The sequence below is a fragment of the Chenopodium album genome, chromosome 1 (genome assembly GCF_948465745.1).
Source record: "Chenopodium album chromosome 1, dcCheAlbu1.1, whole genome shotgun sequence".
NCBI classification, from domain to species: Eukaryota; Viridiplantae; Streptophyta; class Magnoliopsida; order Caryophyllales; family Amaranthaceae; genus Chenopodium; species Chenopodium album.
This window is the reverse complement of record NC_137834.1, coordinates 39,258,906-39,330,994: the sequence shown is the minus strand read 5'-3', so window position 1 is coordinate 39,330,994 and position 72,089 is coordinate 39,258,906. Positions and strand designations below refer to the sequence as shown.

The 72,089-nt window shown below is 40.3% G+C and overlaps 2 non-coding genes and 1 pseudogene across 2 annotated transcripts; 1 reads left to right on the top strand and 2 right to left on the bottom strand.

Moving 5' to 3' along the window:
- Window positions 1-42,343: 42,343 nt before the first annotated feature.
- Window positions 42,344-42,449, bottom strand: LOC145564369 (small nucleolar RNA R71). Its single transcript, XR_014094813.1, has one exon. It is a non-coding gene; the product is annotated as a small nucleolar RNA R71 (small nucleolar RNA).
- Window positions 42,450-45,048: 2,599 nt separating this feature from the next.
- Window positions 45,049-45,149, top strand: LOC145566455 (small nucleolar RNA R71; annotated as a pseudogene).
- Window positions 45,150-70,356: 25,207 nt separating this feature from the next.
- Window positions 70,357-70,462, bottom strand: LOC145564363 (small nucleolar RNA R71). Its single transcript, XR_014094811.1, has one exon. It is a non-coding gene; the product is annotated as a small nucleolar RNA R71 (small nucleolar RNA).
- Window positions 70,463-72,089: the final 1,627 nt, after the last annotated feature.

Sequence of the window (72,089 nt, the reverse complement as noted above, 5' to 3'; positions counted from 1 at the left end):
TTGTTGGCTGCTGACTTAACCCCCGGAGGGGTCTACCTTAGTCTTGACTCTCATGAAGTCAAGTGGCCAAGGTATTTCAATCTTTCCCTTACCTTGGGTATCCGGATGGGGCGTAGGCGTCTCTTTCCCCCCGGTTGTTGCCGCACCAGCTGCAACATTAGGTGGCGGGCCACCCTTCGATTCTGTGGAGGCATCCAGCGCTTTCTGCTGCAAACACTCTGAGCCTTCGCTCAGAATCTTCATTGCAGCAGGAGATTTGCCACCGGTCGTGGGACGATCGGTTTTGACAGAAGAGTTTGACCGGGGAGGGTCCTTTCTAGCGGCCTTCGCAGCCAGAACCTTTTCTAGATCTTCTCCTTGCCTTTTGAAAAGCTTGGAGAAGGATCGTGGCACACGTTTTACAGAGTCCTGCAAAATCTAAAAGGTTAAATATACCCAATCGGCAAACTGCCTTTGTAAAAAAAAAATTAATATATATATATATATATATATATATATATATATATTAATACTAAGACAGGCGGTCTTACCCCGCCCTTCTTGGACTCTTTTGCTTCAACGGTTGCTTTCCTTGCAATAGCAGCCTCCTTGTGCAGCAGCGCCGCCGACTTAGCCGGAGTTTTGGCCGGATCAACCATCTTCAAGGCGTCGGCTGCATGAATAGAATAAAAGTTTGAAGAAATTATGGAAAGTTTGTAATGAAAGAATAAAATCACAAACACTCCAAATGCAAGTGGATCTACTCTTGGGAAACATGGGACTTAACCTACAGGCGGAAAAGAAACATTCGTCCTTGAAGTAGTTCGGGTGGGGGATCCAGTTTTTTGGAACTATAATATGAGTCCCATCCCCCCATGGGCTCAATAGTGGTTTCAAAGAAACCCGGCTCCATTATTTGCTCCCTGGCCTTAGTAGATAGCTCCGGGAGAGGGCATTTCCTGCCCAGAAGAGCCGGTTCCGTGTTGTACCGGCGCAGTGTCCGGTTGTGTCTCAGAGTTGGAGAAGAAATCAAATAAAACTTATCTTTCCACCCGGACCATTTGGACACCTTGTCCAAACTCATCAAATACTGGAGCTAGGTGGAAAGAGTGTACCATGCCCCATGACCGCCTGGTTCCTTGCTCAAGTAATGCATATGAGCGAAGGCGGAGAAGTTGGGAGTTATATTCTGGAGCTCGCAGGCGGCGATGTAACTTAAAATGTTCACCCACGAGTTGGGGGTGAGCTGCCAAACTCCTAGATCATACCCCTTCAGGATTTTCCTAATCCCGGTATGGAGGGGGAACCGGAGGCCGGTGTAATACCCCAATAATTCTTCCTTTTCCAAACCACTTGCTTTAAATAAAAACAGAGGAGAACCATTGGCATGTTACCGCCACGTGTTAAAACGTTAAGGCTTTATCAAAGTATTGCAGCGGAAATCCAACTTAAATATTAAAATAATATAATTTAGAAAACCAATAAGTCAAAGCTTACAAATTGGAACCATAAAGGCCCTTATTAAAACCAAACCAAGAATCAAAGTCCCAAAACATAATTAAAGTAGTAAAACATAAATAAGTTCAACACAAAGAACGAATACTCTCAATCACACCAATCCCTTGACAATGCGTATGTCAAATCCCCGAACTTCACATCATCAAGCTAACCTGTGCAATACTGCTCCTCAATAATACAAGTGTAATAATTAGATCATCACAGGGTCATTGAAAGGCGAAGTCCATGACCAAAAGAAAACACACAAAAGCACGCAATCAGCAAAGCTGAGTACATACAAGCTACAACGTACCAAACCTAGCATGCTAAACTAATTAAAGTAAATAAACATACAACACGAATTCATTAATCAAGACTCCACACTTAAACAATTCAATCGACTCAACATACTTGCTAATCAATTCTAAACACTTGACTCTTTATATTTAATTTAATTAATTTAATTTGGAGTAAGCAATAGACGAGGTTGTCCAATCCATCAAATCATTTTGGTCCCAAATGACCATTTAAAATAAAAGTTTAGCGTGATGCAAGAATGGGCGCGACTCCATTCTCACAAAGTTAGTCTAGGATCCCATCTAACTTTCATTATAAAATAAAATGTAAATACCAAAAGAAAAGAGGACATGTTGATCAAACAAGCCTCGGAAAGCCACGGGCTACCACCGTGTACCCCAACCCATAATTGTCAATACTCTAAAAGTGCACGCTTTCTAGAGTTTTATTGCTCATCCATGTTTCACTTTACGTGATTACAATTTTAATTAATAGCCGACTCATTCAAGAAGACCATACATAACAATCATACATCAATTCACTTTTAATCTTATTTAGGACAATGGTGATCACATCACAAATTGACCTTTAATTTCATTAAACTTCCAAATTATCCAAATTGTTGAACATAGTCAACCCACCTAGCCATTTCGGCTTAATCCACTTTTACTCAACATGCTAACAAGTCATGATTGATTAATAAATAAAATAAATAACAACCTTGTGGAATAATTAATAAATTCATTCCACTTAAACCATTCAATTCCAATCCTTTAATAATCCAAATGTGGTTAACAAACCAATCCAATAAAAATATGCTTGTATCAACATTCCATACAAATAATTAATCCAATATAATTCAACATGTTTGCATCCATAATCCCATACAAACATAATCAATTCACCAAAACATGTCTCATAAACATAAGCACATGAATTAATTAAATGTATAACCAAACAATTTTCATCCAAGTGTTCTCTAATCATGAAACTAAGTTCTTTTCTTTGGTACCTAAACATGATACTACTTACAACGAAGTAGACATGTACGTACCTCGTATAAACAATCCTTTGTGCCACTTTTAATCACTTAAAAGTCTCCTAAGAAATAATCACTTCCTAGAAAACAAGCAACACAATAAATTAATACTTAACCAAATTTCCAGCAATATAATTTAGATTAAAACTCCTTAAAACTTCATTAAAAACATGTTTTTATATAGAGGGTTGACTTTTTCTTGACTTTTCTCTCTCCCATGGCGATTTTCTGAGCTGGTTTTCTTCACTCGGTGATTGGTTTTGGCTAAGAAGAAGAAGCAGGCAACTCCAACTCCTCAACCCTCAAACTTAGCATCTTTGACTTTAGTGAATTCTGGCTTGAATCAACTCAATGCTGATGGTTTTTCTGCAAGCATTTCTTCGATCCCTGAGGAGTCTAATATGGATGAACTGGTTACGCCACCTCCTCATCTGGTGAATCCTTCTGCTGTTGGTAAGATTACTAGAACTGAACTTAGAGCTCTTGAATTGAATCATCAGTCTGTTTTACCTAATTTTCTGCAGAAATCCAATGAAACAGTAACGAGGGTTTCTCGGGTTACTGTTCCATTGGATCCTGGAGCTATTAACGGAGATCCAGCTCAATTGAAGGGTATTGGCAACAATTCTGATGTTCCTAATGCTGGTCTCAGTTTTGGAGATATTGCTCCAGATCTAACTCGATCAGTTACTAGAGCTCCTAGAGTTACTGTTTCATTGAATACTGGAGCTGACTCTACTACTGATGGCATGGGTGTGCCTGAGACTGATAGTGCTTCTGTGGGTGCTGAGGTGCCTTAGGAAGCTAATCCAAGATCTAATCCCAAACTCACTGCTAAAGGAGCTTCCCTGGCTTTTATTGCTCCTGTTCTTAAAAATGGAAAGTCTATTGCTCAGTTGCAGAGTGATGAATTGCAAGCAGGTAACCTCAAATGGAAATACTTTGTTATTTTCTATGTTATTGGTTATTACCCTACAATTGCTGCTGTGCATAGATACATCTCTGAAAATTGGAATTCCATTGCTAAACCTGATATATTTTGGCACGATGATGGTTACTTCTTGATTAAGATGCAAAATGACTATGATATGCATACTTTTATGAATGCTGGTCCACATATGTTCTATGGCAGAGCAGCTATTGTTAAACCTTGGAATGATAAGTTTGACTTTCATTCTGAGGTTCTCAGAACTGTTCCTCTTTGGGTGAGACTTCCTAATCTTCCTCTCAATTGCTGGGGGGTTGATACCTTGAGTAGAATTGGAAGTGTTATTAGGGTGCCTCTATATGCCGATGACTGTACTTCTAAGCAATTAAGGGTTACTTTTGCTAGATTGCTTGTTGAAGTTGATATTACTAAACCTTTACCTAAGAGTATTTGGGTTGAGAATCCAGATGGCAACCTCATTGAACAGAAGCTTATATTTGAGTGGTCTCCACCTTTTTGCAAGAAGTGTAATAAGGTTGGTCATGACTATAATGCTCCAACTAAAAAGACTCAGGCTCAGAAAAAACAACCTGGTACTAAGGAGCAAGCTAAGGAACAAGCTAAGGTTTGGGTTCCTAGGCAGCCTAATCCTGCTACTGCTACTGTTCCTGTATCTAATTTTGTGAATGAAACAGTCCATGGTGCTGCTGTTATTACTCTAGCTCCTACTACACACAAAGCTAACTCTGATTATGATTGGAGAATAGTTGGCAGGAAGAATAGAAGTTTCAGTGTTTCTCATCCTGTACCAGATTTGTCTAGCTCTAATCCTTATTCTTCTTTGTTTGAAGATACTTACACTGATCCTATCGGGGGTGATGGTAATCCCCCTCTGGGAGGATGATTGTTATCTCTTGGAATATTAGGGGTCTTAATGACCCTAATAAAGTAGCTTCTGTCAAGAAGTTACTCTCTGAGCAGTTTGTTGATGTAATTGGTATCCTGGAAACCAAGATGAAACTGAAGAATTGTGTCAAATTACAGAAGAAGTTTGGCAAAGCTTGGTCTTGGTTCTGCAATTATGACCATTCTTATAAAGGAAGAATTTGGGTTGGTTGGTTACAGGACAAAGTGAATGTGACTGTTCTTTCTTCTCATGAGCAGTTTGTTCATACTGATATTTGTTCTAAAGGCTTACAACATCATTTCTTAGTTACTTTTGTGTATGGTCTTCACTCTATTCATGATAGGGTTCCTCTTTGGACTGGTATTAACAACATTTCAGTGTTTTCTGATCCTTGGCTTCTCATTGGTGATTTTAATTTTGTTCTTCATGATGGTGATAGGTTTAATGGTGCTCCTATTACTGATTATGAGGTGAAACACTTCAAAGAGTGTATTGAGACCATGGACTTTTGTGAAATCAAGAGTAAGGGTTCTTTCTTTTCTTGGAATAATAAAGGGCATGGTGATGATAGGATTGCTACTAGAATTGATAGGGGTCTTGTTAATCAAGCCTGGATGTCTGTTTACAGTTCTGTTGAAGCTATCTTTCTCCCTCCCTTACTTTCTGATCACTGTCCTATTTTGGTTGAGGTTTGTTCTCATAATCTTGGGAAGGGAAGGCCTTTCAGATTTTTGAATTGCCTTGCTGATCACAAAGATTTTTGCTCTATTGTTGAAGCTGGCTGGATTAAGGTGTCTAAGAACACTGCTATGTCTGATGTTTGGCAGAATTTGAAAACTGTTAAACAAGGTCTTAAAAGCTTAAACACCAAATATTTTGCAAATATTGATGAAAGAGTTGATCAAGCAAATGCTGCTTTAATTCAAATCCAAGGAAAGCTTGCTGATGATATTACCAATGTAAACTTACAGCTTCAGGAGGCTGCTGCTATTGAGCAAACTAAGCATTGGTTGAGTATTCAGGAGCACATATACAAACAGAAAGCTAGAGTGGATTGGATCAAATTAGGAGATTCTAATTCTCACTATTTCTTTTCTGTTATGGAGCAAAGACAAAGTAGGAATAGAATTGATTCTATTTTTACTGATCTTGATGTGTTGCTGAAGGATCCTATTCAAGTGGAACAGGAGATTGTGGGTTTCTATAAGGTTCTTCTGGGTACTAGAGCTTCTTCTTTGCCTGCTGTTGATATTCAAACTATGAGAGCTGGTAAACAGCTAGACCAAACTGCTATAGATATCCTGTCTGCAGATGTTGCTTATTCTGAGATTGATGCTGCTTTGGCTAGTATTGGCAATGACAAGGCTCCTGGTATTGATGGCTTTAATGCTGTCTTTTTCAAGAAGGCTTGGCACATTATTAAACATGACATCTATACTGCTGTTACTCAGTTCTTTCAAACTGGTATTATTTCTAAGCAATGGAGTTGCACCACAGTTACTTTAGTTCCTAAAGTCTCTCATCCTTCTTATGTTAAAGAATACAAACCCATTGCTTATTGTACTACGGTCTATAAATTAATCTCTAAAGTGCTTACTCATAGAATTGCTCAGGTTGTGGGATATGTTGTTAGTGATTCTCAATCTGGCTTTATTCCTGGGAAGCATATTGGGGATAATATTCTTTTAGCTACTAAGCTCATTAAGGGTTACACTCACAAATATATCACTCCCAGATGTATGCTCAAGATTGATTTGAGGAAAGCTTATGATTCTGTTGAATGGAGCTTTCTTAAGACTGTGCTTGAGGAGAATGGCTTTCCTCAAAAGGTGGTTAATTGGATTATGCCCTGTGTCTCTTCTGTTTCTTATTCTATAATGGTGAATGGTTTTCCTTCTAAGCCTTTCCCAGCTCAAAAAGGGTTGAGACAAGGTGATCATATGTCTCCTTTCCTGTTTGCTCTTTGTATGGAGTATTTGTCTAGGTGTTTGAAAGAGATGACTCATGATCCTAATTTCAATTTTCACCCTAGATGTGAGAAACTTAGTATTACTCATATGATGTTTGCTGATGACTTATTGCTCTTTGCTAGAGCTGATGCTGGTTCTATTCAGCTTCTTTTGAATGCTTTTCAGAAGTTTTCTAGTGCCTCTGGTTTGTCTGCTAACCTTAACAAAAGTGAGGTGTATTTTGGTGGTTTACTTGAAGCTGAAAAAGATAACTCACAGACTATTCTTGGGATGAGTAGGGGTACCCTTCCTTTCAAGTATCTTGGTGTTCCTCTTTCTTCTAAGAAGTTGACCATCTCTCAGTGCAGGCCTTTGATTGAGAAAATTACTGCTAGAATTGATAACTGGTTTGCTAGACATCTCTCTTATGCAGGAAGGTTACAACTCATTAAAAGTGTTCTCTTTGGCATTCAAGCTTATTAGGCTCAGATCTTCATTCTTCCCAAAAAGGTTCTTAGGGAAATCGAGTCCAGATTTAGGGTGTTTCTTTGGACTGGCAAAAATGTTTATTATAAGAAATCTCCTATCTCTTGGAATCATATGACCCTCTCTAAAGTTTGTGGTGGTTGGAATATCACTTTACTGAGTGATTGGAACAAAGTTGCTGTTTGCAAGATTCTATGGGATTTAGCTCATAAATCTTATAATTTATGGGTTAAATGGGTCCATATATACTATTTCAGCAACAAGGATCTTTGGTCTGCTGCTATTCCTAAAAAGTGCACTTGGGTTTTAAAGAAAATTCTAGGGTGCAGGGAAGTTATTGACAGCATTGGTGGTTGGCCTGCAGTTACTCATAATGGAAACCTTAACATCACTCGAATTATTAAGCCAATGAAGCTTATAAGGGCTTGGATGTTCAGTAGTTGGCCACTTCAATTTGTCTACCAAAGTAGTAGATACCACATTAGTGCAACTCGCCGTGTCTATGATCATGTCACACAACCTATCTTCTACCTTGCACCTTGTAAGAAAGATTTTCTCCCTTTGATTGTTTTCCATAGGTACGGTTTTAGAGTGTAGCGCCCTTCTTAGAACCAAACTTTGACCATGAGTCTCGGGATCAATTTCGTCAACATGCCCCTCCTCTTCTTCAAAGTTTTCCTCTTCGTTCTTTTCTTCATAGTCACTACCCTGCTCACACTTAGCTTGTTCTTGTTCCCACTCTTGAGCAGTCATTACTCTTTTTGATGGACAATTAGTTGCAATGTGACCAACACTACCACACTTGAAGCACTTCCTATCTTCAACAAGCTTTTTAGGAGCTTCAAATTTTGATTTAGTCTCCTTGTAGTTCGAACTAGAACCACTTTTCTCCAAGCTGTTCTTCTCAAAAGGTTTAGTGAAACCCTTTACAAAGGACTTAGTGTACGTCCCTTTCTTCCCCTTTATCTGTTTTTCAACTTTCAAAGCTACCTTGCAAACATCCTCAAAGGACCAATATTGTTGCAATTCAACTTTTTCAGCAATATTATCATTCAACCCCGAAATAAATCTAGCAATCTTATGCTCAACAATCTCTTCTAAGCCACATAGCATGCATAACTTTTCAAATTCACCAATATAATTCTCAACAGTCATAGAATTTTGTTTAAAAAGTTGCATCTTAAGATAAACATCTTGAATATAATCACTAGGTACGAACCTTTTTTTCATGTGCTTCTTGAGTTGTTCCCAAGTTGAGATTCTTGCACGCCCCTCCTTATGCCTCTTCTTCTTTAGATTATCATACCAAAGACTAGCATAACCGGTCAGTTTCAATTCAGCCAATTTGCATCTTTTCCTTTCATCATACTCCTTGTAATCAAATAGTGTCTCGGCCCTTCTAATCCACTCAAGGTATTTTTCAGATTCATTCATACTCCCATTGAATTCGGGAAGATCTAATCTAAGGTTCCTATCATCATCCTTTGGTCGATCTTTCCTCCTAGGCCTTGGTGATTCATCACTTGAGGAATAATTATTTCGTGGCCTCCTTGGGTTCCTCCTTGGTTGTTCTTCCTCACTTGAACCAGAATTAGGGTTAGAATTCCCTTTCCTTGAAGAATCTCCAGCAAGAGTATCAAGCCTTTTTAATATCTCATCCATCCTTGCTGCCAACTCGTCAATTCGCCTGTCTCTTCTAAGATTTTGAGCCTGTTCTAAGGTTAATCCCCTTGGAACTTGTGGAACCTCCTCGTCACTCATGATTCCTACACAAACCAAGTCAGTTTATGCAAAAATCTTGATTAAAAGATCGAATCTTGAAGGAAAACTAGGCAACACAAAAACCGGACTCCCAACCGCAAATCAGTGCACAAACACCAAATGTTTGAGGCTGTGTAGAACGCGTTACTCAACAAAAAATTATGAAATTTTATATGGTGATAGCTGGACGTTTTTAGAGTTCAATGCAAAAAGAATCACGCAAAAATTCCCAGCCAATTGTTCCCAGTTTAATTTTTTCCGAAGTTGCGCAAACCTGCTCTGATACCAAAGATGATGTGAATTATTGATCCGAAAATCAACAAAACACAAGGGATATGTTTAAGTCTAATTCTATACAGGAAATCCACCAAGAATTAAACAAAAACTAAGATTAATCAATTAAGAATCCACCTAATTAATCAATCCAAACGAATGTTTTAACTAAAACAAGCAAAACAGCAATTGATCGCAATCAACCAAAACTCAAGTATGCAACTTAAGAAATAAATCTGAATATTAATCTATCTATATTTATTTGTGTGTTTACAGCCCTATTTATAAGACTTAGTTTACCTAGGAAGATTAGGACAAGTCCCTAATTCAATCCTAATTAAACTAGAATTCTAACTTGCTTGAAGAGCAAGCACCTTGGCGCACAAGCATACACCAAACTGATTTATTTTGCTAACTAACTGATTTTTAAAGCAACTAAATAAATAAATAAAAATTAAAGAATTAAATAAAGATTAAAGATCCTAATGCTTGAACCAAGAAAAACCCTTTCAAGTGAAAGGTAAAAACTTGTAAGCAAAATTCTAAGTAAAGAAAATTCAAGAAAGTTCAAGAAAGTGAACTAGACTCCAAGAAAAGCCACTAAGCAAACCGTGGCTTTGCTTTGATATCCAAGAAAGTGTCCATGCAATGCTTGGCTTGAATCAATGTTTAGGGACAAGTTATCTTGATGCATGATAAGCAAATCTTCGAAGTTCTCCATGCTTAGACTTGCATCACTTTGATTGAGAAAATTACTGCTAGAATTGATAACTGGTTTGCTAGACATCTCTCTTATGCAGGAAGGTTACAACTCATTAAAAGTGTTCTCTTTGGCATTCAAGCTTATTAGGCTCAGATCTTCATTCTTCCCAAAAAGGTTCTTAGGGAAATCGAGTCCAGATTTAGGGTGTTTCTTTGGACTGGCAAAAATGTTTATTATAAGAAATCTCCTATCTCTTGGAATCATATGACCCTCTCTAAAGTTTGTGGTGGTTGGAATATCACTTTACTGAGTGATTGGAACAAAGTTGCTGTTTGCAAGATTCTATGGGATTTAGCTCATAAATCTGATAATTTATGGGTTAAATGGGTCCATATATACTATTTCAGCAACAAGGATCTTTGGTCTGCTGCTATTCCTAAAAAGTGCACTTGGGTTTTAAAGAAAATTCTAGGGTGCAGGGAAGTTATTGACAGCATTGGTGGTTGGCCTGCAGTTACTCATAATGGAAAAATGAGTATCTCTAGAGTGTACTCTAAAATAAGACCTCAAGCTGATAAAGTGAGCTGGAAGAGACTTGTTTGTAACAATCAAGCTTCTCCTAAGAGCATTTTTATAACTTGGATGGCTCTGAAGAATAGAATGGTGACTAAGGATAGGCTTATTCAATGGCATATTAACTGTGATCCTTTGTGCTTCTTTTGTCAGAACTGTGATGAAAGTGTTTCTCATTTATTCTTTACATGCTCTTATTCTAGAGAAATTTGGCAGAAAATTCTTGATTTGCTGAATATTCAGAAGACAGTGCAATGTTTTGAGCTTGAACAACAATGGGCTACAAGGTTTTGCAGGAAAGCTAACAGGAAGGGTAGGCTCTATTTGATGTTCTTTGCTGAAACTATTCATAGCATTTGGCTTCAGAGGAACAGTTTAATGTTCACTGGTAGCTGTCAGCCTACTGAGGTGATCTTCAGAGAAATTGTATATAGGGTTGCTGTTAGGTGTTCTGAGTCTGACAGGAAATTCCTGTACTTTTGAGTTTTTGGCAGTTGGCTTTTGTTGGACTGCTGGTGCTACTCTGTTGTTTGTCTGTGTTGCTGTGCTTGCTTGCTGCTGCTGTTCTGTTTCAGCTGTTATATCTGTTGCTATTCTGTGTGTTGCTGCTGCTTGCTGTTGCTGTTTCTGTTCTTTGCAGCTGTTTGCTGCTGCTGTTGTCTGCTTCAGCTGCTGTGCTACTGCTTGTTGTTGCTGTCTGTTCTGTGCAGTTGCTGCTGCTGTTTTCTGCAGGTGGTGCAGTTTTTGGTTCTGTTCTTGTTGCTGTTTGCTTGCTCCTGGTGGCAGCTAGTCTGGTGCTTGCTAGGTGCTGTTGGTTTCAAGCTTGCAGTTTGCTTTTAGATGCCTTGTCTTTAATAGAATTCCTTTGTGTATTTAGGCTTTTGTTGTGTTGGTGGTTTCTAAGTTGTTTGCCTTGTAGTTTGTTGCTTGTGTTGTTCTGGTCCTGGTTTCCAGAACCCTTCCTAGAAGGTGGCTGGAAATCTGAGCCCAGTTTGTTCTAGGCCCTTCCTAGAAGGTGGCTAAGTAGGATCTAGAACTGGTTTTGGGGGGTTGGCCTGTTATACAGGTCTTGTGGTGTTCTGGTGGTAGTTATAATTTAGCTTTTGTAAGTTGTAACTTTCTCTCTTTGGTAATAAAATTTTATTTACCAAAAAAAAAAAACATGTTTTTATGCTTAATTAATCCATAGAAATTCAATAGGAACAAAAGCCCCAATTTAATTAGTCATAAGAACCCTAAAATCCCAATTTAAATAAATTGAAACCTTAGGTTTTAAAATTATAAAATCTGAAAATTATAACAACAATTATAATATGAAATTATTAGTTTAAAACATTAAAAACATGATTTTGATACTAAAAATATAAACTTTATACTATAAAATCAAAACCCAAAACTAATTATATGAACATTAAGCAAAATTAAGAAAACAAAGGAAGAAGAAGGGGGAGAAGGTGGTGCGGTGGCAGGCGCCGGCTGGGTGGTCGCCGACGACCAGGTGGCGGCGGCAGGGGGTGCGCCGGAGGTGGCTGGGCGGCAGCAAGGAAGAATGGTGAGCCATTCTCACGTAGGAAAGGAGAAAAGGAAAAAAAAAAAGAAAAAAAAAAGAAAAAGAAAAAGAAAGGAAAATAAAGAAAAATAAAAGAGAAGGGAAAAATAATACTAACCTTTTTTGTGTGGGAAAAATTTGGGGATGTATGGGGTATTTATAGGAGAGAGAGTGGTGTAGGGTAAGTTGTAAGATTGGGCCTCAAAAATTAATGGGCCAATCAAGTAAGTAAAGTGAGTTTGATTTTGTTTATTTGGACATGAATTATAGAATGAAGGTATGTATAAAAATTTGTACCAAAATAATTTTTGACCCAAAATTAAAAATTGAAACTTTTGAAATTAAATTCCGGAAAAATACAAATAAATATTATAAATAATATATAATTTCATTTATAATATATTTTAAAAATATGGGGGATTACAGCCGACTTCTATGACCGCCTCGTAGCAGACAAAGTAATGGTCTGCATTATCAATGTCATCGTCCCATGCCATTACTGCTTCAGCAGGCGGGACGATAATATCCCACCCCTTTCCAAAGGGGTACTTCTCTTTGAAAGCCCTAAAGCCGCTCTTTTACAGGGAAATGTCACCCGACAGCATTCTAATCCTTTTAGGGTTAGGGTTGTCAGCGACTTTAGGCTGCTGCTGATAGTCAGCCGCAAAGTTATCCTGGTCAGAGCCAGAAGATTCGACCCTTGACCCTTCACCGGCCTCATCATCGCCGGATCCATTAGAGGAGGCGGCTTCCTCACCGCCTTCCTCCCGTACGCCTGAGCTCCCGGAAGTAGAGGGAGCCTCTTCATCAGAACCGCTCTCCTCCAAATCCTCATGTTCCCCATCCGGAACAACCTCATTGGATGACACTGACATAGTGCGCCGGATCCTAGACCTTCTGGCCGTCTGTTTCATTCTGGCCATTGTGTCCTACACAGACACAGAGAGGGAGGAATTCGGAGATGAGCACATCGATTCTGACAGTCCAGAAAAGGCACCCCCTGTTCTAGACTCAGCCGTTCCGGGGGATCGGCTGAGTGTCCTAGGCAGTGCCGAGTGTGTGGATTGAGAACTCATTTTTATTTCTAAACTATGTATACAGGCGGAGAAAGAATGTATACATGTTGAAAAAGAGAAAAGTTAAAGATGGTACATGTGGTTACCTTACTTTAGCTCTGATAAATCTGAAAACAGCTACAGACGGTGAACCGGGTGTTGCAACGTTAGCACGCGGAAATCTGAAAAACTTTGACGTAGACTGAGGCATAGAATCTCTCTCTAAAAATCTCTCTTTCTCTCTCTAGAAAGTCAAATGAAAATGACGTGAGAGAAAAAGGGGGAGGTAAACTTCTATTTATAGAAGGTGAAAACGGGGGCATTCCCGTTTGAAATTTAAATTTTACTATCCGTTGTTACTGTTCACCTCTGATAGGTGGACACGTGTCACAGGCCCCACGAGACATGCACGTGACCCCTGTGAGGGGCAAATGTTTAGGGCAAAAATGCCCTAGACAGGTGGACCAATGAGAGGAGGCCACGTGGTGAGCTCAGGATGGCCCAAGTGGCCCAATATCCTCTTGACACGTGGCCCCCTTAGATAAGCCTCTGAAATGGTGGCCTTCAAGGGCCCAAATCCCTAGAAGCGCCGTAAAACGGCGCAGCCCACTAAAATCTAGGTCAAGTGACCTAGATAGGGGCACATTCTCCAACGACCATATAAATAGGGAGATATTTCCCCATTTTGGGGACACATTAAATCATTTATTACACCTAAATTCTCTCTCATCAGAGAAAAACCCGAGCTTGGAATCCAAGCAGATCCCCACCTAAATTTCCGTACTCTTTATTCTCTTTCAAGTTACTAACTTGATCTTCGGAGGCGGAGCTCCAACCACCTGGAGTCTCCGTTGTTTTTGCAGGTACAGCTCAGCCGGACCAATCTTTGTGACGTAACTCTCCCGAGGGACAAAAAACACCCAAAACAGTAGGGACTGCTCGTATTTTAACAAGTCTGCACGTCTGTGCAACCTTTGGCACGTCCGTGCCGACCTGTAGACGGGTCGTTTCCTCGTGTTCTCCGTCGATTTACTTGGGGGTTATATAATACCCCTTTGGCTTCATTTGTAGAGGGGAGAGCTTCTTAGTGTAGTTTTAGCTTAGGTTAGGGTTTTTAGAGAGAGAAAATATAATTTTCTAGAGAGAGAAAGTGGGAAAAACTTGTTGAAAGCTTGGAATATGAAGAATTGAAAGAAGGAGACTTGAAGATTTGATTATTTCTTGCATAATCAATGAGAATTTCTTACTCTCTCTCTTATTTTATTGCTTTAATTGCTTATTTTTGTATCTTTTCTAGTTTTATTACTTGTTTACGTTAAATTAGTGTTTGATTTCATGTTCTTAGTTGTTAATTATTCCTTTAGTTTTCCAGTTTATTATGATTTGTGAGTAGTTCTTTTATTTGGGATGGTTGAAACGATTGATGAATTCACAAATACTTGTTTGCATGTGTTGATTTAGCTAATGTGGGATGTTAATTAGTTGAGCTTAAGTGGTTTCATTGTTAGTTCTTGTAAGTGGCCATTGCTAGAACTATTTATCTAAGCTTTCTCAACGAAGGATCGAGAAATGAACTTGAGTTAGCTCCCTTATGCTTAATTGACTTGAAATGCCATGAGAATAGGAATTTCCAGTCAAGGGAATGTTTATGTCATCGTGATTATGATTTAACACTTGTTTTAAGCTTTGTAACCACGAGAGTTGGTTGTATTAATGACTTAAGTAATCCCTCTAGCTTGAGAGAGTAGTTGGGTGCCTTAGATGACTTCCCCTAATTTATCCACAAATTGCTATGTTTTGTATATTAAATTATAGTTTGTGAATGACTTAATTGGTGGATACCTTCCCAAGATCCTTTTTATTATTGTTTGTAGTATTTCTTTATAACTCAAAACCCAAAAAGACTTGACTTAACTTATCACAAATCGATACTTGTTAGTGCTCCCATTAGTCCTTGTGGGATCGACCCTTACTTGCCCTTTCTACCCATTAGAGAGACCAAGTTAGGTTTTTATCTTTGGTAGGCTTGACGACGGCCTATCAAATTTTGGCGCCGTTGTCTGGGACTTCGGTTGACATTGGCTAAGTATTTATTAGATGAGTCTAGGTTATTGTACATATTTTTTCTCTTTTTATTTAATTTCATTTTGAGGTTTCTTCCATTGAAATAAATGGCAATTTTTTCCCTTCCCCAATATGAGGATGAAACATTTTGGAGATAATACCATAGGGTTAATGAATATATTGGTTATAATTATGGTGATAGTCTTTTAAAGGTGGAAATTTGTGAAGTACTTTTTGAAGGTTTAAATGATGAAATGCGAGTTGTTGTTGAATCTATGTCTGAAGGTCAATTTATGTCTAATACCATTAATGAGAATTGGAGTATGTTTGAGAGGCTAGCTAAAGATACCTATGATTGGAAGATGGCTAATCACGAGACATATGACCATTTTAATGATACAAACTCATTTGAAGAATGTGATGATAATGATTTGGATTCTAATGTTTCGAGTTTTGGTGATGCAAATTGTCAAAATTCTCCAAATTTTTTCTTGGATTCCAATTTTATGTCATGTACTCCTTATGATGTGGCTAATGTGCATAATGTTGATACCTCTTCCCAAAGTGATTTTTGAAATTTCTCCAATCCTAAAAAAACCTGGTCTTCTTTAGATCTTGCTCTAGAACGTTTTTTGGAGGGTTTTGAAGAGATTAGGAATCCAATGGACATAAACAACACTTGTACATACATGAATAATTATAGTGAAGCTTCTAGGGTTCAAATGAATGAAAATGAAAATTTTGAGAAGCCTCTTCTTGAGACACCTTTACTTGATGACCCTATTTTCCAAATATCATCAATTTGCATAATGAGCCTAATGTACCATTAATTATGAATGATGACAAAGTTGATGATTGTTTTTTGAATTCCACTAATGATATAGGTCTACTAAAGTCCAAATGTAATGTTGATGGTATTCTACAATTTGATTATATTGATGATTATTCAAGAGATGTTGAGGATAACTATTAGTTTGGAAAGAGTAGCCTAGATATTCATGATGAATTTTGGGAAAGAAAGGATAAAAGGGTTAAAGTGGAGAAAAAATCTCGCTTTTGATGAGGACCATAGAGTTGAGAGTGAGGTAATTGTTGAGTCTTTACCAATTGAACATTCTTTTTTTTGAGCCTCATGTCCCTTTCTAAAAAACTCTTGATATTATTGTCTCATTTCCAAACCTTTGTCCCCTCTGCTTCTTAAGTTCACTTCACATGAGTCACTGTATACTTCATTCTATAAATTGCATGACCATTTTCTAACCAATGATACCCAATTTGGTGAATTTGATGTAGATATGGTTTTTGATTTACCAAATGAATCTCCAAAGTGTTGTATTGATAGTTATACTTTTATTTTTCCTTCTTATTTTCAATCTAGGACCTTTTTTAGATCTTTTCATTTTTAGTTTAGAAAGCTTTGTGAATTAATGTATATCCTTTTCTTCTTATTATTAAATTTTCTTCTTACTTTTTGGTTTTAATTTATGAAATGTGCTAAAGTGCATATGATAAGCTCCTTAGGAGTTTGTCAAATTACTTACTAGCTAAGGTTTAGCCAAAGACCGAAAAGAAAGACAAATTTTCTTCCCCTTTTTTTTTTATTTGTTTATTTTTGAATAATGATGTGCATGAATTTTAATTGTATGTTGATTTGAACTAACGCGCTTTATGAAATGATTCTCAATTAGGTACTCTCTATGATCTCTCCACTCCAAATTACATCTCATAGTCTCAAATTCCCAAGAATTTTGGAGTTTTTGCTACATTGGAAAGACACAACATACTCTACCAAGTTTTGAAGAATTTAAGAAGAAATTTACATCAAATTGTGTAATATCTCATTCTCACTTCATCCCTTCTCAAGCTATTGATTTTATAATTATTTTTGCCATTCATTGGTTGCTTGTTAAAGAGTTTGGCTAGGGGCTAGATTTTATTGTATGTTGTGGCTTTTCATTGTTGTTATGGATGTTTGATTAGATGTACTTGTTGAGATTTATTGTGTTCCCTTCCCTCCCCCCCTGATTATCTCTTCAAAGCATTGAGGACAATGCTTTGTCTAAGCTTAGGGGGGGGGGGGGTAGTTTCACGCTTTCATGAAGGGGGATTGATTGTTAGCTTGATGCTTAAATTTGTTCATAGTTGTACAGTTGGATATTCATGCCTTTTATTTTTATTTTTTTCCCTTTCTTTATTATAACTTATAAAAAATTGAAAAAAAATAAAAAAATTGAAAAAATGCCCAAGGATGAGACTCAAATGAAGATGCTTATATGTTATGCTTGCTTGACTCTTGAATGATGAGTACTAGTTCTTTAGAAGGGTGTATGCTAGAGTTGGGGTCATTTAGAGGCTTATTAATCTTGATTGCATTAGAGTATATGAAATGAAAACAGATGAATGCTCAATTGCACGTCTAGCATAGGATATTGTCAAATTTGACCAAAGTAGGACATGTTTGAATCGAATTGCGGTCCTTTGTGCCCTTGATATTCCTCCCCTCCTCCCCAAAATGAGACTCTATTAGCGAATTGGTTCTACTTATATCTTGTGTTATAAGTGGCATAATAAGCCACATGTCTCGAATAAAAGAAAGAGCCCCTCACAGTTAAAAGAGGCGAGGGCAATGAATGTTGAAGAAAAAAAAAGAAAAAAAAAGAGAAACCAAAAGAAAAAAAATATAGAAAAAGAAAGGGAGATAAAAAACTCCTTCAAAATTCTCAAAATTTTCAATTTTTCTTATTTAGAGGTTAACTTGTGGACGCCTCCCACACATTGTCTAGTTTGATGTTTATTGTGTAAATTCCCGAGTTAGGGTTTAATTAAAGGGGCTTGGGAGTGCATTTTGGGAGGTGGACTTGCTATTTGAGATTTTATAATCGAAAGAGGGCTTGTTGCAACTTTAGAATATCTAAATGTGCTCTAATGAACTAGTAAAAGGTCTAAAGAAGTATCTTAGTGCAACTTTGCTTAGTTTTCCTCTTTACCCTTAACTCATGTGTATATTTGTATGATTATTAATTCTTGAAAGTTTCTTACTTGTCTTGCTTGTGTCTCATATCTCGATGAGTTGACTTGGGCAAAAAAAAAATACATTGAAATTGTATGCATGATTTTTGATGATGTGTTGTGGTTTGTGTGAGTTGTGGGTTAAGCTAAATGGAAACCTTCACGAGATAAAAACTCGTCCTCTTAGGCGACTTAGGGGTTTAAATTGCTTTTCACTTGTGCTAAAAGTGTTTATGGTTGTTACCATGCGGATTTGTGTTTTTGTGTTTCCTCTTTATTACCTCTCCTTGGTTTGATCATTAGCAAGTTATCTTCCTTCTTGATTTGAGATGTTTGTTTTGCTCGAGGACTAGAAAAAGCTTAGCTTGGGGTGATTTGATAAGTTTTTATTTGGTATGATTTTAGGGTACTTTTTGAACCTTGTTTTCGTGATTATTTGACATCAAAGTTCATTATTTATCCTATTTTTATACAAATTTTGTATCATCCATGCTTCACGGGTTGTTTGTGTTTTTGATGTAATGTAGCTATTTTTAGCACTATATATGGACGTGATCAAGCATGAGTGAACAAGGAGAAGGAAAATCTTGGTTGATAAATGTAGACACCCATTTGTGTCTCCCCAAAACCAAACCCAGTGATGAGTACCTTTCACGTTGAATCATAATCGAATGAAGTGAAAGTGTGGGAAGTCTAGTGTTGCGGTTAGTTTTTATTTCTTTTCTTTCTCTCTGTTTTTAAAAACCTATTTTAAGAAAACAGCCAATCCAGTTTGGTTTGGTCCATAGCAAGGGTCCAATAATAGTGTAGTTGGGTCAGGTTCGAAAGGAGATTTTCAACGATATATTATAAGCCCAATTCCGATGAATAATGAGGAAGTTATGGCCAAATTACTAAACTAGGCCCGATTGATATTTATATGCGGCCCAATGATCTAGAGGAGGGCCTAATATTGATTTATCATTCCTAATGCAATTAGAATTGATTATAGTCTTCTAGATTCTTCTAGAAGGTTCTTTTCATTCCTAATTTAATTAGTATTGATAAATTGACTTTAGTTGACTTTTAAGAGTTTTAATCAGAATAAAAGAAGTGTTTTTATGGAAAATACGATTTTGCTCTCTCGTACGGCTAAATTTTATCAAAGTAAAAAACGCATGGAAATTTATTTCCAGCGTCTGACGACAGGACCAGTGCCTGGCGCCATACCTGGCGTCAGGCGCTAGAGTCCAGCGTTGGCGCCACACGCCTGTTTGGCGTTGTGGTCGTGTTTTATTCTTTTCGAAAATCTGATTCATTTTTTATCACATCCGGCTGATTATCTCTATATATAGCCTCCTAAAACCTCCGTTTTCAATTTTCATCAATTCTTTTCATCAGTTCTCTCTATCACCAACTCTCATCAAGAATCTCTTGATTACTCTCTCTCTCTCTTATCTAAACTAGATTTTCTCATACAAAATTCCGCATTCACAAGATCAAGAAACACCTAGCCATGTTCGAAGTTGCCTTTGCCCTAGACGTGAAAGGTTTGATTTCTGAGGGTTTGGTCCTAAATCTCTATTTCAATTATTTAATTTAATTGTTTGTTTATTATTTTCCTTGAAGTTACTAACATGTGTATTTTGTTATTAGAAAGAGGTACGAGGCATCCAAGTAAGTGCTTTAACTGATATAGTGATATTATGATATAGAAATCATGTCTAGATTGTTATTTTGATCCCTAGTATCATGTTAGTATGTTTTGATTTTCCTAGCATCATGTTTAGGGTAATAACTATAATTTCTAATATCAAATATGAAAATTGTGATTTCTGCGATGCTTCATATTTTCTTTCCTATATTCATGTTAGTATCATGTTAGGGTTAAAGCTTTGATTTTTAATTTTTAGTGACATGCTAGGGTTTGTTATTAATCTTGTTAGTATCATGCCTAGGATCTTGCTATTATGCTTTAACGTGATTATTTTTATTATGATTATGATTGTTATAATTTATGATTATTATTATGTTGCTTGATATATTTTATTGTTATTGCTTGATCACACCTTTTACGCATGTTTAAAGGGAATTTGTACTTGTAATCACGCTTAATAAGATAATTAATAATCTTGTTTAGGTTAATATGATTATAATTCAGGTGATCGCCAATAATAGTTTTATTTGTGCATTAATATTCAACCAACATAGATAAACAAGTTTAGGGTAATCCTATTGATTGCATGTTAGTCAGAAAGCGCGCATGAATACGAGCAAAATAAAGTAGAGGCCTATTATTAGGGCAGGTTCAATCTCTTTTAGGTTGGATTTGTACCTTCATCCCCAAACTACCAGTCATGGTTCCAGACCTATTGGAGTTAACGATCTCTTGGATCGTTAAGGGGTGTAACCTTCACCATGTGAACGGTTTACAAGTTCCTAAAACTTGTTGGCGACTCTTTTGCTCTAGCTTCCTTCCCTTTGGACGCCACCGTACTTTAGTGTATGATCACAGTGGGGTTCAAGTTTGGGGTAATGCTTGAAATATTCCCTACAGTAGAGCAATGGAGGAAGAAGGATGAGTGCCTTAAAGAGAAATGAAAAGCTTTTGGAAAGCCTTGAAGGGTTGTTCGCACAAGGGTCAACTTCAACTGACCATAACTTTTGTGCCACTCAACACTTTAAAGTGATTCAAATGGGAGATTAAAGTTTATCTCTAGTGCTTTCCAACGACTTGTCACATGTATTATTCCGATGAGTAACGAAGAAGTTTTGACCTTTCGAAAATAAGTTGTTTCGCTAGAAAAGGGCTGCACGTCTGTGCCAATAAGAGGCACATCCGTGCAAGTCCCTTCACGTCCGTGCCAAATGAAGCACATCCGTGCAATGTCAGGCAGTAGGTACTGCTCGTATTTTGATAGGTCTGCACGTCCGTGCAACCTTTGGCACGCCCGTGCCGACCTGTAGACGGGTCGTTTCCTCGTGTTCTCCGTCCTTTTATTTGGGGGTTATATAATACCCCTTTGGCTTCATTTGTAGAGGGGGGAGCTTCTTAGTGTAGTTTTAGCTTAGGTTAGGGTTTCTAGAGAGAGAAACTCTCATTTTCTAGAGACAGAATGTGGGAAAAACTTGTTGAAAGCTTGGAATTTGAAGAATTGAAGGAAGGAGACTTGAAGATTTGAATATTTCTTGCATTATCAATGAGAATTTCTTACTCTCTCTCTTATTTTATTTCTTTAATTTCTTATTTTTGTATCATTTCTAGTTTTATTACCTGTTAATGTTAAATTAGTGTTTGATTTTATGTTCTTTGTTGTTAATTATTACTTTAGTTTTGCAATTTATTATGATTTGTTAGTTGTTCTTTTACTTGGGATGGTTGAAACAATTGATGAATTGACAAATACTTGTTTGCATGTGTTGATTTAGCTAATGTGGGATGTTAATTAGTTGAGCTTTAGTTGTTTCATTGTTAGTTCTTGTAAGTGGCCATTGCTAGAACTATTTATCTAAGCTTTCGCAACGAAGGATCGAGAAATGAACTTGAGTTAGCTCCCTTATGCTTAATTAACTTGAAATGCCATGAGAATAGGAATTTCCAGTCAAGGGAATGTTTATGTCATCGTGATTATGCTTTAACACTTGTTTTATGCTTTGTAACCACGAAAGTAGGTTGTATGCATGACTCAAGTAATCCCTCTAGATTGAGAGAGTAGTTGGGTGCCTTAGATGACTTCCCCTAATTTATCCCCAAATTTCTATGTTTTGTATGTTAAATTGTAGTTTGTGAATGACTTAATTTGTGGATACCTTCCCAAGATCCTATTTATTATTTTGTGTAGTTTTCTTTATAATTCAAAACCCAAAAAGACTTGACTTAGCTTATCGCAAATCGATACTTGTTAGTGCTCCCCTTAGTCCTTGTGGGATCAACCCTAACTTGCCCTTTCGATCCATTAGAGAAACCAAGTTAGGTTTTTATCTTTGGTAAACCTGACAACGGCCTATCAACAAGCAAGAACGGGAGAATATCCAGGGTGGCGTTGAAAGAATTGGGGATTCCTGGTGCATATAGATTTGAGTGTGGGATTGCTCCACCTACAACACTGACAAATGATTTTGAAATAAGGCCGACAATTATCACTTTGATAGAGAGGCTACAATTTAGTGGGGCCAAGCATGAAAGCCCACTAAACCATCTCAAGGAATTCGATAAATATTATAATACTACCAAGGTGAACGGAATTTCCCAAGAATTCATCCGCCTCAAGCTCTTTCCCTTTTCCCTCATAGGGCGTTGTAGGCGTCGTTCGAAGTGCGCCTACATTAAAGCATGTGTGAATATGCTTGGCACTCATAGGAAGTGAGAATTGACAAAATACGATTAGGGAAAAATAAAGTAGGGAGCCGCCAACAAGTTTTTAAGGAACTTGTAAACCGTTCACGGATCATAAAAAGGCAACCACGATAAGGGACAACGATAAACAACAACGATTGACCCGTGAAGGTTACACCACATTCATAATCCATGAGATTACTAACTCCATATGGTTCGGAACCAAGAAAGGAGGATCGAGGATGATGGTACGAAGTGAGTCATGGAGTCACATTCGCCCGTATTGGCCTTTACTCGATTCTTATAGTGAAAAGTGATTCATGCGATCTTAAAGGCATACAAACAGAGATTCAATTTGCTCCAAACTATTATTATGCTAAATTGGTTGAATATTAATGCAACATATAATTCTATAATATTTGTGATCACTTGAATTAAATAACAAGATTAAAAAGGAACCTAAACCGGTTGTCCAAATTATCTTATTAGGCATGATTTTCAATTACATATTCCCTTTAAACATGCAATATGGTGATTATAATAAATTATAATAGAATAAACATTAATATTGGAAGCAATTTAACAATAATTCCAACAATATAAAATCGTTAGAAAAATAATAGAAATAAAAGGAACATAATTCTTACTTTGATTCTGTTTGCTAGCTTGCAACTATACAATAATAAACGAGTTAGTAACTTCAAGGAAATAATAATAAAACAATAATTAAATTAAATAGAGTTGATTTGGGGCCAAACCCTCAAACATTCAACCTTTCCCGCCTTGGCTTAAGGACAAAACCACGAGTAAAGTATGGACTCCTTGGATTGCTTGAAGAAGGAATTTTGAAAGAAGAAGGGTAGACTAGTGTTTAGGCTAGAGCATAGAAGAGAGAAAAAACAGAGAATTAATTGATGCCCTGTACATTAGAAATGAGGGGGTATTTATAGAAAAAATGTGCTGAGGGAACACACAAAACCCTAAAAAGATAAAAACCCTAAAAAAGTATACCGCGACACGGCAAAGTGTACTGTGACACGGGAAACCCCAGCGTTAGACGGGAAACATTCCCATGACACGGTGGACTGCTGCGTGACGCGGGAAATATTTAGTGAACGGGAAACAAAACGCGTTAAGGGTTTACGCGGAAAGGACACGGAAACCCCCGTGTCACAGCAGGTGCCCTGTGTCACGGGGTGTTCCACCGTTAAGCGGGAAACATTCCCGTGACACGGTGGAGTGTACCGTGACGCGGGAGCCTACAGTCCATTTTTCCGTCTAAATTCATTTTTAACCCTAATTTTGTTTAGCATTTTTAAGTGCCGATTGATAATTTCGGGCTATTTCTGATTTATTATTATTATTTGGGCTAATAAAAGAAAAAAAGTAAATAAAATAAATAAAAGGTTTGGGCTGAAATTAAAAAAACTATGCTTTGACCAAACATCAAGACTGATCCATGGACTATTCAAAAATTGAATTTAATTAAATACGATTTTCTTAAGCACTCTCGGGATTAAATACTGAACCCGACCAATAGTGGCGGTGAAAGGCTGTTCATCGTCGGGTTTGGTTTTGGGGAGACATTTTTAGGTGTCTACAGAAGCCCCCACTTTGACCGAGTTTGTAGAAACGTCAGTTTCGAAAACGATAGTCAAAGTAGCCGATATGGACGAAGAATGATTTAAGACGTTCTGCGATCCTAAATCACTCTGTATGCGTCGATACCTGCAGAAAAATGTTAATTCCACAGATAAAAGAGTAAAAGGATAGAATACGTATCTGGCACCAGTGTATCGGTGACAAATGAGTTTGGCAGCTTCCTATGCTTGAAGGAATCCACCGGATGACGTTCGTTGAAACGCTTTCCATGCCTGAGAAAAGCCGACTGATGAATTTGGTATCATTCTATGCTTGAAGAATTCCACCAATAATGCCTTCCATGCTTGAGGAAAGCCGACTTGGCGGTTTTCTATACTTGAAGAAAAATCCACCGATAACGCTTTCTATGCTTGAGGAAAGCCAACTTGGCGGTTTTCTATACTTGAAAAAAAATCCATCGATAACGCTTTCCCTGCTTGAGGAAAGCCGAGTTGGCGGTTTTCTATACTTGAAGAAAAATCCACCGATAATGTTTTCCATGCTTGAGGGAAACCGACAACTGATATAATCGCTGAAATTTGCAAGTGTATGATGGTTCGATTATCCCCGAACGTGGGCCGCAGATGATTAACACCTTCAAGTATACTATCCGACCATATTAGGTGTTTAAAATGTCGACAAATTGACACTTGCTAGGGGTAAAACGGTAATTTTGATACCCTTTAAATGTCAGTTAGAATTTACCGCGTAATTTTACTGAAAAACTAACTGTCCAATTTGTGCGGAAAATCGTGCAATTTTGGTCAAAATGCCAGGAATATTGGATGACAGCTTCAAGGAGCGTGCAGGTCACGCGCGAGGCCACCGTGTCACGAAGAGAAACTTCTGTGACACGTCAGCTATCCCGTGACGCGGTATAAAATCCCGTGACGCGGGATTTTTGTGGTTGCAAAACTGGTCAAATGCTCGATTTTAGCGTTTATGACCAGCTAAAATACACGTGTGCCACATCAGTTCTATGACGTTACACGGTAACAGTCACCGTGGCACGGGAAACGGGGGTGTATAATGGGGATGCTCTTCTCTTTAAATTTGAGCTTCCATTTGCCATTTCATGCTACCCTTTCACCATTTTCATCTCCCTGTTCTTCTTTCTCCTTAAATTTTTTATTTTTAATTCCAAGAACTACCGTGCCACGTCAGCTCGGCACCGGCGCACGTCTGTGTTCACCGTGTCACGTTTTCAGTCACCGTGACACGACAGTTTTGCTGCTGTGTTCTCTTTTTTTTTTTTTTTTTTTTTTAATAATTTTTCTCCGCTACTGCTCGCCGCTGCTGCTGTTCCGGTGCTCACCGTCTTCGTCAGAAGGTCACCGCGACATGGGTAAGTGTACCATGCCACGGCTGGGTTCACCGTGCCGCGGTATTTGGCTGCTGCGTTCCGCACTTTTTCTCGAGCATTTTCGAGCTTTCCGAGCTTGTTTCTTCACCAAATCCACTCAAATTTTTGGCTATCTTACTTATTTTCGAATTCCTACGAAGATCCATGTAAGTTTTCTTGCTTTTTGTCTCGAATTTTGCTTCAAGTGAGTGATTTCATGTAAAAACCCTTGAAAAATCAATTTGGGGGTTTTTTGATTTTGAGGTTTTATGTTGAAATTCTTGTCATGAATTAGCTTGTATATGTATGTATGTGTGTTTGTGAGCGATTTGAGATAAAAATTGCATGATTTGGTGAAGAATTGAGCAAATCCCCCTTTTTTGGTACTACTTTTGTGAAATGATGTTCTTGTTATTTTTGTCGTTCCTTTGCACTTGTATTGATGATATATTGGTTGTAGATCTTGTAAAATATGTCATGATGTGTCGATCTATTATTTTTGTGTAATTTTGAAACATGTTTTGTTTTGTGTATAACTACATTGTCATGTAGAACATAATATCATGCAATTAGGAGAACATAGTATTAGTTCGTCATGGAGAAACTAAATACTAGAAATAATTCCATTATTTTGCTAAATTTTAGCCTTGAGGTAAAAATTTAGCGTATAATAGAAAATGCAACTTGAAATAACCGTTAAGCTTTTTGGAATGAATAACTAAATAACTTAGAAAATGATGCTAAGCATTTAGATTTTTATTTTTGTAATAGCATGCCTAGACAACGGGATCGCGATCTTTCCACTCGTGGCCGACATCAGGCTTTTCGGGAGGACACTCCCACAGTTCCTGAGGGCATAGACGACAATGCCCTATAGACCGAGCCTCGTCCTTCTTCTAGTAGGGGCAGGTGGGTTCCACCTCCGTGGTCGCCAGATGAATTGGTTTTCAGCCGTGAGAACTACGTTCACCGTCCACTTGCCGACATAGTCGATGGCACGCTTCGCCATCACGGTTCCGGAGCTGGAGATTTGATTCCTCGACTTTATGGGATTATCACGACGGATCCTGTTACGAACGCCTTGTTGGAATCTACTGGTTTAGTAGATTTTATTCGGCGATCGTAGGATTTCGCAGCCCTCGGGGTTGTGGCGCGACAGTCGTTCGCGCTTTCTTGGAGTATTTTTGGGATACTACCAACACTTTTCACTTTGCTTGTGGGGAGATGACAGTGACCCCTCTGGATTTTAGCATGATTAGTGGTCTACGCTTCACTGACCGGGTCGTACAACAAATGTCTGATCTTTCTTAGGGGGTGGCCGAGGTAGCCGATTTGTAAGGTCCGTTCGTTTAGCACATCTAGACTCAGCCGGTGTCTCGAGGTGGTCCTAGGAGCGGGCGATCAGAGTTGGCTTCTGTTCTGGCCTGTGGTTTTGACATGGATGAGACATCACCTGAGCAGCGAGTGCGGATCTTCATTTTGATTCTCATTACCATGACTCTTTCTCCTGATAAGAGTTCGCGTGCGCTCGTTTGCTACCTTCCTTCTTTGCTCAGGATCAGTGAGATAGGATCCTTTAGCTAGGCCATCCTTGGATATGCCGATCTTCTCTTGTCGTTACGTCATGGCTGTAGGCAAATGAATGACCAGGCCCCTGTCACTGTCTACGGTTTATGGAGAGTCGTAGAAGTGATGATCTTCCTCTTCTTGTTTAGTTTTAATTTGTTCGACTCATATGCTCAAAGATTACTTTTTATTGCAGCTATGGTTCTATGAGTACTTTCCAGGATTGGCCCTCGACGGCTTCGTGGAGTGGTTCATGACTTCCCTGTCGGAGCCAGCTGGCGTGAACGAGGCGAGTCACGAGTGGAGTCTGTCCCTGCGCTACGCGAGCTGCTACGCCATGGCACCTCTTCTGTTGGTGTAAGAATTACTTTTGTAGCCCGTTATTTTCTACTCTGACGTTATTTTCGGCGTTTCATTGCAACTTTTTATGGTTTTCAGGCTGCTATTGATATCCAGTATCGGCCTTGGGCTGGGATGACTAATCATCCCGAGGCCTTGCAGCTTTCGGCGCACCGCACTATTTTTGTTGGTACTGGACGCTTTGTCTGGTATCTGGGGGAGCGTGTCGTTCGTCAGCATAGTGGTGATCGCTTTGTGGTGCCCTTGTTTCCACCGGAGTCGATGCTGGACTCTCGCTTGCTTAGGGAGTTGATAAATAAGGGAGAGCGCTACACTTTTCCTTGGCAGGAGCTTGTGCGTATGGAGGGTGATTATGTGCAGGACTTGCTTCCCTCCTTGGCTCCTCCACCCCGTCTTCCTGAGGTATGATTTCTTTTGAGAATTTTGTTGCTAGTCTCTGTTTAAACCGTCGAATAACCTGATTATTCGATTGTATTTTCAGACGACTGTTTGCCGTGTGGGGAAGATTGAGATCCCGCCTCAATCCGTCCGCTACCCGGGGCCGATCGGTATTACTGAGGACCATATTGCTGACGCGCCCGAGGGTTTCAGACAGGCGCAGGAGTCTTTGCCTGATGTTTTTGAGCCGGTAAGGTTTTTGATACATTATTCATCCCTTTTAATACCGCTTGTTACTGAATTTTTTTGCTTTGTTCTCAGCCTACCCGCCCGGAGATGATGGGATTCATGAAGCTGGTTGACGCTTTTAAGTACTGCATCATCAAGCTTCGGCGTGGTACGAGTTGTCGGGGCGGTTCTAGCGATGTTCTTGAGGTATGTTCACTTTTTCTTATTTTTACCATTTGTTCTATTTCGCACTAATGACATCTTCTGATTTTGTGTCTTTCAGGAGCGATGGAGGTCCCGCTAGCGCTCGAGGCATAGAGGCTCGGACGAGGGGGAGCCTAGTCGTGGCAGACGATCTCCTGAGGTTCGTTGGCATTCTCAGTCTCGGCGGGAGCCTCAGCTTTCTCAGCCGTTTCAGGAGGCTCAGTGGCAGCAACCTCAGTCTTCCCAGTCGTTCCAGCACTTTCAGGGTCAGTGGCAGTGACAGTCGTTTTTACAGTCTTCACAGCCTGAGTTCAGGCCAGTTATCACTCTTGTGGATCAGGGCCTATACTCACCTCCATTGACTGGGGCGCTTCCTCCACCAATGCCAGGCTTGTTTTCAATTCTAGTGTATTAGACGACGCCTCCACCGACGCTTCCTACCTCTTGGAGTCAGTCTACACCGTTTGCCAATTGGACGGGTCTTGCTTTGAGTTTGACTGCTACTGGAGTTACAGGGACTAGCAGGGATACTACTCCTCCTACCCGGATGATGGCGGGACTCTTTGGCTCACCGCTCCCGTATTCACAGGCTGGAGATGACACTGATCCTCACTCTTCTAATTGTATAGATTTTTGACCGAGGGTCTTTATTTGTACTTTAGTTGGTGACACTTGACAATGCTTATGCATCATGACTCATTTTGTACATTATTCACAGTTTATGTATTTATTAGTGTGTGTTAGTGTGTGTTTGAAACTCATTGTGTGTGATTGTGTATTTATTAATGACGCGAAAAAAAAACGTAAGTGGAGGGTACCGACCTTCCCCAAAAGAAAAAAGAAATAAAAAGAAAAGAATAAAAGGGATAAGTTTCACAACTCCTCCAAAATAAATAAGTATGGAAATGGGACAAGGTTTACAACTTCCCCAAAGAAAGAAAAAAAAATAATAATAATAGAAATAAGAGTAAATAATAAAATAAAATAATAAAGATGAATAGAAATAAGAATAAAGTAATAAAATAAAATAATAAAGAAAAAAATAACGTTAAAAAAAATTGAGAATTTTATTATGAATGAAACTCTCCAAAAACAGAATTATAAGATAAATAGTGAAGATAAAACAATAAAAATCCGGATAAATATAGGAAAAGGATAAAAAAAGAAAACGCGTGGGCACCGCGACACGACACTGTACATCGTGTCACGGCAAAAGCTGCCGTGTCGCGGCATAAATTCCTGTGACACGGTGGTAAATCCCGTGTCACGGTGCGCGTATTCTGCAACGGTGTGGTTTACGCGTATAGAAAGATAGATTCTGAGTATTTCCGAGCGTTTTTGCTATAAAATAGGACCAGTATATTCGTGATATGCATAATTACGAAACATAAAATAATTAGAATTTCATATTTCAATATGTCTCAGAATTTTGATAATACATTGCGCGACTGGTCTTATTCTTTGACCAATGCTGACAAAAGAGAGTTGGAATTGTTTCATGTCAGGGGTTTATTAGCCCTGAGACATGTAGCTATTGAACATGATTTTCTTAGGGCAGCATTAGACTATTGGAGTCCAGAAACACATTGTTTTAAATTTGATTACGATGAAATCTGTCCCCTGCCGGAGGAATTCGTGCCATCTTTGGGTTTCCTGCCAGAAATCTTATTGCCATGCCTACCCTACGTGAGTATTATTACCAAGACTTTGAACGCCATCTGAATCTGACAGATCCAGATTTAAATAGAATTGTGTGTGGTAATGAGGTAGACTTAGAAAAACTTGCAAATTTATATTTCAATCACCCTGTCTCTGAGTCTTATCATGTATACCATAGAAGGGATTATATTTTTTGCATGTTTAGCAAGCTTTTATTTGAAAACGGTAGGGTTGGACATGCTTGTCTAGCGTCTGTGCTTGAACATGTTGAATTTGGGAGATCTCCTATGCCTACGTGTCTAGGAGAAACTTTGCGCGGCCTTGACAAAGCAAAAGCTGACCGAAAAGCCGTCAGGAAGGGCTCTCTAATACTGCTGCAGGTAAAAAAGCGCTCTGAGTAGCCCCCGTGACACAAAATAGGCACCGTGTCACGATGCACTTCTGCCGTGACACGGTGCATTCTGCCGTGTCACGGTGGATCCTGCAAAATTTTTTTTTCGACTGTTTTTTTTTTTTTTTTTTTTTTTTTTTTTTTTTTTTGCAGTTTTGGTTGATGGAGCGTTTAGAACTTTTTGAAGCCCCCGACGATATTGAAAAATATGGTCCCAACGATCTAGTCCGCAGGAAGAAGAATTACTTTGTGAACATGTCGTATGAAGATTGGAAGAATTTCTTTGCAAAGAGAGAATTTTCCATTCGTTGGGTGGTGCCTTGGTGGAGGCTTACTAGGATGGTTGGTACGAATGATACCCCGTATTGTCGTGTTCCTAGTATCTCAAGCCTGACTTTTTATTTTCCTTCTCGATTGATGCGACAATATAGACTTGAACAAATAGTTCCATGCTATAACGATAGTCCTCGTGAAGTATCGTTGCATGAAAGTAACGTTCACAAGTACGAGGCTTATTGGTTTGGAAGACCTTTGTGGACCGTTTCTACAAGTAACCAAGCTCCTCCTCCCTTATCTAGTGCATACAAGGCATGGTTGAATCCTAGAAGTAGAAGGGATCGAGTCGGATCACACAACTTTGATGTGAAGGGCCGTCTTGGAAGTAAGAAAGCGCCTCCTAAAGGTCGTCTAGGTCCGAGAACACAAGGGATTGAGTTTAAGACTCCTATAATGCCTAAAAGGAAGAATTATGTGAAAGGGAAGGGTAAGGAGAAGATGGTTTATAGAGAGAAGCAACCAAAGAATTCTAAGAAAGGTGAAAGGGGTAAAAGTTCGACTAGGGGTGTGACGGTTCGGGCCACAAAAGACACATTAATGGTGAAGGCCGACCTAGTTGAAAAAGAGAAGGAGGTTCCTAAAGTGAAGAAGGATTAGATCAATATTGCTTTGCTTATATGATTTATAATTTTTAAAATAAGGCGCATGATGCCAATAATTGTAGTCACATTTATTTCAATAATAATATCATATTTATTTTCGCCTTAAATAAAAATTACAATGACTTTTTTTTTTTTTTTTTTTTATATATATATCCGAGTCAAGAAGTCGGACACAATGGAAGAATGAAAATTGAAAAACGTCGAACAAATAACAGAATTCGCAAAGTCTGCGTCACTAAAAAAAATCGAAAAGTCTGAGATTCCTCCGTGCCACGGTGGAAACTGTCGCGACACGGTGGAGATTCCCGTGGCGCGACAATTTTTTTTTTTTTGTTGGACTTCCACCGTGCCACGGTGGAGATTCCCGTGGAGCGGCAAATTTATTTTTTTATTTTTGGGATATTCTCAATGGTATTCTTAAGGTTTTATTTTTTCTCAATGGTAAACACTACAAAAAAAAAATTATCAATGGTAATCTATAATTTGTAAAACTAATTCAGTGGTCACAATAATGACATTAATCAATAATTATTAGCCTAACCCTAGTTAACTAATGGCATAATGACCAATATACCCCAATTAATTAAATAAAAAAATTATAAAAAAAACCCCAACTCCCTGTCCCACTACTAGCCCCCTCCACTACTGCCACCGGCGGTCGGCGACCCTCTCTTCCCTTGGCGACGGCCGCCCTTTTCCTCCCTTCCCCTATCACCGGCGACACTCTCCTTCCCCGAGTTACTCTACTTTCCCCAATTGCCAGCCAGCCAGCCACCACCCTTTTCACAAAATTTTCTCTCTCTCTAATTTGCAGACCACTCTCTCTCTTCGAATTTCCGTCGCATTTTATGGAGGATGAAACTCTGAAATTTCACCCAAACCAAACTACACCACCAACACAAATATCGAAGAGAGAGATAACCCCTCAAATTACCTTCAATGGCGGTTTTCGATGATGTAACACCGATTTCTGGTCGTTGAGATACACCTACCGAATTGACCCAATTCGTTGAGCCGAAAATCCATAGCCCGGTTGGATCTTCGTCGAAACCTAGGGCTGTTGTTAATGGTGAAAATGATGATGATGATTGTGGGTTTTCGTTAATGGTGAAAATGATGGTGATGACGATGACGATGGTGGTGGTGGTGGTAATGGGAGTCGCGAAAGAGAGAGGGAAAGGATGGTGGTGGTGGGCTTCGACGACGAGGTCGTGGGAAGTCTGGGGTTGGGGGAGGGGAGAAGAAGTGGGTGGGTGGGATTTTTTTTATTCGAGGGTATTTAAGACATTTCTCTTTTCCCTCCCCTTAAAACATCAACCATAATTAATATTTTCTTAAAATGATTAACTAAAGTTACCACTGAATTAGTTTTACAAATTATAGATTACCATTGATAATATATATTTTTAGTGTTTACCATTGAGAAAAAATAAAACCTTAAGAGTACCATTGAGAATTTCCCTTTATTTTTTTGCTGCAATTCCACCGTGCTGAATCGACAAATTTTTTTATTTTAGCTCCATTTTGTCGTGACGCAATGCTGAACTAGCGCGTGTAGTTGATCGACGAAGGAAGGATTTTATTTTTTAAAAGTGGCCGGGCCCCCTTGAGGGGTTGCCTACGTATCCTCAAAAAGGAATCAGGCCAAACGTAGCTCTATTGGGTCATGAACCCATGCAACTAGGCATAGAATTTCTTGAGTTGATCCGAGTTGGTTAAATTGTGGAAACCGTTACCGTCCATTTCTACCAATTGTGCCGGTCCGCCAGACCAGATGGATTTAACAATGTACGGGCCTTACCAATTTGGTCTGAATTTTCCTCTTGGATCCAACACATTTTTGCGAAGTGCCTTAAGCACTAGGTCACCTTCTTTGATGTTCCTAGTCTTGACTTTTTTATTGAAATGTCGCGCCATACGCTGTTGGTAGGTTTGGACATGATGCAAAGCTGCCAAGCGTTTTTCGTCTAGTAAGACTAATTCATCATATCTTGCTCTAATCCAGTAGACTTCATCTAGTTGGCTTTCCAACGCGATTCGGAGAGAAGGGATTTCGAGCTCTATTGGTTGTACATCTTCAACTCCATAGACCAAAGAGAAAGGGGTAGCCCCCGTTGATGTACGAACAGAGGTTCGATAACCCCAAAGGGCGAAATGTAGCTTACTTGGCCAATCTTTGTAATTTTCCGTCATCTTTTCGATGATAGTTTTCACATTTTTGTTGGCCGATTTGACCGCACCATTTGTTTGTGGCCTGTAGGGTGATGATATGTGATGCTTGATATGATATTTCTGTAATAATTCCGCGCATTTGGCTTGGAAATGCGTTCCATTATCACTGATCATCTCATGAGGTACCCCATAGCGGCATATGATATTTTTCTCAATGAATTGAGCTACGTGTTTTGCCGTTAACTTAACATATGAGGCAGCTTCGACCCATTTGGTGAAATAGTCGATTGCTACGAGGATGAATTCATGCCCCCCTTGTCCTGGTGGCGTTATCTTTCCAATGATGTCGATACCCCAAGTAGAGAAAGGCCATGGAGAGGTATATGTGTAGAGAAGCGAAGGTGGAAGGTGCTGTAAATTTGTATAGACTTGACATTTCATACATTTCTTGACGTATTCATGAAAATCTCTCTCCATGGTAGTCCAATAATAACCTTGTTGTTGAATCTTCTGGACTAACATCTTAGCATTCATATGCGTTCCACATATGCCAGCATGAAGATTTTCCATGGTTTTGTGTGCTTCTTTCTTGGCTATGCATAAGAGATCTCTCCCTAGTGCATTCCTTTTGTGGAGTTCTCCCCTGATGAGCACATACTATGAGGCCAGGAGCCTTAAAGCACGACATGCCCTTTTATTAGTATTAGGAGGGTATTCTCCTTTTGTCACGTAGTTAAGGATATCTGTATACCATGGCTCTTCATCTTCTTCTTGTGATTCTTGTTCATCATCAAGTGCGTGAACATAAGGCGGCTCATATCTTCTTTCTATGGTCCATGGGATTCTGATTGTATCTGTTGGTATTCGCACCGTTGATGCTAATTTAGCCAGTGCGTCGGCAAACTGGTTTTCTTCTCTAGGCAAGTACGTATATTCCACTTCATCTAGTTGCTCTGTGAGAGTTTCCAGATGAGCTTGATACGTAGCGAGACTTTCACTTCTCACCTTCCATCTCTTGGAGTTCTGGTTAATGATTAGTGATGAACCACCGTAGATTCTGAGCCTCTTAATTTCCAAGGCCACAACTGTTTCTCATCCCAAACTGCATGCCTCGTACTCTGCGGCATTGTTGGTGACATTAAAGTCGAGCTTCATGGAAATTGGGATATGCTCTTCATTGGGTTATATGAGCAAGACTCCTACACCACAACCTTTTTAGTTTGAAGCTCCGTCGAAATAGAGCGTCCAGCTATCATCTTCGGTCAAGAGTAAATCTTCGTCAGGGAAACCGTATGCATCTTCTTTTTTCTCAACTTCTTCTAGCGGAAAATCTGCTAAGAAGTCAGAAACCGCTGAACCTTTGATGGCTTTTTGTGGTACAAATTTCAAGTCAAATTGAGCAAGGTTGACTATCCACCTTGGTAATCTGCCATGAGTGTTGCTTTTTCGAACAAGTACTTGAGAGGATCCATCTTGGACACGACATGCACTGTATTAGTGAGCATGTAATGTCTTAGTTTCTGTGCGGCCCACACAAGTGCGAGACACAACTTTTCAAGCGGTGTGTATTGTGTCTCATATCCTTGAAGGTTCTTGCTCAAATAGTAAATTGCATTCTCCTTGCTTTCGATCTCTTGTGCTAGCATTGCTCCCATCGTTTCTCTTGTGACCGTAAGGTAGAGTCGAAGAGTAAAGTTAGGCATTGCTGGCGCTAGCACGGGTGGGTTTGCCAGGTACTCTTTGATTTTGTCGAAAGCTTTTTGGCAATCATCATCCCATGTGACTGGGAAATTTTTCTTAAGCTTCTTGAATATAGGTTCACATATCGCCGTGAGTTTTGATATGAACCTACTTATACATTGCAGCCTTCCAATGAAGCCTTGAATTTCTTTCTCATTCTTGGGTGCTGACATGAGCATGATCGCTTTGACTTTTGTGGGATCAATTTCAATCCCTCGAGAACTGATCACATAACCAAGTAGTTTGCATGACGTGACCCCAAATGCACACTTTTCCGGATTTAATCTCATGTTGTACTTGCGGAGTCTTTAAAAGAACTTGCGAAGTGCAATGATGTGGCCTGGGCGATCTTTTGACTTAACGATCATATCATCGACATAGACCTCCACCTATTTGTTCATCATATCATGTAACAATGCTATAGCTGCTCTTTTGTAGGTGGCGCCCGCGTTTTTCAACCCGAATGGCATTACCATATAGCAATATGTACCCCATTGTGTGATGAATGTGGTTTTCTCCATATCTTCCTCGGCCATTAATACTTGATTATATCCGGCGTAGCCGTCCATGAACGATAGGAGTGCATGGTTTGCTGTGTTATCGACCAGAGTGTCAATGTCAGGTAGAGGGAACCCATCTTTCGGGCTTGCCTTATTGAGGTCCCTTTAATCAACACACATTCTGACCCTTCCATCCTTCTTTGGAACTGGAACCACATTCGCTATCTACTATGGATACTTGGATACTTTGATGAAACCTGCGGCCAGTTGCTTTCTGGTTTCTTCTTTGATTTTGAGAGCCACATCTGGTTTCATACGGCGCAACTTTTGTTTGACAGGCTTCATACCCGGAATGAGTGGTATCGTATGCTGAGCTATATCCCTGTCAATTCCTGGCATATCTTGGTATGACCAAGCAAATACAACAATAAATTCACTAAGCAAGTTAATTAGCTCTTTGCGTTCATCTTGACTTAGTGTTAATCCAATTTTTACTTCTTTGATAGTCGTATAATTGGAAATAATAACTGTTTCTGTATCTTCAATAATTGTTGTTTTATTTTCGTGTACTTCCATTGCTTATTATTTCTTTGTCATTTTTATCATTAGCAAAGAAATATTGATCAGGGTTAGGGGAATGACACGCATCGTAAGCAAAGGTATTCATTTTATTGAATTCATTGATCATTACATCAAGGGGGGCAAGGTCAGCTGCGACCTCACCGGAATTATTTGGGACAAAAAGAGAAGGCTCAACAAGAGACTCAGGATTGGATTCTATAGCATAAAGAGTGTCGGCCTCAGACCCTAAGGACTCGTCTACAGACTTAGACTCAGACTCGGACTCGGATCTAGACAACTCAGACTCATCAAACATAGGACCTTCGCCAGCGGTTATTTCCAACTTCTCTCCGCTTGGCGTAGTGATCTTCACTGTCTTACGCCATCCCTTTGAAATATTATAAGCCTGGACGATTAACTCGGAGGGGTCAAAATCCTTGCTTGATATAACAGCTTGAATGAGCTCGGAATCATCATTGCAGACAGGCTTGGATTCATTCTTTTCTAGTCCAAAAAAAAGGTTAATGTTTAGATCATCCGAGCTTGGACTAGCTGATTTCTCAATTGTGAAGAGTTCTTCGCCTTCATAGACGAAGTCACAATCAAGGAACATCTCGAACCCTGGCTCGCGCCTCCCATCGTGGACGAAAGGCTTAGGGAATTCATAACATGGGAGTCTTCCCCTTCTTTAATATATTGGCCATTGAGGGTGAATGGATATGGATCCATGGCCATTTCCGTCTTCATGATTCGAGCATTATTGCGAGCCTTCATTTTCAAGAGGGATTGTTTCACATCTTCTTTTGTTGGCTTGAATCCCAAGCCAAAGGTATCTTTCTTGAGTGCGCTAGGATGGCCCCAAAGTTCAGCCATTTTCTTTTTGAGTCCGAGGGTCATTCCAGGGAAATGCCCTTGCTTCTTCATAATGGCATTAACATTGGTATTTGAATAAGGATAGAAGTCGAGATGACACTTCTCCTTTTCTTCGATCATGAGAACATCACCGAGCGAAAACTCCCCAGAGATCTTCATCTTCTTTGTCATGTTCGACATGGACGATGGGAGTATCGATAACTTGAATGCGCATGGGGGAGGCATCAATGGTAATTGGAACCCCTCCAACTATGGCTTTCACTTTCTGGTGCAACGACGATGGGATCGCCTTTAGCTTATGAATCCAAGGACGTCCTAACAACAGATTAAAAGAAGCCTTAATGTCCACCACCTAAAACTTGGTGCGGCGTTCAATGGCTCCAGTAGTTATGTTTAGCATGATAGTACCCACGGCTTGACGGCGAGTATTATCATAAGCGCGATCCCTTGAGTAGAGGGAGTCAATTCTTCAATTTTTATGCCCAACTTCTTTGCAGTGCGGAGTGGGCATACATTGATTGCAGAGCCATTATCAACCAGGCTCATAGGAACATTCATCTGCCTACACACCACAGTGAGGTGTAAGGCCTTGTTATGTTGGTCCCCTTTCGGGGAAAGATCTTTATCAGAGAAGGAAATCAAGTTGTTAGTACTTGGCAATTCAGTAGTGAGAAAGTTGACCAGTCCTTTAGGAGTCATATCATCATCAACTCCTATTTTCACCAGAGCATTCATCACAGCCTTTCGATTCTCATGAGATGTGGCCAAAATCTTCCATACATTCATTTCCACCTTGGTCTTTTGTAATTGTTTGACCACATCGTTGTTCATAGGGTCGATGGGATCAACTATTGGTTTTGATTGCGGTGGAGGTGGAGGTGGACTAGGCTGTTGCAACCGTCCACTTCTGGTGAGAACCTTGACCTCAAGGTCTCCCCAAACATCTTCACTTGTGCCAAGAGACGAACAGGCTATATCCTTGAGATAGACGTCTTCATCGTCACTAGCCCAAATTCCATTCACTTCTTCACAGCTCGAGACAAATACAACTTCCGGCAAAGGTTCATTTACAGGTTGAATGAGTATTGACGGATCAAAGGAAACCTCATCTCCCATGATAGCCAAAGCATCAGAAAGAGGACCTGCTTGAATGTTAGGCTTCTTGCCCCCTGGAGGGACAGGAAGTTGATTAGCATCAATTAGGTCTTGGATCGCATCCTTCAACCTCCAACACTTCTCAGTATTATGACCCTTGCCTTGATGAAACTTGCAATGAGCATTGGGGTCATAGCTAGCGGTTTTGTTCTCTTGTCGAGGTTCTGGAAACGGTTCAATTGGCATAATCAGTCCTTGACTATGCAAGCGATCAAAAGTAGCATCATAAGTCATTCCCAAAGGCGTGTAAACCCTCCTTTGCCTTTGGAATCTTTAAGGAGGAGCATTAAGGGCCAGCACATTATTGATATTGATATTGTTGGTAGCATTATTGAGCTTGGAAGACGAAGAAGAAGGAGTGTCGTTCTTCTTGTTTTTCCAAGTGCTGTTGTTATTATTGTTGCTACCAGAAGTCTTCATTAGTTCATCTTCGATATTGATTCCAATATCGTATACAGCTTCAAAGGTAATCAAATGCAGAAACTTCAAGTGTTGCTTGTACTTATGAGTCAAATTGGCAATAAACAAGCGAACCATCTCTTTTCCTTGGGGGGATCCACCAAGAGTACAGCTGTTTCCCTCCACCTGCTTAAGTAAGTGGTGAAGCCTTCATTCTCTTTCTGTTTGAAAATGGAGAGTTCACGTTCAGAAGTCTTGGCCTGGATGTTACACTTGTAACGATTCATGAAGCTTTCAGCGACATCCTCCCAGGTCGCAACATGTTTGGATTCCAGAGAGTAGAACCATTGTTGACATGCATGCTCTAAGGAAAGAGGGAACACAGTAGGGAAGAGTGTCACATCTACTCCCTTAAGAGCCATGGTCGCAGAAAAAGCCTTCAAGTGGAAAACTGGATTATTAGTAGGCTTGAACTTGGGAATGTCAACAGTGGAAAACTTCTCAAGAAGCTTGTCCCTTATGGATGAAGAGGTGACAGGTTGCTCCACATAAGTGAACTCTTCAGAGATCTTACTGATCTGTTCCTTAATCTTGTCCATTGCAGCGGCAGTGACATTGTTCTGATTGTCTTGCTCTACCGTGTTGACTATAGTGGTGAGTGTTTGCATCATGTTAGACAACATCTCAATTGTCTTGTTGATGTTCTCGATATCTTCCTTAGTAGCCATTGGTTGAAAGTAGACTGGAGATGGATCTTGTGGAGATGATTGTGGTGGTTTCCTTGTACGCCTCTTTGGTATAAGAGGTTGTTGAGGTATTAACTCGAACCGTAACAATATACCCCTACTTCTTGACCAAGTGTTGTGACACCGAAACAAACACACCTTTAATGACCAAACTTAACCTTAACCCATCCAGAAAAATTTATTTATTTTGAAATTTGAAATTCTCTTTATTTTTTTTATTTAAAAAAAGAATATGGGAGGATACCATCCGACTTACTCCGAAAAAAAAATGACACAAGACTACCCTAAAATACAGTCATGAAATGGTGCGCGACTAATGGAATAAGTGTGTGAACACGACATGTGAGTGATTAAGTGAAGGTTATGGACACGTGTTATGACCGTACAGCTAGACGAGACACCAAACCAGACATACGAATCACATAAGCATGCACGAAGACCAAAAAAGCTGACTGGACGAACCTCCTGGGCACCGTGTCACGGTGCTGACTGTCGTGACATGGTACAAAGCACTTTTAGACAGGGAAATGTACCGTGCCACGACATTGTACACCGTGGCGCGGCAGACCTGCCGTGACACGGTGCGCAATTCCAGGCCTAAATTTGCTTATTTTCTAGATTTTAATTAGTTTTAGTCCGTACTAATTACTACGTGGAAATAAAAACCCTCGGTCATGGGTTAAACAAAAAGAGCAACACACATGAGGGTTAGCACCAAACAAACCATGTAGCATTTAGTCACGATGATGTAAAAAAAGAGTTCGCAACCTAAGGTCAAGATTTATGTTCAACTATTTGTCAAGCTTTGGGTGTTAAAAGGGTACCATGGTTACGAGTTTGGACGCTTTAGCAAGGCAGCCTCCCTTGAGGGTGTATGCCAACGGGCGGCTCCGCGAGTTCGTGATGAAATCGAACTCGACCCCATGGTTTTGGTGGATTTAATAACTCTGATGAACCCTTATTGCCATGAGCATTTTTGGGTTGATAGAGCTTAAATCCCCCGGGGCTAAGACGTATGTAGAACACACACGTTTTTTCAGAAAAATCGAAGGAAGTTGATTGTGAAAAGGGAAAACAAACCGCCAGACTAATTTTACGACTGTCGTGACACGGTGCAGCCCACCGTCAAACGGTGAACTGCACCGTGACACGGCAAATTCTGCCGTGGCACGGCAGTCAGAAGATCTGACTGTTGCCCTATTTTCCTTCGTACGGAATCAAGTTATTCCATTTTTCCTACGGTACAGACCTAAATACGACATTAAAACGTCTATGCTTATGCAAAAATGCCAAATTAATCACAGGAATATTTTTCAAGAATCTTTCAAGTCTCATCAACTCATCTTAATTAAATATCGATCACTCAAATCGATAAATAATCAAGAATCATCCCCAGTGGAGTCGCCAAATTGTAGGCGTCGTTCGAAGTGCGCCTACGTTAAAGCATGTGTGAATATGCTTGGCACTCATAGGAAGTGGGAATTGACATAATACGATTAGGGACAAATAAAGTACGGAGCCGCCAACAAGTTTTTGAGGAACTTGTAAACCGTTCACGGATCATAAAAAGGCAACAAGGTTAAGGGACAACGATAGGCAACAACGGTTGACCCGTGAAGGTTACACCCCATTCATAATCCATGAGATTACTATTTTCATATGGTTCGAAACAATGAAAGGAGGATCGGGGATGATGGTATGAAGTGAGTCATGAAGTCACATTCGCCTGTATTGGCCTCTACTCGATTCTTATAGTGAAAAGTGATTCCTGCGATCTCAAAGGCATACAAACAGAGATTCAATTTGCACAAAACTATTATTATGCTAAATTGGTTGAATATTAATGCAGCATACAATTCTAAAATATTTGTGATCACTTGAATTAAATAACAAGATTAAAAAGGAACCTAAACCGGTTGTCCAAATTATCTTATTAGGCGTGATTTTCTATTACATATTCCCTTTAAACATGCAAAATGGTGATCATAAAAAATATAATAGAATTATCATTAATATTGGAAGCAATTCAAAAATAATAGCGTTAGTCAAATCAAATATAAATAATAAACGGTTTAGTAACTTCAAGGAAATAATAATAAACAATAATTAAATTAAATTAAATTAATAGAGTTGATTTGGGGCAAAAGCCTCAAACAGTTCTACCTTTCACGCCTTGGCTTAAGGACAGAAAAACGAGTAAAGTATGGACTCCTTAGAGTGCTTGAAGAAGGAATTTTGAAAGAAGAAGGGTAGGCTAGTGTTTAGGCTAGAGCATAGAAGAGAGAAAAAACAGAGAATTAATTGATGCCTCGTACATCATAAATGAGGGGGTATTTGTAGAAAATATGTGTTGAGGGAACACACGGAACCTTAAAAAGATAAAAACCCTAAAAAAGTATACCGCGACACGGCAAAGTGTACCGTGACACAGGAAACCCCACCGTCAGACGAGAAACATTCCCATGACACGGTGGACTGCTACGTGACGCGGGAAATATTTAATGAATGGGAAACAAAACACGTTAAGGGTTTACGCGGAAAGGACATAGAAACCCCCGTGTCACAGCAGGTGCCCCGTGTCATGGGGTGTTCCACCGTTAGGTGGGAAACATTCCCGTGACACGGCGGACTGTATCGTGATCCAGGAGCCTACAGTCCATTTTTCCGTCTAAATTCATTTTTAACCCTAATTTCGTTCAGCATTTTTAAGTGCCGATTGATAATTTTGGGCTATTTTTGATTTATTATTATTATTTGGGCTAAAAAAAAGAAAATAAGTATATAAAATAAAAAAAAAAGGTTTGGGCTGAAATTAAAAAAACTATGCTTTGACCAAACATCAAGATTGATCCATGGACTATTCAAAAATTGAATTTAATTAAATACGATTTTCTTAAGCACTGTCAGGATTAAATACTGAACCCGACCAATAGTGGCGGTGAAAGGTTGTTCATCATCGGGTTTGGTTTTGGGGAGACATTTTTAGGTGTCTAAAGGCTTGCTTTGGAATGGCTAGACAAGGAGGTCAAGCCGAATTCTGTAAGGACATGGGTTGAGGTTACCAAGGAATTTCTATCCCGTTTTTATCCACAAAAGAAAACGGCGGAAGCTAGAACTTTGATTCAAGGTTTCAAATAAAAGTCATGTGAGAGCCTCTATGAAGCATGGGAGAGATACAAAGAGTATCAAAGTGAATGTCCTCACCACAGAATTCCTACTTACCAATTTATTAAAATTTTCTATGGAGGCCTTAGTCATCAAGGGAAGTCGTGTTTAGATGGAGGAGCCGAAGGTCCCATCATGAATAAAACGAAAGAGGAAGTGGTAGACATTATTAAAGACATAGTGAGATACTATATAGAGATTGGTAAGATGGAGAGAGAGAGAGTCAACAAGCAAGAGTAGCTCTTTGGTGTACTCGGTTGATCATCTAAATGCAATAAACAATATCTCCTCACAAATGACAAGCTTGGGAAAGGAAATGTCCGCTATCAAGGCAAAGTTGAATAATGTGCTAAAATTGTTTTTAGATGAAGGTGAATTGCATTTTGTTAGCTCTTTATGCTTAAAATGCCCTATGTTTCAATCAACACTCGATATCTTAGAACGTGCTTACCATTGTTGTTTTAGAAAGTTTGATATCCTTTCGTGTTTTGATCATGTGCAAAAGTCCATTGTATTAGCATTTCTTTTCTTTTCAAGGATGTAAACTTTCTCTTTTCTTTTCTTATGTTTGCCTCCTTTTAATAAAAGATTTATAGGTTAACCTCTTTGGAAACCTTTACGAGAGCATCACTCGTCCTCTAGGGCGATCTAGGGGTTTAAATGGCTTGTCTTTAGTTGCTAAAATTGACCGTGATTCCTACGAAAGTGAGTTAGTGTACATTCTTATTTTCCCTTGTTTTTCTTGTTTCTTGTTTACCTAAATAATGTCATCATTTTCCTTGTAAGTTTGATTTTTGTTTTTGCTCGAGGATGAGCAAAAGGTAGCTTGGGGGAATTTGATGAGTGTCATTTATGACAGTATTAGGCTAGGTTTTCTCTATAGTTTTGTGCTTGTTTTTAGTCCTTTATGTTGAATTTTTAGGGAAAAATGCTTGATTTTCATGTTTGTGTGTTAGTTTAGAGAAACTCGTGCTTTTAATGGTTTTCTTTCTATTTTATTCATTTCTCGGCTATTTCTCTCGCCTTTTCGTTTCTTTGACTTGTTTTGTAGGTGTGTCGAGTTTCCCGAGATTTAATTATCAAGGAGGATGCTCGAGTTAATTCCAGGAGTTTTTTAGAGCAAAGGTCGGGAATCCAAACATGAAATTCAAACTAGCTCCGCAAGCATAAGTACCTTGGAAGCAACGCTTTAGCTTGGGGTGTTCGAGTGCTTGGAATTTTAGGAGCTGCCCTTCTCAAGAGCATCACCTCGAGTGCACCAATGATAGGGATGCTCGGGAGCACGGAGTTTGATCAAGCAAGCGAAGGAGCCAAGGCCTCGTGCACCACACAGGGGTGCGCGCGTGGTACAGGGGTGCGTGCGCGTAGACCCAACAATGCGCGCGCACGGCAGTTTGGTGCGTGCGCACGGTCCTGTGGATCCACCTTCGTTTATTTTTCTATTTATAGCTTTTGACTTTCTGTTTTTGGGACGACTGAATATTTGAACTTGAGAGATTATTTTTCCAGAAATAGTAGAGAGAGATAGTGGAGAGAGAAGCTTAGGATTTACTTGATTTGTACTTGAATTTGATCTTAGATTTCAATTGGATCTTGAAATTCTTTCTTCAATTCAATGAAAATTTGTAAGAATTCTTTCCTTTGATTTCCTTTCAATACAATTCCTTCTAGTTTCTTTAATTTTGATTGAGATTACATTCTTTGTTCTAGAATTTGTTGATTGATTGATTTTCCTTTTTATTTAGCTTGAAATGAATATGATTTTGAGAGAATTTGTTTTGTTTCTATATTTCACTATAATCAGTGAGTAGATTAGTTCTAGGGAGAAGGGGAAGCATGCTTGATGGATGATTTTTCCTAGTTGATGGTACTAAATTGATTGAATTGTTGCAATTAAATTGGTTGACATAGGTGTGCATGTGATTAATTAGACTAGAAGTGATAAACCTATAAGATTAATCTAGATTGCATTGCAAATTTCAATGACATGAACCCTTGATTTGAGAATTCCTTTAATTGATTGAATTAGATTGTGATTTTTCCTAGTTAGCCAGTCATAGTGAACCCTAGCTTGGCTTATAGGAGATAGCTTTTAGATTCCTTTGATTGCAACTATTGTTTGTCCTTTGTGATGTTAAATCGATTGAGTGATCTATCAATTAGCATAATCATTGAGCTTGCATGTGGAACCTATATCCCTAGTGTTTAGCATATTGAATTTCTCGATTTGTCTAGTTTCTTGATACTTTAGTTACCAACCATTACCATCTACATTCTTCGAACTTGCTTGACATAGGCTATAGCTTGCACCTACTCATTCCTTTGGGTTCGACCCTTGACTTACCATATACTCGTATTAGGTTGGTCGTGTGTTTACATATTTAGTTTGGCTCTAGGAAGGGATAGATAGCGACCTACATTTTCCTCTTGTCAAAAAAGGATACAAAGTCCACACTATGTTTCCCTTTGTTAGCAAAGCCTCTAGGATTCCCATATTGGGAATTGTGGATTGCCATATCTTCGATAACTTGACCTTCATCATCAACATTAAGGCTCATAAACCTCCCACTAGTTGCAGAATCTAATATCGTTCAAGATGGATTTCCAATCCCATGATAAAAGGCTTGGATCAACTGCCACTATGCTAAATTATGGTGGGGACACTCCCTCTGTAGATCCTTGAATCTTTCCCAAGCCTCATACAAAGTTTCATCTGGCTCTTGGGCAAAGTTTTATATTATGCATCTTAGCGAAGTTGTCCTCTTTGCAGGGTAATATTTGTTATAGAAATTTAAAACAAGAGTCTCGAAGTTAGTTATTCCAAGTGCATTTCTATTTAATCCATTATACCATGATTTAGCTTTTCTACATAAATAAAAAGGAAAGAGAATCTCCCTGATTTGGTCCTATGTGACCTCTGATTGCCTGATGGTATTACAATATTGACAGTAGTCTGCAATATGAAGATTTGGGTCTTCACCCTTAGCTCCACTGAATTGCTTCCTTTCTATCAACGTGATAAATTGGGGTTTAATCTCAAATTGCACTCCATCAAGAGCCAGAGTGGAAAATATGACAGTAAGGTGTGGAAAATCTGTCAGCGTCGGCTGCGAATAATCGCTGAGCTTCCTAGGTGCCGACATCTCTAATTCTGAATCTGAAGGAACTTCTGAATCACTAGAATCAGTTGGAGGGTCTCTGCGATTATTGTCATCCCTAAAACCCGCCAGGATTTGCCTTTAAAGATTCTTTTTTCTATGAAAAGAGAGTTCGATCTCAAGGTCTAATGGGACATAACCTGATCTGGAACAACTGAGCATAAACAATGAACTAAAAAGAAAATATGAGACTTTCCTCACAGAACTAACGTTCTCTGAGATAAGAGTAAATAACCTAGACTACAGGAAACAATCAGAAATAAAAATAAAATCATTTCCCCAGCAACGACGTTAAATTTTAACAGGCTAAAGTCGTAATCACCTAATAAAAAATAATTGCTTAGTCCTCTAACTATGCAGATAGGGAAGAAGGGTCGAACCACAGGGAAACAAGTCAATTTATTCCTAATTAATTAAGAGTAATCTAAATTATCAAGTAACCAGTTTTGTTGTTGTAAAAAGGAATTATACTACGGAGATCAAGATTAGGAGAAAATCAATAATAAGGAAGCCTAGGGTGACAGGTTCACCAGTAATTAATAATTTGGGATAAAACATTGTTGATCTTAAGTTTTGATGATGACTCAAGGAACCTAAGCAAACCATAAGGGCTTTAACTTTTGTCTATAAGCTTTGATGTACTTGACAGGTTTTATATGCAACGAAGTTCTAGAGTTAGAATGGAGCGTGGAACAAGTCTAAAGGATGAGCTATGGACAAGCATAGAAGACAATCAGTAGCCAAGTTCCTTGGGTGAGGAACTGAAGCTCCAGAGTCGAAGCTTCATTGTGTTCCAAGGAGTCTATTGTATCTTTAATATTTATTTTAGACTTCTTGTTTATATGTTAAGTACGTGGCAAATTGATAGAATTTAAGTGGATTTAATTTCATGTTTTAAAGATTTTATTTTCCTTGTTTTAAACAAGATTTAATCTTATTTCTGAAAACTATTTTTTAAGTGAAAAATATCTTATTTATTTAAAAGATTTTCTGTTTTTATTTTATCCTAATCTTTTGGAAAATCTGACTTGGTAAAACTATTTTGAAAAACGGCTTTTTACTTAGTCAAGGAAGTTGAGAAAATAAAGGAACCACTTCCTTTTGTGCGCTTTAGCTTGCTGCCCAAGCATCCACGAATTGCACTTCCTTATTTCATGGAAGTTGTGGTGTAGTGGGAGTTAAGGTAAACGTAAGGTCTCAACTGGTTTCCTCTTATATAAATAGGATCAGTTTTCTGTTTTAAAAAGTACACTTGAGCATTACAATTCTTAGTTTTTCGAAAAGAGTAAAAAATCCACTTAAGTCCTTGAGTGTCCTTGTACTTAGCATCTTAGGAGTTTTTGTCTTGAGTTGTATTGGGGAAGAGTTTGGGTAAACTCTAGAGTGTGTTATTGCTTTGAGTGAAACAAGGAGAAAGAGAGAGATTCGAGAGCTTAACTGATTGAGGGATCAGTTAAGGGGGAACTTAAGTTCATTGAGGAACTTGAGTTTAGAGTCTTAATTTGTAATTGGTTGTTTGCCCTATTATTATTATTAAGAGTTGAGTTTAAAATCCTTTGTGGTCGTGGTTTTTCTTCTTGATTAGGGCCAAGAAGTTTTCCACGTAAAATCTCTCTTGCACTTTAAAGTTTTTGTTTAAGTTCCTTTAAGAATTTCGCAAAAATTACCCTAGTTCCTCCACAATACAATTCACCCCCCCTCTTGTATTGTTCATTCGAGTCAACAATTGGTATCAGAGCTGGTTCCTCGGAGAAATCAGGAAACCCTGACGAGTCAAGTTCTTGGAATCAAGATGAACAATCACGAGAAACTGGAAGAAGGTTACTCTACGCAGCGTCCTCCTATGTTCAATGGGAAATTCTACACCTATTGGAAGAACAGGATGGAGATTTTTATCAAAGCCGACAACTACCAGGTTTGGAGAGTGATCGAAGTTGGTGATTTTGAAATTACCAAAACTACTAGTGAAAATGAGGTAGTACCTAAACCCATGTCTGAATTTGATAAGGAAGATTTTGAGAAAATGGAAATTAATGCACTTGCTGTTAAATTACTTCATTGTGGTCTTGGACCCCATGAACACAATCATGTTATGGGTTGTAAAAATGCTAAAGAAATTTGGGATTTACTTCAAGTTACTCATGAAGGAACTAACGAAGTGAAACGCTCTAAAATTGACCTGCTTATGTCAAAATATGAACGGTTTGAAATGCAACCAAAAGAATCAATTCAGGAAATGTTAACTAGATTTACTAACATTATTAATGAGCTTGTTTCTCTTGGAAAGCAAATCCCTATTGATGAGCAGGTCAGAAAAGTTCTAAGAAGCCTCCCTCAAGATGAGAGATGGAGAGCCAAGGTAACGGCCTTACAAGAAATAAAGGACTTCACAAAGTTCAATATTGAGCAACTTGCTGGTTCCCTCATGACTCATGAGTTGCACCTAGGAACAAGCAACAGTGAAGGAAACCGAGGAAAAGGCTTAGCTCTCAAAGCTGGAGATCAAGAAGACTCTGAAGTCGATGAAGAAGAGGCTGCCATGTTGGTGAGAAGGTTCAAAAGAATGTTCAATCGAAACAACAAGTCAAGGAACTTCACCAAGAAACCCTCTACTTCAAAAGCTGACTCTGGTTGTCACAAATGTGGATCTCTAGAACACTTTATTCGTGAGTGTCCACTTTGGGATACAGAGAAAGTCAAAGGGAAGGCAAAGGAACAAAGTAAGAGCAACTACAACAAAGCTCCTTTCAACAAAACAGACATTAGGAAGGCTATGATTGCTGCATGGGGAGATTCTGAAAGTGAAGATGAAGAGGAACAACCTGAAGAAGAAATAGCTCATTTGTGTCTGATGGCCAAACGTGATGAAAAGGCTTACAATGATGAGCTTGCTAAAGAGGTATTCCTTGATCCTAATGTGCTTAAGACTTATACTAAAGATGCTCTCATTGATTTAGTATTTGAATTGGAAGATGACTGGACTCATACTAGTATTCGTCTAGGTGAATGTCAAAGAGCTCTCAAAGTCTGCAAGGAACACAGTACGTGGATTGAAAATCAACGAACTGATGTTCAGAGTAGATTTTTTGAACTTTTTGACAAGAATCTTCTCTTAAAAGAAATGAATGAGAAACTCAAGTTTGAAGATATCATGGTTAATGTAGAACTGACTCAATACAAACTTTCTAGTGCAGAGGTATCTCCAAGTTCCTCCTCTGAATCTTTGCCTAAATTCAATGAGGATTTTGAAAAATTAAAATATAATCTTGACGAGTTAAGAATTGAAAAGGCAAAATTGGAGAAGGAACTGGAGCTTCGAAAAGAAAGAAGCATTAGTCAGTTTGGAATTCCTAAGTGGATTGAGAATGCTCAAACCAAAAGAACTGAAGGTCTAGGATTCATACGTTCTAAGCATAAGGGCAAGAAAAAATATGTAGACTTGCCTAGTTATAAAGTATGTACCTTCTGTGGTAAGACTAGTCATCTTGTTACTACTTGCAACAAGAAGGAACAGTCTGTTAGCAAGAATGTTAGGCAAGTTTGGGTAAAGAAATCTGATATTGCTTCAACGTCCAAGGAACCCAAGGAAACCCGGGTTCCTGAATCTAACCATTAAGTTCTTTTGCAGGTCCTAGTGAGGGGGAACAATACGTGGTACCTCGACAGTGGTTGTTTAAAGCATATGACAGGAGATAAATAAAAGTTTCTCTCACTAGAGGCCTATCAAGGAGGAACTGTGACCTTTGGAGACAACAAAAAAGGTGAAGTAATTGCTAAAGGAAAAGTAGGAAGGTCCAGTTCTCACTCAATAGAAAATGTACTTTTGGTCGAGGGTTTGATGCACAATTTGCTGAGCATATCACAATTTTGTGATAAAGGAAACTCTGTTAGTTTTACCTCTGATTCATGTAACATCATTAATGATAAAACAGGAAGGGTTGTTCTTGAAGGAACTAGAAAAGGGAACACATACATTGTGGATCTAAATTCTGTTCCAAGGAACAACCTTACCTGCTTAAGTGTCATTAATGATGATCCTTTATTATGGCATAAACGTTTTGGACATGCTAGCTTTTCACTCATGAATAAGCTTAGAGCAAGGAACTTGGTTGTAGGGCTTCCCTCAGTCAAGTTCCTCATACAACACATCTGTGATGCATGTGTGAGAGGCAAGCAAGTCAGGTCTTCTTTTAAAAGCAAAAACATGGTCAGCACCACAAAACCATTGGAGCTAATTCACATGGATTTGTGTGGTCCCATGCGTGTTCAAAGTAGAAGTGGAAAGAAATATGTTTTAGTTATTATTGATGATTTTTCTAGATTTACTTGGGTGATTTTTCTGTCTAGCAAAGATGAAACTTTTGATGAATTTGTGTCCTTTGCCAAAAGAGTACAAAAGACAAGTGGAAATCAAATTATCCACATTCGATCAGATCATGGAACAGAGTTTGAGAATTTAAGATTCGATGACTTTTGTAGAGAAAATGGCATGGATCATAACTTTTCAGCCCCAAGAACTCCTCAACAGAACGGAGTTGTTGAAAGGAAGAACAGGACTCTAGAAGACATGGCAAGAACTATGCTCATAGCTAGTGGTCTTCCAAGGAACTTCTAGGCTGAAGCTATTAATACTGCATGCTATATCATTAACAGAGTTATGATGAGACCAATCATCAATAAGACTCCTTATGAACTGTTTAAGGGCAGAAAACCCAATATTTCTCACTTTCAAGCTTTTGGATGCAGGTGCTTTGTTCATAATAATGGGAAAAGGAACATAGGAAAATTTGATGAAAGAAGTGATGAAGTTGTGTTCCTTGGCTATGCATCAAATAGCAAAGCTTACAGAGTTTATAATAAAAATACATTGTGCGTAGAAGAAAGCATTCATGTGATATTTGATGAATCTAATATGTTTATGAATGTGCAGGAACAAGACAATATTGATTATGAAATTGGTATGATTAAAGACAGGGAAGAAGAGGAAGAAACCTCCAAGCAAACCAAGGAAGTAAGTGAGGAACCAGAGCAAGAACATCAAGAAAATGCTGAAGTTCCTAATCAAGAAACCCCGGAGGAACAAGATCATGGAGAATCTTGCATCGAGGAAAATGCAGAAGAAGCTGAAGAAGAAGTGCCTCAAATAGGAGTTCCTGCCAGAGAGTTTCAACCAAAGCCATTCAAATACCAAGGCTCTCATCCAATAGACCTTATTATAGGTGATATTGGTAGAGGAACTCAGACCAGATCACAGATGAGGAACTTCTGTGCCTTTCAAGCCTTCCTATCCATCATTGAGCCAAGAAATCATGAAGAAGCTCTAAAGGATGCTGACTGGATAATTGCCATGCAAGATGAACTCAATGAGTTTGAGAGGAACAAGGTCTGACATCTTGAAGAAAAGCTTAAGCACAAAAAGGTTATAGGGCTCAAGTGGGTATTCAGGAACAAGCTGGATGAATATGGAACAATTGTAAGAAACAAGGCAAGACTTGTTGTGAAGGGCTATAATCAGCAAGAAGGTATTGACTTTGAAGAAACTTTTGCTCCTGTTGCTAGATTAGAAGCTATTAGAATGTTAATTGCTTTTGCCTCTTTTATGGGTTTCAAACTGTATCAAATGGATGTTAAGTGTGCTTTCTTAAATGACTTTCTTGAAGAGGAGGTGTTCGTGGAACAACCTCCAGGTTTTGAAAATCCCCAATTTCCTAATCATGTCTTTAAGCTTGATAAAGCTCTTTATGGGCTGAAACAAGCACACCTAGAGCTTGGTATGAAAGGCTCTCTAAGTTCCTTGTTCAAAATGATTTTAAAAGAGGTAAAGTAGATAAAACTTTGTTTTTAAAATCTGAAGGAACTGATTTACTAGTTGTTCAAATATATGTTGATGATATTATTTTTGGAGCAACTAACGAAAACTTGTGCAAGTACTTTGCTGAGCTAATGAGTGGTGAATTTGAGATGAGCATGATGGGGGAACTCAACTTCTTTCTTGGACTACAAATCAAACAAACAGAAAGAGGTATTGCAATTCACCAACAAAAGTATGTCAAGGAACTACTGAAGAAATATAACCTTGACCAAGCAAAGACCAACCATACACCAATGGGAACAGGCACAAGATTAGATGAAGATCTACAAGGAACTAGCGTAGATCAAACCAAATACAGAGGTATGATTGGATCCCTTTTATACTTAACTGTTAGTAGACCTGATATTGCATTTAGTGTTGGCTTATGTGCAAGGTTTCAATCTAAACCTAAGGAGTCACATCTTACAGCAGTAAAAAGGATCCTACGATATCTCAAAGGAACTGACCATCTTTGTCTCTTCTATCCTAGAAGTGATACTTTTGATTTAAAGGTTTTGCAGATGCTGACTATGCAGGAGATTTGGTGAATAGGAAGAGTACTTCAGGAATGGTTCAGTTTCTTGGGCCATGCCTAGTTTCTTGGGGATCCAAGAAACAGAACACAGTGGCCTTGTCAACTGCTGAAGCTGAATATGTGGCAGCTGCAGCCTGTTGTTCTCAAGTACTTTGGATAAAACAACAACTAAGAGATTATGGTATGAAATATAATTGCATTCCTATCTATTGTGATAATACTAGTGCCATATGAATTTCAAAAGATCCAGTTCATCATTCTCGTGTGAAACATATTCACATAAGGCATCATTTCCTTAAGGATAATGTGGAAAAAGGCTTAATTAAGTTAGATTTTTGCGAAAATGAAAATCAAATTGCTGACATTCTTACTAACCCTTTGAGCAGGGGCAAATTTGAAAAGATGCGCATGGAACTTGGTATGATACAATTGAGTTAAGAAGACCTCAAGTTCCCCCAAGGTATAAGTCAGTCATGCATGCATTATATGTATCTTACACAATATGAATATGTGAAAACATAGTCCTACGCATTAGAGTGTATGGCAATGCATATGGGATTGTGGCTGTATGTGAAGAAATCAAATTGCATTAGGCATGTCTGTGTTATTACAAACTATGTTGATTTGTTCCTAGTTCCTCCGAAATAATCTATAAGATTTTATTCTATCTTTTTGTGAATTAATTAACTAGTCAGTTGATTAATTTTATCTACTTAAAATCTTATCTTTTGAATTATTCTTCATTGCTTATCGTTTAAAATTCAAAATCGTTCCTTGAAATTGTTGATTAAATACCCGTGACCTTTTGCATTCAATTCAAAGTTCCTGATCAAAATTTATCTTCAATTAATCTAAACCCTTCATGTCAAATCAAATTAAAATCTGACCAAGTGAAAAGTTTTGTGCCATCCTTCATCAATCGACACCTACCCCATTCAATTAACCTTCTACACCATTCCACCGACCAAACTCACCCCTCTAAATTCCACCACTATATAATGAAGCTAAACCCTAACCACTGTTCCTCACCACCTCACTCAGTGAAATACAAACTCATATTTAGTGACAACTCTCCAATTCCCATGGAAATCTCACCCAAAATTCAAAACTCTCCTCAAAAGGAATCACCCATGGAAATAGAAACTGAAACTTCAAACAAAACTGTTGCTGAAAAACCCCAAAACAAACCCATGGCTCGCAGTGATTCGAAAAAGAGGAAGATCGAGGAATTAGACTATGAGGAACTGGGTGAAGCAATTCAGGGGGAAAAGTCGAAGTCCGCTGCTGTCAAAAGGCTTGAAGCCAGCTCTGAGCGGTTCATTCCTGGGTTTTGTATAAATCTAAAGTGGTGCGAATCGAGTAAGTACTCTGAACTTCTTGATATTCTTGAAGCACAAAATTGGATTAAGCTGTTTAGTGAATGTTATGACAATGTGATTGCACATGCACCTTTAAAGGAATTTTGTGCGAATTTTAAGAATGTGAATGGTGTTTGTGTTAGTAAAGTCAAAAACAAGAAAATTAGTTTTGACGCTGATGATTTAGCTGCTGTGTTTGGAACCCCTAATGAGGGATTTGATGAGTATTTTAAGGGAGAAACTGAATTAATTGTTGAGGGTGTTTCTATTGAAAAGATTGTTGAATCAATTGGTGGTAAGGCATCCAAAGTTCGAACCAATCATAACCTGTTTTCACCTATTCAAAAGCTGCTGTTTATTTTTGTTCATCTAGCTATCATTCCAAGAACCTAGCATAGGCATGAGGCAAACCATCTTGATGTCGTGCTTATGTATTGCCTTGAAAACAAAATACAGATAAATTTTCCTTCTTTGATGATCCAGCACCTCACTCATTGTCTTGCCTATCACTTAAAGGTTGGGTATGCCAATTTGATAATTACTCTTCTGGAAAGTTGTGGAATCTCCATGACTAACTATGAATCCCTTAAGCTTAAAACCAACCATTATGTCCAACCCAAAACACTTGAAGCCCGAAACCTAACTGTTGTTGAGGGAACTACTCAATTTCTCTCAAAATCCCTTTCTAAACCTAAACAGGATGAGAGTGGTTTGAAGAAAAAGGAGGATGAAGAGTTGGATAAATGGTTAGAGGAAGAGGGCAGTGAGAAAGAAGGTGAACAGGAAAGGAAAGAGGTGATTGTGATGTCAAATCCAAAGGGTACTCAAAGCTCTGGGAAGAGAAAGAGTACTAGGTTGACTATAAGGTCAAAAGGGAAGGACAAGGCTGAGTCTGCTGCAGTGGTTGATCTTAGTGAAGAGAGAAACAGTGCTCCAAGGGATCAAGGGATCCTTGAAGAGAAAACCGGTTCTCAGGGGGAACAGGGCATTCTTCAAGCTTCTGTTGAAAAAACATTTTTTACAGGTTCAGGTTTTGCTGGCTTTAGTACAGTGAGTTCCACCTTGGAACTTAAGGCTCTCAAAGAGACAGTGCAAAAACTAGTTGATACTCAACCAGGGTTGATTCAAAGGATTGAAGCTCTTGAGAAGGTAGTATCAGACTTGGTGAAAGCTTCCACAAAGCTCACCTCAGCAATGCACCAGAACACATCAACCCTCTCCAAAGGGTAGGCTAATCTTTTGAAAAAATTGGAGGACTTGGTCATTGAGGAGGTGCCAGAGAATGATGCTGAAGAAGAGACCTAGTCCTCTGCCCCTAAAGCTTGATGTTTTCTTTCTGACCTAGCTCTAAAACTTTATGAACTTGCTCTACTTTGAACTTGTTTCTTTTTGCTTCTTTTGGGTTGTAAACACTTAAAACAGGGTATTTTCTTTTGTTTTTGTTGTTCTGGAGGAACATCAATTTGTTTATATGGATGTTGCTTGCTTGCTTTATGACTATTTGCATACTATTTCTGCCTATATGTGCTTTGCTCTATGCTTTGGACACAAACCATTACAATGGTGCTGTGTTTAGATATGTGTATTTGTGTGCATTAATTTTGATGAACGCCAAAAGGGGGAAAGAAGGCAAAACTCAATTGTTGACAAGCTCTCCATCTATCTAAAAATAGAAGGTATAACTTTCATTTAGTTCTTTGTTTAATTGTAGCTAGTTCATTCTGATTTTTAGTTTTTCTTTGATTGTTCTTCAATTTTTTTTATGAGTTTGCTTAGGTTTGTCATTCATCAAAAAGGGGGAATATTTTTGATTTTAAGTTTTGATGATGACTCAAGGAACCTAAGCAAACCATAAGGGCTTTAACTTTTGTCTATTAGCTTTGATGTACTTGACAGGTTTTATATGCAACGAAGTTCTAGAGTTAGAATGGATCATGGAACAAGTCTAAAGGATGAGCTATGGACAAGCATAGAAGACAATCAGTAGCCAAGTTCCTTGGGTGAGGAACTGAAGCTCCAGAGTCGAAGCTTCATTGTGTTCCAAGGAGTCTATTGTATCATTATTATTTATTTTAGACTTCTTGTATATTTGTTAAGTACGTGACAAATTGATAGAATTTAAGTGGATTTAATTTCATGTTTTAAAGATTTTATTTTCCTTGTTTTAAACAAGATTTAATCTTATTTCTGAAAACTATTTTTTAAGTGAAAAATATCTTATTTATTTAAAAGATTTTCTGTTTTTATTTTATCCTAATCTTTTGGAAAATCTGACTTGGTAAAACTATTTTGAAAAACGGCTTTTTAGTTAGTCAAGGAAGTTGAGAAAATAAAGGAACCACTTCCTTTTGTGCGCTTCAGCTTGCTGCCCAAGCATCCACGAATTGCACTTCCTTATTTCATGGAAGTTGTGGTGTAGTGGGAGTTAAGGTAAACGTAAGGTCTCAACTGGTTTCCTCTTATATAAATAGGATCAGTTTTCTATTTTAAAAAGTACACTTGAGCATTACAATTCTTAGTTTTTCGAAAAGAGTCAAAAATCTACTTAAGTCCTTGAGTGTCCTTGTACTTAGCATCTTAGGAGTTTTTGTCTTGAGTTGTATTGGGGAAGAGTTTGGGTAAACTCTAGAGTGTGTTATTGCTTTTTGTGAAGAAAGGAGAAAGAGAGAGATTCGAGAGCTTAACTGATTGAGGGATCAGTTAAGGGGGAACTCAAGTTCATTGAGGAACTTGAGTTTAGAGTCTTAATTTGTAATAGGTTGTTTGCCCTATTATTATTAAGAGTTGAGTTTAAAATCCCTTGTGGTCGTGGTTTTTCTTCTTGATTAGGGCCAAGAAGTTTTCCATGTAAAATCTCTCTTGCACTTTAAAGTTTTTGTTTAAGTTCCTTTAAGAATTTCGCAAAAATTACCCTAGTTCCTCCACAATACAATTCACCCCCCCCCCTCTTGTATTGTTCATTCGAGTCAACAAATATAACAATCAATAATTAACATTGCACATATAACATGATTAACAGGCTCTCGCAATTTATTAATCAACATAGATGTAACAGGCTCTCTCAATTTACTAGATCTAAGTTCCTATTAAAAATTGCCTTTAATATCAAATTAACATCTGCTCGATTATTCATCAATTCAATATTGCTATACTTTTACAGTAAAATCACATCTGCTCGATTCATAATCTAATTGTAACGAATTAAAATAATTCAATTAGAAATTATCATGCAATTTCAATAATCAACAATAATAAATTATCCCTTCATATTAATTATGGATTCCCCAAAACCCTAGAATTAAACTACTCACACGTAATTAAATTTAAACTAAACAAATTAATAAAAGAAGTCAAGATAAAATAAAGAAATAAAATTGCTGTGATTAATAGAGACGAAATCGTTACCAAAATTAACGGAAATAAAGAGTTGAATCAAGAACAAGAGTGAAGTTGTAGAGAGAAAATAAGAGAGAGAAAATAACTAAGTAGAGAGAGAAAGCCTAAGAGAAGAGGTAATCAAAACTATAAAAACTAAATCGTATTTATACCAAACACTTAATTACTCCTAATTAAAACTATGAAACTCGCCGTAATCAACTCCTCAGAAACAAGAGCCCGGTCGGGCGTCACACCGCTTGATCAGGCCTGCTTTTTTTCGATCAGGTACGTTTCTCGCGCCCGGCTTGGCGCGAGCTCGGGCAAAGGGGTGCTGAATTCTTCTTTTGCCCCGCCCGGCCGGGTGCGACTTAAGGCGAAGCCATGTACGACCGGGCGAAGCTCTTGGGCTATCTTGGACTTCTTGATTGGGCTCCGATCCTTCAGCCCAATCAAGATTTCCTCTTTCGGGTCTTGAATACTCGGTCCAAATGCCTCGGTATCACAATGTTGAGCCCTTAATCACCGGTTTGATAACTCTAACCGGCCCTACGCTACGAAAACTGGTCGTGCTCCTCTAATGCTCGTAGTTGCTCCATTAAAATCCCAGAAAAATACTCCAAAGGTACAAATCCCTACAAAACTCAACCAAAACTACGAAAACACTAGAAAACACCAATTTATAATAAAAGTGGCTCTAAAGATCCAAAAACACTACCAATTATGACCAAGGGACGGGGGTAAAATTCTATATAAAATGGATATATCACTTATTCTCTCAAAATACCTTCCTTAAGCACTCCAAGGAGTCCGTACTTTATCTGAGGTTCTGTCCTTAAACCAAGGCGTGAAAGGTAGAACTGTTTGAGGGTTTGGCCCTAAATCAATTCTCTTTAATTTAATTTTGTTGTTGTTTTTTTTTATTTCCTTGAAGTTACTAACTCGTTTATTGTTTATAGTTGCAAGCAAGCAAAATCAAAGTAAGTAAAAATGTTCCTTTTATTTCTATTATTTTTGTAACGATTTTATATTGTTGGATTTATTCTTATAGTGAAAAGTGATTCCTGCGATCTCAAAGGCATACAAACAGAGATTCAATTTTCTCTAAACTATTATTATGCTAAATTGGTTGAATATTAATGCAGCATATAATTCTAAAATATTTGTGATCACTTGAATTAAATAACAAGATTAAAAAGGAACCTAAACCGGTTGTCCAAATTATCTTATTAGGCGTGATTTTCAATTACATAGTCCCTTTAAACATGCAATATGGTGATCATAATAAATTATAATTGAATAAACATTAATATTGAAAGCAATTTAACAATAATTCCAACAATATAAAATCGTTAGAAAAATAATAGAAATAAAAGGAACATAATTCTTACTTTGATTCTGTTTTCTTGCAACTATAAAACAATAAACGAGTTAGTAACTTCAAGGAAATAATAATAAACAATAATTAAATTAAATTAAATTAATAGAGTTGATTTGGGGCAAAACCCTCAAACAGTTCTACCTTTCACGCCTTGGCTTAAGGACAGAACAACGAGTAAAGTATGGACTCCTTAGAGTGCTTGAAGAAGGAATTTTGAAAGAAGAAGGGTAGGCTAGTGTTTAGGCTAGAGCATAGAATGGAGAAAAAACAGAGAATTAATTGATGCCCCGTACATAAGAAATGAGGGGGTATTTGTAGAAAATATGTGTTGAGGTAACACACGGAACCTTAAGAAGATAAAAACCCTAAAAAAGTATACTGCGACACGGCAAAGTGTACCGTGACACGGGAAACCCCACCGTCAGACGGGAAACATTCCCATGACACGGTGGACTGCTGCGTGACGCGGGAAATATTTAGTGAATGGGAAACAAAACACGTTAAGGGTTTACGCGGAAAGGACACGGAAACCCTCGTGTCACAGCAGGTGCCCCGTGTCATGGGGTGTTCCAACGTAAGGCGGGAAACATTCCCGTGACACGGCGGACTGTATCGTGACGCGGGAGCGTACAATCCATTTTTCCGTCTAAATTCATTTTTAACCCTAATTTCGTTCAGCATTTTTAAGTGCCGATTGATAATTTTGGGCTATTTCTGATTTATTATTATTATTTGGGCTAAAAAAAGAATTGAATTTAAAAAAACTATGCTTTGACCAAACATCAAGATTGATCCATGGACTATTCAAAAATTGAATTTAATTAAATACAATTTTCTTAAGCACTCTCGGGATTAAATAATGAACCCGACCAATAGTGGCGGTGAAAGGTTGTTCATCATCGGGTTTGGTTTTGGGGAGACATTTTTAGGTTTTTATAGGCGTGCTTTGGAATGGCTAGACAAGGAGGTCAAGCCGAATTCCGTAAGGACATGTGTTTAGGGTAATTTCACCCTGCCACGTGGCCCAATCAGAGGGTGACACGTGTCAGCCCCAAATTGGTCCAAGATGGACCAATTCCTGCTCGACACGTGTCATTCCAGAAATCAAGGGAAAAAGTGGCCTTCAGGCCCAAATCCCGAGAATGCCGCAAAACGGCGCAGCACACCAATGATTAGGGTTCAGTGACCTAATTAGGGGCACAATTCCCAATGACCCTATAAATAGGGAGATGTCCCTCATTTTGAGGGCACGTTTTACCATTTATTACACCTGCTTTCTCTTACATTAGAGAAATATCTGAGCTTGGAATCCAAGCAGATCCCCACCTAAATTTCCGTACTCTTTATTCCTTTTCAAGTTACTAACTTGATCGTTGGAGGCGGAACACCACCCAACGGGTGTCTCCGTTATTTTGCAGGTACAGACCGGCCAGACCAGACTTCGTGACGTAACTCTCCCGAGGGTACCTCGAAGATGGTTCAAGAGTTTGTACCACCCCCTAACCGTCTGGGTGAAGACCCAGAAGTTTTTACAGACCATGAGGAGGATGGGGATCCTCAGGTCGAAACCTCTACAGCCGAAGACGGCTCCCTTAGAGTCAAGCGCATCCGGCCTAGAGAGACTCTGGAGCGGGGCGCCTCCCAGGCGGGTGCGAGCAGACCCCCTGGGCAGCCGGAAGGGGCAACCCAAACGGCAGCTGGATCAGCCCCCGTCACCCGAGACGAACTCATGAGGTTCATGACGAGTTTCAAGGGTGAAATTAAAGAGCTGATCACCAAAAGCAGGGCTGGTCCAAGTAAAGGCCAGTCGGCGAAGAAGACTCCTCCAGAGAAGGGGAAGTCAGTCAGAAACCGGCATCCCACTCCACATCCAAAGGAGAAGGCAGCCGGGACCATTGATTGGTCAAAAATTCTCCTTCCTGGGGGGAACACCAATAACACTCGCCGGCCTCAGCAGCCGGTGAGAAGTAAAAAATCAACTCTTGATGCCCGGGAAATCATCAACCGGAAGAGAAATCCATCGCTGTCTGAGTCGGCTTCAACGTCGAATTTCCCAGACAGCTTCAACAACATTTCTGCAGGAAGTGCACCTTCCTTGCATAAGAGTCAGACGGGCGGTAATACCGTCCATACTGGCCCTCATATGATCGGAGCTGTCCCGTATGTGCCTACTCAGGCCTACGGGCAGTATCCTCTTCACTTCATGCAGCCGACCTTCTTTGGGGGTCAGGCGGCATACCCAAACTTCCAACCATTGGACTGGCAGCTTCACCTGCTGCGCCTGGGTGAACAACCTTCAGCGTTCACTCGGGAGATAACCGAGGCGGCTCAGCCGGCCAAGGTTAAGAATGTGTTGGTTGGTACCTATGACGGTACCTCCAACCCGGAAGACCACCTCATGGCGTACACCAACCTCATGTATTTCCAGGGGCTGGATGATGCCACGTGGTGTCGGTGTTTCCTGGCTACATTGAAGGGCATTGCCTAACAATGGTTTGGCAATCTGCCAGCCGGATCCATCGATAGCTTCAGGAAGCTTGCCTTCCTGTTTGCTTCCAACTTCTCAATGAACATCCCTGCTAATAAAACGAGCCTTGATTTGAGCACTGTTAAGCAGGGAGAGAGAGAAGGGTTGCGCTCATATGTCAGGCAGTTCAATCTGATAAGAATCCAGATTCAAGGACTGTCTGACGAGGTAGCTTTTAAAGACTTTTTTAAGGGTCTGAGAGACGGGTCGACCTTTAAGTTCGACCTCGTCAGAAAAGGGGCTTTCACCTTACAGGCGGCCTTGAGGGAGGTGGAAAGCTATATTCAAGCTACCGACCTCTGCTCGCCTGGTAGCCAGTCGGACTCTAAGAAGTCTGACAAGCAGAAAGACAACCGGCCTGCTCAGCCGGCAAAAAAGAAAGAAGAGAGCAAGAAAAGAAAAGAAGTCTGGGCGGTTAGTGACTCTGACCAGCCGTCCCAGAAGAAAAAGAAAGAGTTTAAACCGTACGTCCCCAAGTACGAGTTTAACAAAGACTCCAACTCCATCCTCATGGAGGTAAAGGACCGGCTGTCCATTGAGAAGCCGAATCCTATGAAGAGTTCTGTCCAGTCACGGAACAAGAATAAATTCTACCAGTTCCATGAGGAAGTTGGCCATGACACCAACGACTGCTTCAGTCTTCAGCGTGCGTTGGACCGTCTGGCTGACAAAGGGCTGTTGAAGTCCTACATTTCTAAGTCCACAGCCGGGGCAAAAAAGAAAAACAAGGGTTAGTCCTCCAAGACTACCCCCCAGCCTGCTAGTAGTTCGGATACCGACAAGGAGCCGGTCTACACTATAGCAGGCGGGTTCTCATGTGGTGGCCCTACCATCCGGGGCACCAAGAGCCATCTTCGAAAGATGGACAAAGATGATGATGAGCAGGCGGAAGCCAGATCCTCCTTCCCAGACGTCCTGATCACTAAGAAGGACAGGGGCAGCGTCCGCCGCCCGCATGATGACCCGGTGGTCATTGAATGTAAGGTTGCCAACCAGCTGGTTGGACGGATCCTTATAGACACCGGCAGCTCATCAGACATCATCAGCCTCCGGTGCCTGCAAAAGCTGAAATACAATGTCAGCAGCATGCATCCGGTCACCCACCCCTTGGTTGGTTTTGGGGGTGGGATGGTCTACCCACCCGGGAGAATTGACTTACCCATCCGGCTGGGGGAGAAAGGCCAGGGACGACACATTGTCGTCAGATTCTTGGTTGTTGAGGAGTTGACCGCCTATAAAATCATTCTTGGCAGGCCAACCCTCAACGTAGCCAAGGCGGTAATCATCCCTTCCCTCATGCTCATCAAGTATGAGAGGGATAACGGCTCTGTTGGTTCCTTGAATGGGGATCAGAAGACGGCCCGAGAGTGCTATCTCTCAGCCGTTCGAGATACCGTGGCCCCAGGCGGTCAGGAACCAATAGACCTTGACAATGTCAAGGATGCCGACCCAGCTCCCGCCCCACCAGCAGCCGGTAAGAAAAGAAAGGCACCTCTGCTGGTGGAGGTGAAGAAGGAGAAAAAATAGCAATCACTGACCGGTGAGCGGTCAGATGAGCTCCGTCCCCAACCGGCTGGCGAATGCATTGATCTCGTTCTGGATGACAGCCGTCCAGAACGTACTGTTAAGGTTGGGACGGTTGCGCATCCTACTTTGGGTGCAAGCTTGCATCTTCTGCTGAAAGAATTCAAAGACATTTTTGCCTTTGAAGTGGAAGAGATGCCAGGCGTCAGCCCGGATCTCGCTGTCCACAAACTCGCCGTGGATCCCAAAAAGAAGCCCATCCGGCAAAAGAAAAGAAACCACGGCGAGGAAAGAAGTCAGGCGGCAGCTGCCGAAGTCAAAAAGCTGCTAGATGCCAGGTTCATTCGGCCTTGTAATTTTCCCGACTGGGTGGCCAATGTGGTCCTTGTTAAGAAACCGAATGGGACCTGGCGCATGTGTGTTGATTACACAGACCTCAGCAAGGCGTGTCCAAAGGACAGTTATCCGCTTCCAAAGATCGACAGTCTGGTCGACTCTACAGCCGGCCACGCCTTGATGAGTTTTATGGATGCCTATTCCGGCTTCCATCAGATACCCCTGTGGAAAAAAGATCAAGAGAAGACGGCCTTCGTCACTGATCAGGGGTTATTCTGTTATACTGTGATGCCGTTTGGCTTGAAAAACGCGCCTGCCACTTTCCAACGGATGATTAATACGGTCTTTGTTAATCAGATTGGGAGGAATGTGGAGGCGTACATTGATGACATGATAGTCAAATCCAAGCAGCAGGCGGATCACCTTGCTGATCTCCGAGAAACCTTCACCACACTCAGGCGACATAAGGTTATGTTAAATCCTAAGAAATGCGTCTTTGGTGTTGAGTCTGGGAAGTTTCTCGGATTGTTGATTGATCAAAGGGGGATAGAGGCTAACCCTGAGAAGATACAGGCGGTGATAGACATGAAGTCACCCCGTTCTGTCAAGGAAGTCCAGAGACTCACCGGTTGCCTGGCCGCCTTGGGAAGATTCCTCAGCCGGTCAGGCGACAAATGCCTCTACTTCTTCCAAGCAATCAGGAAGAAGACCAGATTTGAATGGGGGGATGATGCTGAGACGGCGTTCCAGAGGTTGAAAGAGCATTTACACTCTCTACCTAGGTTGGTCAGCCCTTTGCCTAGGGAGACGTTGTACATGTACTTAGCCATCTCAGACCATGCCCTCAGTGCCGTTCTCCTTGCTGAGCGAGACGGCGTGCAGCTCCCGGTTTACTTCATTAGCCATGTTCTTAAAAATGCTGAACTCCGGTACCCCATGGTTGAAAAATTTGGTCTTGCTTTGTATATGGCTTTTAAAAAATTAAAGCTTTACTTTTTGGCACATCCGGTGGTGATCTACACGGACCAGCCACTCAAGCGGCCAATGTCTACCTTGGACTCATCCGGGAGAATGTTGAAATTGGCTATTGAAATGCAAAGTCTTGAAATCACTTAAGAACCAAGAAAGGCAGTGAAGGGTCAGGCGTTTGCCGACTTCATTGTAGAAATGACTCGTCCGGTGGCTCCGGATAATCTTGATCAGGTTAGGAAAGTGTATGTAGACGGGAGCTCTACAAAGAACGGCTGTGGTGCAGGCGTAATTTATGAGTCTCCTGAAGGAGACAGATTTGAGTATGCACTACGCTTCAAGTTTCAGGCCTCTAACAATGAGGCGGAATATGAAGCCCTGCTAGCCGGCATGCGTATGTGTAAGGCGGCGGGGGCCATGAAAATTGACGCCTACTCTGATTCTCAATTGGTTGTTAGCCAGTATGAGGGAAGTTATGAGGCTACCCATCCGGCTATGATCAAATATCTTCAGGCAGTCAAAGAGGAGGCCGGGGCACTTGAGGAATTTCGACTGAACCAAGTGCCTAGGTCTGAAAATAACCAGGCGGATGCGTTGTCAAAACTGGCATCTTCCGCCTGCCATGATACGCCTCGGTCTGTCTTTTAGGAAGTTCTGGAAAAGAGAAGCATCAATGAAGATCCCATTGGAGTTTTGGACCGAAGCTCTACCTGGATGGATGGCATCCGGGCTTATCTCTCAGACGGCACACTTTCTGATTCGCCACAGGAAGCAGCCGTCCTGAAGAAGCGAGCTGCAAGCTTCGAGTTGAAAAATGGAGAACTCTTCAAGGCGGGGTTTCTGAAGCCTTTGTTGAAGTGTGTCACCCCAGAAAAAGGGAAAGAAGTTCTCGAAGACTTGCACTCGGGATTCTGCGCCTCCCACATAGGCGACAGGTCCCTAGCCGTTAGAGCCAGACGACATTACTTTTGGCCTACTCTTGAGGCAGACGCCAAGGAATTGGTGAAAAAATGTGACAAGTGCCAAAAGTTTGGAAAAATTATTCATCGTCCGGCTACTGATCTGACGGCCATCCACAGTCCAATCCCGTTTGCAAAGTGGGGTATGGACATTCTGGGTCCCTACACGCCTGCTTCAGGCGGAAAGCGCTATATCTTAGTGGCTGTGGATTATTTCACCAAGTGGGTTGAGGCTGAGGCGGTTAAAAACATCAAGACCTCAGACGTCATTTCCTTCATCTGGAAGAATGTTATCACCCGGTACGGGGTACCCATGTCTATGGTGTTTGATAATGGTCCTCAGTTTGAGACGCCTCAGCTAAAAACTTGGTTGGGAGATCAGGGGATCTCAAGTTGTTTTGCATCTGTTGGCTGGCCCCAAGCAAACGGCCAAGTTGAAGCTTTTAACAAACATATCTCAGACGGCATTAAAAAGAACATAGAAAGAGCCGGTGGCTTATGGGCAGAAGAATTAATCCATGTCCTATGGGCCATCCGGACAAAAGCGAAAGGGGCAACCGGTGAAACCCCATTTCTCATGGTTTACGGTGCTGAGGCTGTCTTGCCCATCGAACACTACGAGCCGACTCTCAGAGTCATGCTGTATGATGAAGAGGCAAATTGGGAAGCAATGCGCCTGGCATTGGATTCACTCCCAGAGCGCCGGGGCAATGCCGCCTTGCGTCATGAGATTTACCGTCTGAGAATGACTAGAGCCTACAACAAAAAAGTACACAAGCGTCCTTTGAAAGTTGACGACTTAGTGTTACGAAAAATGGAGGCAACCGGTAGGGCCAATGAGTTGGGAAAGCTAACTCCAAATTGGGAAGGTCCCTACCGGATCTATGAAGAAGTAAGGGACGGCACCTACCGCCTGGAAACTCCAGACGGCAGGTGCCTGCCTAGAACTTGGAATGTAGACAATCTAAAAAAGTATTACTTCTGAGAATGTAAACTTTTTGTAAACAGTGAGTCAGTTAATGAAGATTCAGACTTTGTTTGCAAAATTATTGTTTGATTATCCATCCGGCAGATTCCCCATCTACCTAACTAAGTTTGATACTTAGTAAAGGTTACATTTGTTTATCCACCTGGGTAATGCTCGGATCCCTTGTTTATTTAAGTTGGATACTTTGTTTATTCAACTGCTTCACTATCCGCCTGGGTAATACTCAGACGGACTCTTCATTTATCTAACTAAGTTTGATACTTAGCATGATCAAGTATTTGCCCGTCCGTCTGGGTAATACCCAGACAGACTCGTTTGCTTAAAAAACCAAGTTCGATACTTAGTTTAAATTCAACACTGATTAAGAAACTAAGCACAAAAACGTTTAGTGGCTACACAACCGGTCTCAAACAAGACCAGAGGCTAAAATGGCCGGATGGTTGCTCTTTTTATAAAATCGCCTGTCCCAAAATGGACAAAGGCGTCCGGCGACACCCCTCCGGGTGCAATCGTCGCAGAGAACAGATTATCTGTCGGTTCTACGTATCCATGCAGACGACAAAAATTGAACGACCAAATTGGTCAACTCATAGCCGTCTGACCGAAATAACCTACGAAGAACGAATAAGTTCCTAAATACCGGATGCCCATAGGCATCAGTCGGTCACCGACTGAAGTTCTCACTTAGGTTATTTATTCCAAAAATTGCATCTCACCCCAATTGGGGCAAGAGTTCAATGGCTATGAAATCTCTACCAAGACTGGCATAAGCCGTCTGGGTAGTGACTGAAACGCCTGTTGGTGTACGGCTGTGCACTTGGTTTGGGGCAATCACTACTGTGATTGATTGACTTACAAACATATCAAGCTCTTTGCAGCATCAGACGTTTTCAAGTCAATCAACCAGCTCCAATTGAAACCAATCACACAGCCGTCCAGGGGCAAGGACAGCCAGACTATTGACTAGTTAGGTAAGAAATTGCCGCATGCTTTTCATAAGTTAGGCAAAAATAAAAAATAAAAAATTAAAATGCAAAATGATCAAAACCGACTTAGTCGGTGCATTTCATAAAAGTCCATTCAACCAAACGGTTGCAATGGATCAAATGTTAACCGGACCCCGTCCGGGAGAAAGTAATTGTTAATTAACCCGGCTCCACAGCCGGTAAATACAAGGATACTCGGCACGCAGGCCGGAAAAAGTAAGTTTTGGCATACAGCCGCTGAATAAAAAGAAAATTAAAGGAAAGCAAAGATTGGCATACTGCCGCTGAAGGGTCACTTCTGGCCTGCAGACGGAGCCTCCTGGTCCTCTCCCTCCTCCTCATTGTCTGAGGGAATTTCCTGCGCTTCACCAGGACTAGGAAGCTCAGGCGCGGACGGCTCATTGTTGTTGAGCCAGGCTTCAAAGGAGGCAGGCTCTGGCTCGCCTTGCTCTCTCAAGTACACCACGTACTCGGCATAACTGTGCGCCATTGTCCAGATGCTATAATCAGCGTCTGGATACAAGGCAGCCCAAGAAATCTTCATACGGGCGTCGTTGTCAGCATCACTCTCAACAACAAGGCGGTTTTGCTCCGCCTCTAGGGTTGCTGCAAAGTTTTTCTGAGCTTGAGCAGCATCCTTCTCCAGCCTCTCAACCTTGGATTTCAGTTTGCCATGGTCCGCCTGGGTCTTCTTGAGCGCCTCTTCAGCCTGTTTGGCGCTCTCGTCTGCTTTCTTCTGGGCCTCCTCCGCCCCCTTCTTGGCCGTCTCAGCATCCGTTACCCGCTGGTCGGCCGCCTTCAGATCTAGCTCCAGCTGCTGGATTCTAGACGCCTGTGTCATAATTATTGCTTTAGTTTCAAGTTCATTTACGATAGTTGAGTGGAAAGCAATATTATCAGCGTCTATGGCGGACTTCTTGGCCCTTTTTACCTCTTCCCGTTTGCCGGAATAAGGACGTTTGAGCCCGTCCACCAGGTGCATGGCCTGCAAAAAGCAGGCGGTATAAGAATTACCGGCGGGGTGAAACACTTAGAAAAAAAAGTAACATTGAATTGACAAGTTTCTTACCTCAGCCAGAAGGGACAGAATGCGTTCAAGGTTGAACGTCTCTATCCCAGGGATATTGTCCTTATCCCTCTTCCGGACGGCCTCCAGCATGGCCTTGGCATGCTTCTGGACGTCTGGCCAGCGGGGAGATTGATCTGCACCACAATCAATACGTGATGAGTGCAAAACTAAGGCAGCACCTGTTTGTTGCCGACCGTCTGAGGATGACGTCTGTTGGGAGTGGGATTTCACCCGTAAAGGCCATCCCAGCTCAAGCGGGGATTCAAAAGGGTTCTTACCTTCAGAGCCGGCCAAGCGGGAGACGCTTGCGGGCGTGGTGAACCCCGCGGCTGCTGAGGGGTTGGCAAGATCAAGGCACACGCTGCCGCCTACCTTCTCGAGTCGCCCCGATATCCGCATTGTCTTAGCCCCGGCTGAGGCACCAGGAGTTGACCCAGAGGCAGATTTCTTTATCTTGTTAAGGGCGGCTGGGGCCTCCTCTCTAGCCCGTTTGAGGTTCTTCTCAAACGATTTTCCAACTTCTCCCCCCTGTGAAAATAAACAAGTCAAGGTTAGTATCCTGGCAAGACAGTTTATAGAATAAACTTAAGAAAGGGTCAGGCGCTCAATACCTTGGCCCTGAGCTCGGCCGCAGCTTTCTCCGCAAGCTCTTTGCGGATGGCCGCAGAAGACCGCTTGGGGGTTTTCTCCGTCTGCAGCATGTTCAATGCTTCTTCTGCAAAAAGAAAGAAATTGGTCAAAATCATAAATCAATTCCGATAGAAGAATACTACAGACGGTATGAACTCAGGTGCATACGTTTATTAAACATGTGTCCTAGCCCACAGGCGGCAAAGAAACATTCATCCCTGAACCAGGCGCTCTTGGGAATCCAGTTCTTTGGGACTTTTTATTGTTTCCCCGGTTGACAGAGTTGCGTCTGTGAGGCCGAAAAAGTCTGCCTCGATTATTTTGTCAAAGTCTTCCTCTGGGATCCGGGGAAGAGCGCACTTCCTGCCCAACAGGTCGGGCTTCTTATTGTACAGACAAAATTCATAGTTTTCCCGTCTGGTTGGGGCTGACATCAGGTAGAACCTGTGCTTCCAGCCATCGAATTTGGAGTCCTTGTCCAAGGTCATCATGTATTGCGGCTGTGTGGTTAGAGTATACCACGCCCTCCAGCCGCCTGGGCTCCTACTGAGGTAGTGCATGCTGGCAAAAGCCTTCCAGCCGGGGTTAAGCCCTTGGAACTCGCAGGCGGCAACATACCCCAGAATGTTTGTCCAGGAGTTGGGGGTAATTTGCCAGAGCCCGAGGCCGTAGCCTCTCAAAATTGCCTTCACCGCCTGGTGAAGGGGGAAGCGAAGACCAGCTTTGAACGCCGCCTCGTAACAGCCAAAATAGCTGTTGGCGTTCTCTTGATCATCCCCCCAGGCGATGGTGCCCAGCTCAGGCGGCACCCGGATCTTATACCCGTCTCCAAGCGGGTGCATTTTCTTGAATTTCTCTAAGCTCTCCCCCATATGGATTCGGTCCTTGGAGGAGATGTGGATTCTGAAGGGATCGTCCTTCTCACCCCACTTTTTCCTTTCTTCCTCCTCACTATCCGGAAGAGGGGGCAAGTCATCGCTGTTCTCGGAGGTAGAGGCGGAGCTGTCGCTCTTCGTCTCATCCTCGCTTTGGTCTATGGGGGCAGAGGCGGCCTCATCGCCGCCTTGGTCGCACTCTTCCAAGAAAGAGTCAGCAGGGGTTGAAGGGGCGCGCGGAGGGGATCTCTCCAGAGCCGTCTGGTCTCCCTGACCAGACGTTTCTCCCTCAGGCGCTTGGCCGCCTGAGCCTTCGCCTCTGTAATTTTGATCAGTGGCCGTCTGCATTGTCCGAGCCATGGTGTCCTGCACAGACACATAACTGGTCGAAATCCATGGCAAAGGGTGGTCCCAACACCCCGAGCCGGCACTCCCAGTCCTAGACTCAGCCGTCCCTGGTGACCGGCTGGACTCTAACCTAGGCTGTGCCGTGTGTGTTGGTGATGCATCCATTTATTGCAAGAAATATGTACAAGCGGTGAAAAAAGAAAAGAGCTGAGAGAGACAGAGACGGTACCTTTGGATTTGATATCTGAAGGAAGGCGGGTCCGGCTGGGTTGCGGAAGAACAAAGTTTCTTGCTCGCACCTGACTCAAACGGATGACTTCTGCTCTCTCAAAGTTTCTCTCTAGAAAATTTTTGTAAACGTACAAAATTATGAGGGTAAAACGGCTATATATAGAGGGTAAATATGGGGGCATTTCCGTAATTTACCCGGAAGGGGAACGGTTACTCTGTAAGCGGTAAAATTACCACCAACCGAAGCGTGACATGTGTCACAAATGCCACGTGGCGTGCCACGTCACATCTGTGAGGGGCAAATGTTTAGGGTAATTTCACCCTGCCACGTGGCCCAATCAGAGGGTGACACGTGTCAGCCCCAAATTGGTCCAAGATGGACCAATTCCTGCTCGACACGTGTCATTCCAGAAATCAACGGAAAAGGCGGCCTTCAGGCCTAAATCCCGAGAATGCCGCAAAACGGCGCAGCCCACCAATGATTAGGGTTCAGTGACCTAATCAGTGGGCACAATTCCCAATGACCCTATAAATAGGGAGATGTCCCTCATTTTGAGGGCACGTTTTAACATTTATTACACCTGCTTTCTCTTACATCAGAGAAATATCTGAGCTTGGAATCCAAGCAGATCCCCACCTAAATTTCCGTACTCTTTATTCCTTTTCAGGTTACTAACTTGATCGTTGGAGGCGGAACACCACCCAACGGGTGTCTCCGTTATTTTGCAGGTACATACCGGCCAGACCAGACTTCGTGATGTAACTCTCCCGAGGGACAAAAACACCCAAAACAACATGGGTTGAGGTTACCAAGGAATTTCTATCCCGTTTTTATCCACAAAAGAAAACGGCGGAAGCTAGAGCTTTGATTCAAGGTTTCAAATAAAAGTCAAGTGAGAGCCTCTATGAAGCATGGGAGAGATACAAAGAGTATCAAAATGAATGTCCTCACCACAGAATTCCTACTTACCAATTTATTAAAATTTTCTATGGAGGCCTTAGTCATCAAGGGAAGTCGTGTTTAGATGGAGTAGCCGAAGGTCCCATCATGAATAAAACGAAAGAGGAAGTGGTAGACATTATTAAAGACATAGTGAGATACTATACAGAGATTGGTAACATGGAGAGAGAGAGTCAACTAGCAAGAGTAGATCTTTGGTGTACTCGGTTGATCATCTAAATGCAATAAACAATATCTCCTCACAAATGACAAGCTTGGGAAAGGAAATGTCCGCTATCAAGGCAAAGTTGGAAAATGTGCTAAAATTGTTTTTAGATGAAGGTGAATTGCATTTTGTTAGCTCTTTATACTTAGAATACCCTATGTTTCAATCAACACTCGATATCTTAGAACGTGCTTACCATTGTTGTTTTAGAAAGTTTGATATCCTTTCGTGTTTTGATCATGTGCAAAAGTCCATTGTATTAGAATTTCTTTTCTTTTCAAGGATGTAAACTTTCTCTTTTCTTTTCTTATGCTTGCCTCCTTTTAATAAAAGATTTATAGGTTAACCTCTTTGGAAACCTTTACGAGAGCATCACTCGTCCTCTAGGGCGATCTAGGGGTTTAAATGGCTTGTCTTTAGTTGCTAAAATTGATCGTGATTCCTACGAAAGTGAGTTAGTGTACATTCTTATTTTCCCTTGTTTTTCTTGTTTCTTGTTTACCTAAATAATGTCATCATTTTCCTTGTAAGTTTGATTTTTTTTTTTGCTCGAGGATGAGCAAAAGTCTAGCTTGGGGGAATTTGATGAGTGTCATTTATGACAGTATTAGGCTAGGTTTTCTCTATAGTTTTGTGCTTGTTTTTAGTCCTTTATGTCAAATTTTTAGGGAAAAATGCTTGATTTTCATGTTTGTGTGTTAGTTTAGAGAAACTCGTGCTTTTAATGGTTTTCTTTCTATTTTATTCATTTCTCGGCTATTTCTCTCGCCTTTTCGTTTCTTTGACTTGTTTTGTAGGTGTGTCGAGTTTCTCGAGATTTAATTATCAAGGAGGATGCTCGAGTGCATTCAAGGAGTTTTTTAGAGCAAAGTTCGGGAATCCAAACATAAAATTCAAACTAGCTCCGCAAGCATAAGTACCTTGGAAGCAACGCTTTAGCTTGGGGTGTTCGAGTGCTTGGAAGTTTAGGAGCTGCCCTTCTCACGAGCATCACCTCGAGTGCACCAATGATAGGGATTCTCGGGAGCACGGAGTTTGATCAAGCAAGCGAAGGAGCCAAGGCCTCGTGCACCACACAGGGGTGCCACGTGGCACAGGGGTGCGTGCGCGTAGACCCAACAATGCGCGCGCACGGCAGTTTGGTGCGTGCGCACGGTCCTGTGGATCCACCTTCGTTCGTTTTTCTATTTATAGCTTTTGACTTTCTGTTTTTGGGACGACTGAATATTTGAACTTGAGAGATTATTTTTCCAGAAATAGTAGAGAGAGAAAGTAGAGAGAGAAGCTTAGGATTTACTTGATTTGTACTTGAATTTGATCTTAGATTTCAATTGGATCTTGAAATTCTTTCTTCAATTCAATGAAAATTTGTAAGAATTCTTTCCTTTGATTTCCTTTCAATGAAATTCCTTCTAGTTTCT